General features: G+C 32.2%; 2 protein-coding genes across 2 annotated transcripts; both read left to right on the top strand.

Annotated features, from left to right (window-relative positions):
- Positions 1 to 39591: 39591 nt before the first annotated feature.
- LOC128668006 (uncharacterized) lies at positions 39592 to 40209 on the top strand. Its single transcript, XM_053740154.1, has one exon. The coding sequence runs from the start codon at positions 39592 to 39594 to the stop codon at positions 40207 to 40209; it is 618 nt and encodes a 205-aa protein (XP_053596129.1).
- Positions 40210 to 40227: 18 nt separating this feature from the next.
- LOC103576139 (uncharacterized) lies at positions 40228 to 40824 on the top strand. The gene has a single exon (XM_008556196.2). It carries the CDS (start codon positions 40228 to 40230, stop codon positions 40822 to 40824), a length of 597 nt encoding a protein of 198 aa, XP_008554418.2.
- The last annotated feature ends 31265 nt before the right edge of the window (positions 40825 to 72089 follow it).

Below are 72089 nucleotides of genomic sequence, written 5' to 3'. Positions count from 1 at the left end.
GTTGATTCAACGATTTTTTTAAAGTTGTATCCGTATATCACTATATTTTTGCTGTTGATGTAATAATTTTAGATAGTAGTGGTAAAAAATTTTACATAGTTCTATCCAAGTATTTTTATTTAGTTGGTGTAACTAATTTCAATAGTTATGATAAAATTATTAATTGTTCAGATTCCTTAAAAGAAAATAGTTGAAGTAACTAAAATTAGTTTGTTATTCATTTTTTGTTGTCGCTACAATAAAAGTTTAGTGGTTACAACAAATACTAGCTTAGAAAAAATTTCGGGGTTAAAATAATACATTATTTCGATATGATCTACATATATATTTTTGAATTTGCGTTCGACAAGTATTATTATTATTATTATTATTATTATTATTATTATTTTTTTTTTTTTTTTTTTTTTTTTTTTTTTTTGAGCACCGAAATCTTTTCAGTCCCGAAACTTAAAATTTTTCTAAGTCTGAAAAGTCTAAATTGTTCTAAGTTTCTGAGCCCAAAATATATGACAAAAAAATTTGACCAAAATTTGTGTATGTCAGTCGATTCGGAGTTTCGTGACACGAACTTCTGTTTTATAATCAAAATATATTTTTTTTAGTGTGATATGTGAATTTTTTTAAGTCCTGAAGGTTAATTTGTGAGCGAAAACAATGGTTGCCGTAACTAAATTAATTTTGTTGCTGTAACGAAGTGAGTACTTGTAGGCTTGGCTTATAAGTTATGTAAGGTCTATTGCTACTCATCGACCGTGTGGCGTAGCGGTACATCGTCGGTCTTGCGTGCGTAGGGTACTAGGTTCGAATCCTTCTTAGGGCGACTGCGAAATAATTATTTAAGAAGCATAGAAAGGTTGTTAAACTTCTAAGCTTAACCGCGTGTGTCAAATAACTTTGACAAAAATATACATAAGCCACCTCCGATCACAAAAAAAAAAAAAAAAATAAAAAATAAAAAAATTATATAAAATGAAATAAACTTAAAAGCCTCGAAAAAACAAAATAAAATGAATAACCGAACAAACCATTAAAACTAACATTGTAAACAAAAAACAATTTTTTTTCCTTAAAATCCACTAAATTTTCATGGAGACAACGACTAAGTTTTATTTGTTAGATCAAACATAATTTCATCATACTGATAAATGAAAATTAGTTGTTCTCATAACTACATATATATGGTGAGCCGTACTATCCTACTTAAGTTACTGTAGCTAAATATTATTTGTGTAAGTAATTATGAAATAATGTTAATATTCACTTTTATTTTATAGTTTTAACAACTTTAAAAATTTCTTTATGTTTAGTAAAAATTCTCAGTTGATTTAACGATTAGGGTTTAGTTCTTTGAATGACTTCTTTGAATTAAATATAACTATTTTTAGTCACTTACATTAACAATTAAATCGTTGAATTAACTACAAAATAGTTACTGCAACTAAATCTAATTGTTATATTAACTAAAATTAATTTGTTATCGTAACTAAGAGAAAATATTTGTATCCGTACATCACTATTATTTTGTAGTTGCAGTTACTGATTTTTTCTCTCAGTGCTCTCTTATAGTGACAATAATGGGGGCTTTTTACCTTAGGCACTTCTTAATGTTAATATTAAGAGATCAAATTTTAACAGAATTTTTTTTTCATCATCTCAAACAATATTTTTACTATAACTAAAGAAAAAAAAATAGTCACTTTTTTGGCCCACCCTAATATCTATGCATCAAAATTTTCATTTACTTATTTAAATTTTAACAAACAATATGTTAATAAACAAATAAGTTTAAGATGTTTTACTGTTCTGAAAATATGAAAAGTAAACAATAAATCCTGAAAATTTCATATAATTATCTTTAACAGTTTTTTTGTAATTGATTTTTTAATTAAAAGTCTGCAGAATTTTTAATGCCAAAAAAATTGTTGTTAATTAAAATCTTCAAAAAACTGTTTTAGAGTTTAATTGTTGATGGTGACTTCTCCCTGAAAAAATATATGAATCTAAATTCCATGATCAAGTGGAATATAGGGGGCTCCACTTGATGTGATTTTGCTGTTTTGTAAAAAGAATGGAACGTAACTTTAAAATATTAAGCTGCTCAATGAAGTTAAGAGTCCATTTTTTTTATTCAAAATACACACGCGCGTGTGCGTGTGTGTGTGTGTGTGTGTGTGTGTGTGTGTGTGTGTGTGTGTGTGTGTGTGTGTGTGTGTGTGTGTGTGAAGAGATAAAATAAGAACAATAATTCTATTGTTCTACCCTTCAATAATATATTACGTCACATAACTATTATACGCAAGCTTATGTTTCTGTTATGCCAATGTCATATATATATATATATATATATATATATATATATATATATATATATATATATATATATATATATGTATATATTAGTTGAATGGGAATGCAGAGAATATTGTCGTTTGACCCTTTGATTTTACACTCCCACGCTATAAATGATAAAAGCTTTATATAATGCTTCGACTTTGTATAACTTACAAACTTCCGCGTGATTAATTTAAACTTTATTATCGTATTGTATTGTCTGTAATGTCTAGAAGTCGAATATGGGTTTCACTATAGTTTAATCGAGTCACGTCTGTTTCACTATCTATCTCTCTACAGCTATATACCTATGGTATTAAGGTGCTTCGTTTAAAACGACTATTCTTTTTTCTGGTCCATCGACGGAATTATGTTTTGAACATGTAAAAAAAAAATTTTCACCTAAAATGAGCTCTTAATTTCAATTTTAAGTACTCGCTAAATGAATTCTAAACTTTCCCATTTAATTGACATGTAAATTTGGATTTTTTTTTTTTTTTTCAATTATCTATAGCTCCACGGCATTGCAAGATATTAAATCGCAATTTGGCGGAAATAACAGAGGAATCCTTCCTCTTTAAAAGTGCTTGTAGCTAATTTGCGTTTTGTAACCAGCTTTACGGGTAAAAAAATCTGAAAGCGAATTTTTCTTAAATTTCATGGTTTTTTTTTTTTAATTTACTCGCAAACCACTAACTTTAAAACAAAATTGTATAGGTCTTTTTTATAGAGAATTTTGTTCTCTACAAAAAAGATTCTTTAAGCCATTACCGTAGAGCTAGTAGTTTCCGAGATAAATCTAATTACACATCTGAAAATTTGAAAAATTGGTGTTTCATTGGAGATTTCAGTAGTTTTTTTATAAAATTATGGCCGTAGAGACATATTATGTATAAGATTAAAATATGACAATACATATTACACATTTGTATGTAATTATAAAAAGTATAAAACAACTACCTTTGTTCTGAAAGAGGTAGTAATTGAAAAAGCTTCAGATGGTCAAACAAAGACATTTGAGTTTAAGGTAAGAAAATATGGAGGTAAGTGTAATAGGAGACAGTTTCGTATTATTTACAAATTTTTGATAATATATATTTACCAGTTTATATTATATATCTTCGACCATAATTTTATAAAAACTACTGAAAACTCGGATGAAACAGCAATTACATGTTCAAAACATAATTCCGTCGATGGACAAGAAAAAAGAATAGTCGTTTTAAACGAAGCACCCTACCATGGTATAGTAGACGATAAACTACGAACTATATGGTATATGATAATATTTTATTTGAGAATTTAATGAAGTACGAAAGCCTAAATTTCGTTATAGTTTAATCAACAGTTTGACCAACTTTTAGTAACGGCTAGTGATGCGAAATGACGATCATTTTTAACTTTGGTCAAATCACGAGCAATTGACGAGCAAATGCTCATCAATTGACGTCTTTTTTTTTTTGGTCAGTCACAAAAATTCATGAGCATTTTTTTTCTCTTTTTACGAAAATTTCTCTCAAAAGAAAAGAATAACAAACCAACCTATTTCATATGCAAACTAAATAATTTAAATATTTAATACAAAATTTACCTAAAAATTCTGACGATAATAAACAAATTTGGCTTGCTCAACTACTTAGATGGAAAATGACCGTCAAAAATTTTCCGGTCATTTTTTTGTCAATTTTTTAATAATTAAAAAAAATTTTTTATTCTTATTTCACGGGAATCGCTATTTAATTAAAAGAATAACGGCTGGTCACTTTTTCAGTTGGTCCATTAACGTCAAATGACAAGCAATTGACGAGCATTTGACGAGCACATGCTTTGCTTCACATTACTAGTAATGACTAATGATCGTTAATATTTCCATTATTTGTTTTGCTCTTTTACTAGTAATTTTTTTAATTTTATTTTTCAGATTATTAAAGAATTATATCTCGTAAAAAATGGTAGTGTTAGAATATAAGAATTTGTTCATGCTGTTTCGAGAATGCTCGAGCTTGCAAGTATATTCCGGTTGAAGATTTAAAAAATTTTAATAAAATGAAAAAGTATCGTTATTAATTGATTTATTATCTTCGAAATTAAATTTTTTTTTATTAGGTAAAAAATCTTAAACCCAATCAGTACCATTAGTTACTCACTCTAACTAATTAATCCGTTTTTATAAGTTTAGAAAAAAAAAATTTCAAGTACAAAAATTATCATTGATAATTAATTACTTGTGAATCTAAATACATTAGGATATAACGTATCAAAGTATTTTGTAATTAATTATAAATTTAAATAAAGTGACTGTTCTCAAAACTGCGCTCAGCCGGCTATTTTTTACTTTAATGTTCGTTTTTAGATTAACTTTAGGTTACATTTAATTCTAATTATATATTATTTAATGAATTTTTTACATTTCTGAAAATTAAATAAAGTGATATCCTTATAATCCTTATCTTCTATATATTATAAAAGACGAGGTGTTTGTGCCTATGGTACGATTTGGAGCCGAAACCATTCATCGCAAACGAATAGTGTTTGAATGTCGTAGTAGTCTTGAGTCTCCCATGGTGCACGGGGGTGGTTACGAGTTGTTAACTATAAGGGTGTAAAAGATATGGGGGTTGAAAGAAGTTGAACTTTGATAATGTGTCTATGGTTGGTCGAGTGTTCTGGATTGTTCTAGAAATTTCAAGAATAACCTAGACACTTCGGAAATAATCTTGAAATCTCAGTTCTAAAATATAATTGAATTTTCTAAATTATTCGAAAATTAATTCTACTTAATCTAGAATGTTCTGTATCCTTCTAAAAATTTCGAGATCCATCTGAAATGCTCCAATTTGGACTAAGTTGATTTAAATCACTTGACAATAATTCTAATGAGTCTACAATTTTCAAGATTGTTCTAAAAATTTCGAGATGCACCCGGAATGCTCCAAATTGAACTTATTTGCACAAACTACTCGAAATTAATTCTAAATAATGTAGAATGTTCTGGGTTGCTCACAAAAATTTCGAGATACGTCTAGAATGCTCCAATTTGGACTGAGTTGATTTAAATCACTCGAAGTTTATTCTAATGAGTCTAGAATGATCTGGATTGTTCTAGGAATTTCAAGATGCATCCGGAATGCTCCAAATTGAACTTAGTTAAATTAAATCACTTGAAATTAATGCTAATAAGTTTAGAATGATTTGGGTTGTTCCAGATATTTCGAAAATCATTCAGAAAGCTCGGATTTTTGTTCACCCAATAGTCGGATTATTACTCGCGTAATAATTATTGCTCGCGATTTAATTGTTCTCCCGTAAATCGAAATTGTTCTTTTTCCTCGTGAATCGAATTGATCAAAAACGTGGACGTTCAGTTTGAAGTCTGTCCCGGATCTCTCGTTTCAATCCATCCATTGGATTGTAACTGAGTAAATTAATAAACATAAATAATTAAATAATTTGAATTTGAATTTCGTTTCCCCGCCGATAACCGGCCAACGACCTTGTAAGTTGCGAGTTAGTGATGCGACTAGTCACCGGGTGTCGCATGGATTACTAAGGCCAGTCCATTTGTCATTTCCTTAGGTTAAGTAAAGTGGGAATAGGTTTCCGGGGAAGTGAACCTAAAGTGAGACAATATAAGGGACTGCGGAACGTGAAATCAGGAGAGTTGTCCAGGCGGCGTTAACAACAGGAAGCAATTAGCTGTTATCAAGGTAAATATATAAGTCTACGTCCGCTTCACGTGGAACGAGGCGATCATTAATTAATTAACTGTCTATTTATTTGATCAGGCCTGTGGGGCCGATAATTACAATAATTAATAATTAAATAAAAAACTAATGCGTACTGTACATTGACAGATATTCAAGAGTACTGGGAGTAAAAAAAAATTTTTAAGCTATTGCATAGCTTTTATCGCGGGCTTTGAGCGTGGCGACTGAATCAAGAAATTCAGTAACAAAAATAAAACCCAACAACCCCCACTATGCCTACTGTGTAGCTCAGCCCAGCGTTCGCTTAATGTGTATGTATACGGTACGACTGTACGAAGCTCGCACGGATCGAGACGAGTTGCTCCGAAATCGAACGAATACGTAAGCAGCTGTTTGTGAGAAAGTATATCGCGTGCCGAAAGGTAAAAGGGCGCATACATTTTTTTTTCATCGCCAATTGATTAGCAAATATTTTCTACGCTTGAAAATTCAACGTTTTCCCAAAGCTAAAAGGGCGTATGTTTTTAATTATGCGCTATTATGTTTTTTTAGCTTTAGGAATTTGAAAATTTTGTGATCAAAAGCTAAAAGGGCGTATAAATTTTTTTTCTGAAAAATTCATTAAAAAGCTTAGCCGAAGTTTCAAAATGAAAAAAAAAAAGTGCTGCAGTCATAAAGGTATATTCTAACTAATACTTTCTTTCAATATTAAAGTTAAAAATATGTCTACACAGAAAAAAAGGATTTCTTGGGGCAAAAAATTTTTTCTTGATCTAAAAAAATTTTTACTTGACCCAAGAAATTTTTTGTATTATAAAGTAAAATCAAAAATTTTCTTGGGGTGAGAAAAAATTTTCTTGAAACAAGAAAAAATTTTTTAGACGAGAAAAAAAATTCTTGAGCCAAGAAAAATTTTTTTCTTTTATTCATAATACAAAATATTTCTTGTGCCAAGAAATTCTTTTTTTCTGTGGAGAAAAAAAAAATATTTATTTATTAAGCACCTTGGATTTCTTTTTTTTTTTTTTTCACATTATTCTGATTTATGGCGGATCCATAATCTAAAACGCTAATTGGAGAAAATGTCAGTGGATTTTTATCTTTTATAATCGTTTTGAAAATTTTTTATTTAATTAAAAATTTGATATTTTTTTTTTTTTTTTAATAATTTTATTTTTAATAAATTTTGAAAAAAAAAAAACAAAAAAAAAGTGTAGGAGACTGTTTTTTTAATCTAACTTGTCTTGTGAAACTATTTGTCAGTATTTTGTATTGAAACTTGAATTTTTTTTTATGCGCCCTTTCAGCTTTAGACACTACTTTTCTAAAGATGGTTTTTTTGAAAAAAATTTACCCGGCCCCGTAGACCTATAAAACAAAACCAAAAAATTTGAAAAAATTTTGTTTCGATCTATTTCTTATGATTCCGCCAAATCCGTAGCTCAAAAAATTATTTTCCTGAAAGATCTTTAAACTAAAGATTTCAAGCTTCAATTTGCTTTTTTTTTTTTTTGACACGATCAGTTTTCACGAAAATATAGACTTCCAAAAATCGCTAAAAATTTTATAAAATTTTCTTGTTCCTTTAATTTTTTGGATATGTGTATTGTTGTGTAGCCAACGGGTTACACAGCGCTATCTATGACCATCTTACAGAGAAAAAAAAAGGAACTAATCATATTTATAAGCGGGACTTTCGAATACCTTATATATTTAAATGTAACATAGATAAATAGATATAAAGTAGTTATATAGAATTAGTAGATATAACATAAAAATTAAAATAAGAGCACAATTATTGTAATGGTCACTTAGAATATAAGATAAATGAATATTTCGGGAAAACCCACGAGGATCCTCTGCCAGATGTTAACTGCCATATCTTTATGACTCTAATCCTCTTGTTGGGAAAACTTTCCCAAAATATTCATAAACAATTAAGGGATTATTTTGCTGAGCCTAAGCTGCAGACAATAGGGTGAGACTTCATGGCAGTGACAGTCCCGGGGAAAATGAAGCTGTTGTGATGTCAAAGTCCGCGAGGACTCGCTCTATTGAGACGGGATGAAAGCGAGAGATGGTGGGACCTGACAACAGCGTGCGCAACCACCCTTGCTATTCTCACATCCCCCTCTCTCGTAACCGAAGAGAAGAATCACGAGAGAACAAAGGAGGACGTTCTCAAATTTGGTATTCATAATTCATTCATTCAGAGCCTAACAAGCATTTTTGAACTTTGATTATTTTAGAGAGTACAATTTTTATAAAGTACAACTAGTTTGTGAAAAGTACCTGAATAAATATAATTGTTATTCTTCTCAATAAAACCATTAGTTTTATTTAATTAAAATTAAAACCTACAATAAAATATTTGTTTTAAATTCAAATTCAAATTATATTTCGCGCGCTTGCATGTAAGGTATTCACCGCGAGCTGAACACCTCCAAGTTCCTAAGGGCGAATAAAAACAACACCTTTTACTATAGTCAACCTGGCGGCTATACAACAGTAAATATATATATATATATATATATATATATATATATATATATATATTGAGACAATGTGAATTATCTTCGTCGTCTTCAGCCTTGCGGTTCCCGTTTTTCACCGTCTCGTTGTCACCAGCGGATTTTGGGCATTACCGACCGCACTGACTCAAAGCAATCATTAGGCTACAGTAATTAAAAATTTTTTATACAGATTTTTATGAATTGAAAATGCTGAAATGTTAGCGCTCCAAAATACGGACTATAGATATGGCATATGGAATCAGTTTTTTTTTGTTATTATGATTGGCAGGACTTAGCGATCATTTAGTGATCATTATCGCTGTGGAAGCCGTTAATTCTGGTCAATTTTGGAGTTCTGGGTTTTGTTGGTAGGCCTCAGTGGACAGCTTTGACCAGTGTGCTGCTGAGGGTAACCGTTGGTCACTTAGATTTGGGGAATTTAGTCTATGATCTCGACCGAAGCCAAGTCCAGGAGAGTACACACACTGGGATATCCATACTCAATAAAATTAGGGAGTCTTGGAGACTGTAGAGAAAAGGAACAACTTGATTCTGGCCCGCTGATTCTTTCGGTAGGGGGTTGGAGTTACGAGTTGGGAGAAAGAGTAGAGACTCGAGTATTCGACGCTGGTCGCTCGGAGTGAGTAGAAGTGTTCAGGCTTCAAGCTACAGTTCTTGACATTGAAGAAAGCTACAGGATGGAATTGTGGTTACAGCAGTATTATTTAAACGGTGTAAGATGTAACGAGAGGTTTTATTCACCAGTAACCAGGTATGAAATAATTATTATCATCATCAATAATTACTTGAGTTCGGGTCACAGTCTTGAGGTAGTGTGCTATGATTTTATTAAAAGAGAAGTCTAGTATACCGAGTTTAAGACTATTGTTCTAGTTCACCGAATGCTAATTGAGCATCAGCTGGCTCTAGTTACTTAATTAATAATTAATTTATTTATAAGGTCTCGATACGCATCATTTAGATGACAATTTACTTCTGTTAAGATTAATTTTACTATTATTATTAGATTCAGTATGTTGTTGTAGAGAAGAATTATTTGTACGAGGCTACAGGATTTTGCCAATTGTTAAATAGAGATTTGAAATTATTGTTGTTCAATAAAAAAAAAATTGCAAATCCACCAATAATTTACATGAATTTGAGATGATTTAACCTGGACCACTTCCTCTCTTCATAATTCTACACACTGAGCGGCACCATGGCATACCGTAACTCTGTTTTAGTTTTCCAGTCTCTGTTTTATTTTGGCTTATAAGTTCTGAGCATTTTTGGTTAAGTTTTCGTTTCAGTTTTAGTTTGCGTGGTTTTGGTGATAATTCCACAGATCAAAAATTACCCAGTTTTATTTCTTAAGATTTACTGGTTTGGTGATTCCAGTGATAAAAATTACCTGGCGCCCTATTCGTATTGAAACTGGAGATTAAGGACAGAGAACGAAGTTGTAGCGCAAAAGTTAACGCATAGCGTGTACAATTCTTGCGTTATATATGTATAATATATATATATATTAGGGTGGTGCAAAAAAAAACCGACTATTTTTTTTTTCGATCTTGCATGAAAATTTTATGGATTACGATGTTTTGAGAAGCCTCTCCAAAAATCAGCTCGATAAAAAATTTTCATGAGGTCGCTCATGAATTTTGAAAATATCAAAAATGATTGAAATTCGGATTTTTTACTTATAAATTTTTTCTTTCTCGTGCCAGCAATAGTTTTCTATTTGTAAAATCATGTCTATGCTGAAAATTTCAGCCCAAAATTTAAATATTTAAACGGTGCTCAAGAATTTTGAATATTAAACAGAAGATAAATAGGGATGTTTCCCCTCCCACAACAGGGATCTGCAATACCATCGTGAATAAGTAGGGGCTGGGGGGTAATCTTCAATACCGACAGCCGAGGCAGAGGCGCTAGTAGCGCTTTCTGTTGATCTTCTATACCGGTACTCGAGAGAGGGCGCTAGTAGCAATTTTTAGCCGATTTGGTGGGGAGTGGGCCTGAGGGAAGGGGGATGTGGGATTGTGAAGGGGGGTATGAGATTGATACTGCAGGTTTGGGGCTTAGATTATGGGGTAGAGGTATGGGATTGATATGGTTAATGAATAAGGATGTAGAGGGCGTTGGAGTGAGGGTATTTTTCAAATTTAGGTGGGAAAATGACGTATGCTATTATATTGTTTAAATGTTTCAAGATTACACTTTAAAATACGTGGAAAGATGAGAGGGGGGGGGGTTTATAACAAATGACGTGTTTTTCACTTATTAACGTATGTTTTACCTTATCTTATCTTCAGCAACTTTCACTTTTTTGTTTATAACAAATGAATCATTTATTTTCTGAAAATTTACACTTTTATCTGATATTTATCTATTTTTCTCCCATTTTTCCACCAAAATCGTAGTGGGGTTTGTATTATAAAGAGTGTTTTCGTTCCGAGTCTTTACAGTTCTTCACCAGCTCTCAACTGTTCTCAAAAGTAGTAGTGTGTGAAGTTAAGCATAAAAATATATCTCAGTGAACCCGTAATAGTCATTAAAAACCTTCTGTTAAAGTGCTTATGTGTTGTTCAAAGCAGTTTGGAGAAAAAAATTTTATTCGTAAGTATTATCTATTTATTTTTCTAATTCGGATTATGATATCATTGAAAATGTTTTAAATTTCGACAGTCGGCAAGATAGATTTCACAAAAATTAATGGAACCACAACCTTGAAAGACATCTTACCTAAAAAGCAAATGGGTGAATAAAATGTCGATGGCGAATACCCGTTCACTAAATTGAAACTGATTAACACAAAATTTGGTGACAGCATTGTGGCATCGCTGGACAATCTGTTTTCTATTTATCTGCCAAAACGTGCTACTACAGCCATTCGAGACGATTCAACACTTTTACCATCATTGAATCAAATTGTTGGAGAACAAAACTTATTTATTAGATATCTTGGTGGGAAATATAATAAATTTGAATTCTTTGTAAAAGAGCAGAACAAATGTCACAAACTAATAATATTAATAATGATAATATGTACATGTTTAGAATAAAAATTAAATTCCAATCATAATGTACTCAAAACGTCTTAATTTATTCATAAATAGTTCGTAATTTCCAAACTAAATTATTATTATTATTATTAAATTGATAATAACACTAATTATTATTATGTAGATTATAATTTAAAAGATAATAATAATGATAATATTAAAATTAAAAAAAAATACAAATATATATTTGTGAAAAAAAAAAATTTTCCTTTGTTAAAATATGATAATAATAATAATAATAATAATAATAATAATAATAATAATAATAATAATAATAATAATAATAATAATAATAATAATAATAATAATAATAATAATAATAATAATAATAATAATAATAATAATAATAATAATAATAATAATAATAATAATAATAATAATAATAATAATAATAATAATAATAATAATAATAATAATAATAATAATAATAATAATAATAATAATAATAATAATAATAATAATAATAATAATAATAATAATAATAATAATAATAATAATAATAATAATAATAATAATAATAATAATAATAATAATAATAATAATAATAATAATAATAATAATAATAATAATAATAATAATAATAATAATAATAATAATAATAATAATAATAATAATAATAATAATAATAATAATAATAATAATAATAATAATAATAATAATAATAATAATAATAATAATAATAATAATAATAATAATAATAATAATAATAATAATAATAATAATAATAATAATAATAATAATAATAATAATAATAATAATAATAATAATAATAATAATAATAATAATAATAATAATAATAATAATAATAATAATAATAATAATAATAATAATAATAATAATAATAATAATAATAATAATAATAATAATAATAATAATAATAATAATAATAATAATAATAATAATAATAATAATAATAATAATAATAATAATAATAATAATAATAATAATAATAATAATAATAATAATAATAATAATAATAATAATAATAATAATAATAATAATAATAATAATAATAATAATAATAATAATAATAATAATAATAATAATAATAATAATAATAATAATAATAATAATAATAATAATAATAATAATAATAATAATAATAATAATAATAATAATAATAATAATAATAATAATAATAATAATAATAATAATAATAATAATAATAATAATAATAATAATAATAATAATAATAATAATAATAATAATAATAATAATAATAATAATAATAATAATAATAATAATAATAATAATAATAATAATAATAATAATAATAATAATAATAATAATAATAATAATAATAATAATAATAATAATAATAATAATAATAATAATAATAATAATAATAATAATAATAATAATAATAATAATAATAATAATAATAATAATAATAATAATAATAATAATAATAATAATAATAATAATAATAATAATAATAATAATAATAATAATAATAATAATAATAATAATAATAATAATAATAATAATAATAATAATAATAATAATAATAATAATAATAATAATAATAATAATAATAATAATAATAATAATAATAATAATAATAATAATAATAATAATAATAATAATAATAATAATAATAATAATAATAATAATAATAATAATAATAATAATAATAATAATAATAATAATAATAATAATAATAATAATAATAATAATAATAATAATAATAATAATAATAATAATAATAATAATAATAATAATAATAATAATAATAATAATAATAATAATAATAATAATAATAATAATAATAATAATAATAATAATAATAATAATAATAATAATAATAATAATAATAATAATAATAATAATAATAATAATAATAATAATAATAATAATAATAATCATCGTTGTGTCATTCAAGACGCGATCTGCTATCAGCGCAACCTGTCAATGGCCTGGATTGACTACCGCAAGGCATTTGACTCAACATCTCATGAGCTTATTCTCTTTTTGCTCAAATGCCTTGGGGTCAATCGCGATACAGTGGGATGCATTCGGCGTACGATGCAGCTTTGGCGAACACGGTTCCACATTTCATGTGGCAACGACAAACACAAACGTGTAACCGAAGCTGTACAGTACAAACGAGGAGTCTTTCAGGGAGATTCTCTGAGCCCTCTGCTGTTTTGTATCTCACTGCTGCCAATATCTGTTGCGCTACGCCGCACCCGTGGATACTCAGTGGGTCCATCAAATGATCGAAAGTATTCGATCACCCACTTACTCTACATGGATGATCTGAAGGTGTATGCTTCTGATGAGGAACACCTTCAGACAGCCTTGAATATTGTAGGGGAGTATACCCGGGATGTTGGCATGGCTTTTGGGTTGGACAAGTGCGCGGTCGTTAATCTGGTGAAGGGTAAGTGTTCTGATGTGCGTGAGGATATCGAGTTAGTAGATGGGAGCGTCATTGACCATCTTGACGCCGGAGAGTCGTACAAATATCTAGGGATTGACGGGAGTCCTATACAGGACGCCTCGAAAATCAAAACGACTCTCTGCAGCGAGTATGTGCGGAGACTCCGGAAAATCTGGTCATCAGAACTTTCCGGGAAAAACAAAGTCTCTGCAACAAACATGCTTGCTGTCCCGGTACTCCTCTACTCTTTCGGTGTTCTGAAATGGGCCCGAAAAGAACTCAGAGATCTCGATATCAAGACACGCAAAGTCATGAATATAAATCGGAGCATGCACCCTAAATCCTCCATCACCAGATTATACCTTTCCCGGCACATCGGAGGGAGAGGTTTACAGAGCTTGGAGTGTCTACACGATCGTTTGGTTTTGGGTATAACATACGAGGTTGTCAATTTCACTGCAGATGGAAACGACTTCCTTATGCAAATTGTTCATAGTCATGAGAATAGGCATAAGGGAACGTTTTTATATAAGGCAGCAATCTACGCGGCAAAATCCCTCGGTCTTGGAAGAGTAAACCCTCTTATCGAACTCCCTAAGGAGGAATTTAAGAGGGTCATCAGCAATGCTGAGCAACAAAAACTGCTCAGCACACATATGGACAAGTCCATGCACAGCGTGTTCTTTAAACACGTGCGTGAACATGGCTTGTCCGAGCAGCTGACGTTTTCCTTCCTCAGGTCAGCTGGCCTGATGTCTGAGACCGAAGGATATATTTTTGCCTGCCAAGATGGTGTTATCAATACTCTTGAATACCGTGCTAAAGTGCTCCAGATGCAGCTACCCGACACTTTGTGTAGGGTGTGTAAGCAACATCCTGAGACGCTTATGCATCTGTTGTCAGCATGTCCTGTGCTGGCAAGAAATGCATATGTCCAGCGTCACAATGCTGCTCTGCGAGTACTTTACTACCACCTAAGACATACTCACGGTATCGATAAAACACCAGTGCTGCCTTATCTGCCAGGAGATATTCCGCAAGTTGTTGAGAATGACCGTTGCCGTATTTATTGGAACGTGCCATTCGCAACAACGCGGAAAATCGATCACAATAAACCTGATATTGTGCTCTTTGATAAAACCGCTCGTGACATCTATGTTATCGAGTTCTCAGCACCTGCTGAGTATAACATCACGGTTAAAGAAGAGCACAAACACGAAATATATCAGGATCTCCTGTTTGAAATTGGCAAACTCTACCCAGGCTACCGTTCCAAGCTTGTCGTACTTATTGTTGGCGTCCTAGGAGGGATGAAACAGACTTTTGTGTCTGCATTGGCTAAAATCCCAACTTGTTCTCCGCAAGTTGAGTTTTTGGCATCGCGGATGCAAAAGGCTGTTATTCTCGGATCCCTCCGTCTCCTAAGGCAACGAAACTTGGCCTGCTGCGCATGCTGATCATCTTGTTGATGAAGCATCGCAGCAGTAATGATTTGGCGCTCAGGTGAGGCCCTCGGTAGAGTCGGACTACCGGGGATAACCCCCTGAGCATTTAACTAAAAAAAAAAAGAAATAATAATAATAATAATAATAATAATAATAATAATAATAATAATAATAATAATAATAATAATAATAATAATAATAATAATAATAATAATAATAATAATAATAATAATAATAATAATAATAATAATAATAATAATAATAATAATAATAATAATAATAATAATAATAATAATAATAATAATAATAATAATAATAATAATAATAATAATAATAATAATAATAATAATAATAATAATAATAATAATAATAATAATAATAATAATAATAATAATAATAATAATAATAATAATAATAATAATAATAATAATAATAATAATAATAATAATAATAATAATAATAATAATAATAATAATAATAATAATAATAATAATAATAATAATAATAATAATAATAATAATAATAATAATAATAATAATAATAATAATAATAATAATAATAATAATAATAATAATAATAATAATAATAATAATAATAATAATAATAATAATAATAATAATAATAATAATAATAATAATAATAATAATAATAATAATAATAATAATAATAATAATAATAATAATAATAATAATAATAATAATAATAATAATAATAATAATAATAATAATAATAATAATAATAATAATAATAATAATAATAATAATAATAATAATAATAATAATAATAATAATAATAATAATAATAATAATAATAATAATAATAATAATAATAATAATAATAATAATAATAATAATAATAATAATAATAATAATAATAATAATAATAATAATAATAATAATAATAATAATAATAATAATAATAATAATAATAATAATAATAATAATAATAATAATAATAATAATAATAATAATAATAATAATAATAATAATAATAATAATAATAATAATAATAATAATAATAATAATAATAATAATAATAATAATAATAATAATAATAATAATAATAATAATAATAATAATAATAATAATAATAATAATAATAATAATAATAATAATAATAATAATAATAATAATAATAATAATAATAATAATAATAATAATAATAATAATAATAATGCTAATAAAAAAAAATAGCAATAAAAAATTTGTGTTTATTAAATCATATAACATGTAATACACGCTCACAATACTCATAATAATAATAATAATAATAATCGTAATCACAATGGTCAGTTGAATTCAGCTTCCATGTCAACATCATACGCTTCCCTATTTAACTGAGTCAGCAGCACTCGACAGTTTCGCTCCAGTTGGTGAAATTGGAGCTGCCAGTAATCTATTGCCTGGCTCCACGAACACATCAGAATCGTGGCCCTGCAGCATTCTGAAGCGTCTTACTTGAGCTTCCAGCGACTGTTGACGCTCCTGACGTCGCTGAAGCTCCACCTGTTGCTCTTGAATCTGAAGCTGCTGCTGCTCCATCTGAAGCTGCTGCTGCTGCTGCTGAAGTTGTTGGGGCCTTTCAATCTCTATCGACCGCTGCTGACGTATATGCTCCAACGCCGACAATGATTCAGCTTCAGCTAAATAAAAAACAAACAAATGAGATAAATAAATACTTTTCAATTAATAATGATAATAATTTAAATGATAATAATAATAATAATAATATCATCATAAGTTGATGTCGACTCAGATTCACTGGCTGAAATCTCTGGTGATGGTGGTTGTTTGCGGGTATGCATGAGGGGCTTACCCCCATAAGTCAATGGAGCTGCTGGCTGTTGTCGGCACTGCCGCTGCTCCTGATCCTGCTGCTGCTCGACTTCTTCCAGCAGTTCATCGATGTCAAGCTGACCATTCAGCACATCACCGATGATTGTGTCCATCGACTCATCTACATCGTACCACCCGGTTGACTCCATCAGCGTGTTGACCAGCGATGGAGGTGGTACAGCTGTTGGCGAGCCTAACATCGCTTGATTTTTGAAAAAATCTATTGCACGCTCTTCAATTAGCGTGTAATTCGATGCTGATGGTTCCTCCGCAGCATCATGGGTTAATTTGAAACACCAATGACTATCAGTCCAAGTTAACCGGGTCCGAGTGTCACCGCCAATGGTGAAGATGTGGTCCCACAACCACTCCGACTTGATGACCGTATGCTCATTTTTCATACACATCTCGACCTCACGATCCACTTCCTCAAAAATAAGGAAGTGTGAGTGGCTTCCGATCCACTCATCAGGAATGTAACATGAGTTGATCACGTTGTCCATTTTTTTTTTATTCTGTAAAATTTCAATCAAAATTAAAAACGAAAGCTAGATAATAATAATAAGAGTTTTAAAATATAATTCTGATGAAATTACTTACATTTTTTTTCCCTGAAAAATCAAATAAAAACCAAGTGTTCACAGCTCCACACTAATAAAACACACTACACTTTGAATAGTTCGAAACGAATTGTAAATAAAACTTTTTTAGTAAAAAATTTTACTTAATCCCACACACACACACACACACACATACACTACACTATTAATTAAAAACTGTAAAATGCAAAATTTTACTTAGTACACACTACACTTTTTAGTATTGAGTAGAAGATATGTTGTATATTATTAAAATGCAGCCATTTATATACGAGAAATCCCTACTTAACTACAATAAAGACAACCCATAATTATCTTGTTATGACCAATAGCTGTGACGTTTTGGTAAAAAAGTTGACGAAAACCTTATCACTATTTCCACTACCATCAAAATAAATTTTGAGCTCCACCCAAAAAAATTTTTTCTATAAAATTTATATCTTATGAAAACAATGCCTAAATAAATTTATATACATTTAAATGATTTTTTTTTATTTAAATTTTAATAAAATTATAATTGAAGCTTTTCCATATAAAGAAATACAAATTATTAAGCTTTTAAATAAACTATTTCAACAGATCTCAAAACTGATTATTTACATACTTAAGTTTGATACATGAGAAATTTGTTAATTTCATTGGTTTTTAATCTAATTTAAATATTTTTCTCATATACAACAATCATTTATGATTTAATTGAATAATATGTTGAATATAATATTTAATGGTTATTTGTAGAGAAGATAATTAGTGATAATTCGTTTATTTTTTTAACATTTTTATCAATACAATCAGTTGTAAGTTTTTTAATTCTATCATAAAACGGAGTAGCATTTTTTAGTGGATTATTAATTTTCAACTAAAAATAAATTGTCATTATACGTTTGAGTTTATGTAAGATAAGGGTCTTATTTGTATAGAGGCCATAAAATTTCTAACTTTCGTTTCCAATACAAATAACTCATTAGAGGTTTAAATTATATTTGAATGATTTCTTATTTGTACTTATTAGTATACCTTACGTAGCAAACGTTTTCGTTTAATGCAATGTTCGAAAATATTTTTTCACTAAGGTTCTTATCACAACACTATAGAGAAAATATAAACTAACATAATTATAATAGTGCATCAGATTATTATTTTAATCTCTTTGAATCAGTCGAGAGACAATAAAAAAAATATTTTTTTATCAAATAACATCTAAAAACATATTAAAAATAATTATTTTTTATAATTTCACATAATTATGATAGTGCATTAGATTATTTTAATCTCTTGGAATCAGTTAAGAGAAGCAATAAATAAAAAATCTTTTTTATCAATTAACATGTAAGAAATCGTTAAAAATAATTATTTTCGTAATTTCGAGTAATTATGTTGAAGTGATTTATTGCTACACATGTATGTACATCCAAATATTCAATTAGAAAATTTTTTGGAGATGAATCATGAAAAAGAAAATAATAATAATAACGATAAATATATACAACTCAAAAATATCATTGATAAAGAAAATAAAATGCATCCTTTTAAGAACCCTTATCTTGAAATTTATACATTAAAATTTTTTAAGAATGTGTCATATTATTAAACATTTAAAAGAGAAATTGTTTTCCTAGAATTGATATAAATAATGCTAACTCCAAGATTACCCATTGGTCATAAGTTTTATCATTGTCTATATAAGAAAGAGTTTTCAGTAAGAATCATCAGTTGATTTTTAAGTTAAACACGTTTCAATTGTGAAAAACTCCAATTATTATATATTATTATTAATACTGTAGCTGTAACAGAACATCACAATGTCTATCGCTGAATATAATGATGTTCTTAAAACAGTAGCTCAAGCTTATGAACTATTATCTCAGCTTGATGCTGTGAGTGAAGAGAAATGTGGCACGTGGATAAGAATTTGTAATGATACTTGCGAACAGTTCAATAAATTATTATTAGAACGTAAAAGCAGTGTTCATGAAAAGAAAAACTTACAAACTAACATCTCACTTCTGTGTTGGTATAGTGATAATTTTTTACAATTATCTAAGCCAGTGACTGGTGGTGCTCTCAATACCAATAATTTTGTTCAATGGCGGGACTTGGAAAATGCCTTCCAAAATAGAGTTAAGACCGGTTGTGTTGTTAACCGAGGGCATATTGAGTTGAGAGCATTTTTAAATGATGCAAAAGTTTTGATAATTGAAAAAATTAGTGATATTCGAAAACATGAGGGAAACCTCAAAGTAAGCGTCACTCTTTTATGCGGTTTTGAAAATGTTAAAAGTAACGTTACTATAAAAGACAATAAATCCTTTAAAACTAGAAGCAATGAAATTTACATATCTACTTCACTTACTGATTGGTTCAATGATAGTGTACATGAGCCGCTATTAAAAAAAGTTGAAGAATTCAATCAGAAAGATTCAGGAAGGAGTTTGAGTGAAAATATAAACTTAATTGTAAACATATCACGATACGCTCCACTGCAAGTTGGTTTTTCAACATATGTGAATCTACCCCAAGGTATCAAATTCAAAAAGGCTGTTCTAAACATCAAGAATCATGATGTCTACTGCTTTCTTTGGTGCATCAAAGCTGCATTGTTTCCAGCAAAAAATAACCACTTTGAAAGAGTGTCATCATATCAACATGTGGATGCAGTTGTTAACTATCAAAGTATTAGATTTCCGATATCTCTCAAAGATATCCCTAAATTTGAAAAACATAATAATTTAAAGATCAACGTTTACGGTATAGAATCAGAAACTGTAAAAAATAAAGAAGATAATTTAGATAGTAATATTATAGTTCCTTCATATTTAAGTGTAAACAGTTCTACTAAAGAAACTATTCATTTATTAATGGTCGAGACAGAAATTACTTTGCATGATGATAACAAAAATCCTGAAAGTTATCAACCTATACATCATTTTGCTTTAATTAAAAATCTCTCTAGATTAGTTAAAAGTCAGCTTACAAAATGTCAATCAAAATTATGGTTTTGCGATCGATGTTTAAATCATTTTAGATTTGAACATTCACTTGAGAAACACAAGCCAGATTGCTTGAAATATAACAAAGTAAGAATGAGATTACCGGAGCGAGATGAAGATAAAGTGTTAAGTTTTAAAAATTTAAAGCATAAGGATCCTGTACCTTATGTAGTATATGCTGACCTGGAATGTACGTTTGAGATTGAGACTAATGATACGCAAAGGCATATCCCTCACAGTGTTGCTTATTACCTGCATTGTAGTTATGACAATTCGTTATCGAGGATTGAAATCAATCGTTCAGTTGATTGTATTAGATGGTTTTTAAGAAAATTAGAAATTCTAGGTAGAAAAGTTAACACTAATTAAAAAAAAGAATGTTAAAATGTTACCACTTACTGCAGATGAACAATATTATCATAATAATTCAAAAGCTTGTCACATCTGTGGACAATTATTTAAGTCAGCTGGTGAAATAAGGTGCCGCGACCATTGTCATTTTACGGGGAAATATAGAGGTCCTACCCATGATACATGTAATTTAAATTATAAACGGAGTCATACTATTCCTGTTATTTTTCATAATCTATCTGGTTATGATTCATATTTCATAATTAGGTCATTATCTACAGTTTTCGATGGTCAAATCAGTATTTTACCAATTAATAAAGAAAAATATATTGCATTCACCAAGTCAATAAAAAATACATTTGTGAAGTTGAGATTTATAGACTCTTTTCGTTTTATGGCATCAAGTATTGAAAAATTAGCTTCATATCTTGACGATGGGGATAAGAAAATTACACAAAAATATTATTCTGACTCACAGCAATTTCAATTAGCTATACGTAAAGGTGTATTTCCCTATGAATACATTGATTCAATTGATAAGCTTGACGATACTAAATTACCCGACAAAAAATTATTTTATTCCAAACTTAATGATTGTGATATTTCAGATGAAGATTACAATCATGCCAAACAAGTTTGGAATAAATTTAATATAAATACCCTCGGCGAATATTCCGATTTATATTAAAAAACTGACGTCTTATTACTGGCTGATACATTTGAGAATTTCCGTAGCAGTTGTTACAAAACATATGAGTTAGATCCATTGCATTATTACACTGCACCGGGACTTGCTTTTGATGCTATGCTTAAGCTCACAGATGTAAAACTAGATTTATTAGATGATCCCGAGATGATATTATTCTTTGAAAAAGGCATAAGAGGCGGTGTTTCTCAATGTACAAATCGATATGCAAAAGCTAATAATCGATTTATGGGTGAAGATTTTGATCAAAGCAAAGATGAATCTTATCTCATGTATTATGATGTAAATAATTTATACGGAGCAGTTATGAGTATGCCTTTGCCCCAAGATTCTTTTGAGTGGATACATGAGGATATTGATATACAAAATGTTGATAAATTTTTTAATGATAATAAGTCAATTGGATATATTTTAGAAGTAGATTTAAAATATCCTATAGAATTACATGATGAGCATAAAGATTTACCTTTGTGCCCCGAACATTTTATACCGCCAGGCAGTAAATACTCAGAATTAGCTACAACACTTTATTCTAAGGAGAAATATGTTATTCATTATAAAAATTTAAAACAGTGTCTTAATTTAGGAATGAAGCTTGTAAAAGTTCATCGAGTCTTGAAATGTAACCAATCAGCTTGGTTAAAGCCATAAATCGATAAAAATACTGATTGTCGCAAAATAGCAAAAAATGAATTTGAAAAGAACTTTTACAAGCTTATGAATAATGCAGTGTTCGGTAAAACTATGGAAAATGTTCGAAAATATAAAGATGAGAGAATGGTAAGCAAGTGGGAGGGTAGATATGGAGCAAAATCTCTAATAGCAAAACCGAATTTCCATAGTTTTACAATTTTCGATAAAAACTTAGTCATAATAGAATTAAAGAGAGTAAATCTATACTTTAATAAACCAATTTACATTGGTTTTAGCATCTTATACTTATCAAAAACTAATATTTATGATTTTCACTATAACTATATTAAGAAAAATTTTAATAGCCATGAATCAAAATTATTATACACTGATACTGATAGTTTAATTTATCAATTTAATATACCCAATATATATGACACCATCAAACGTGATATCGGAAAATTCGATACCTCTGACTACCCACCAAATAATGCTTACAACATTCCATTAAAAAATAAAAAAGTGATTGGACTTATGAAAGATGAGTGTAATGGTCAAATTATTACCGATTTCGTTGGGTTACGAGCAAAACTTTATGCATTTAAAATCTATCAGAATAAAATGGCTAAAAAAGCTAAGGGAGTCGAAGGGTCCACTTTACGAAAGATCACGTTTGATGATTTTAAGGCTTGTCTGGTGGATCATGTAAACATAACAAAACATCAATATTTGATTAGAAATAGTAATCATGAAGTGAAAACAATTAAACAAAGTAAATTAGCATAATGTTGGTGTGATAATAAAAGGAAATTAAGTGACACCTCAACTGATACTTTACCTTGGGGTTATAAAGTATCAAATAAAAAGATAAAACTAAATAATAATAATGTAGATAAATGTAATTAATTCTAAGTTTTGTAAAAATAAATTTGAATAAATAAATATGGTTAATAAAAAGTCAAAATTGTTTATTATTATTTTTTTATTCATTAATTCTATAAAAATACATGATAATTTTATAAATACGACTTATTAATCCAGCTATTATATGAATTATCAAATCCTAACCATTTAATATACATTTTACTTCCATGCTTTTTAATTATTTTCTCAACTAGATATACATCTAGATACTTGACTTTTCTGAGTTCTTCTGCATAAAATCCTCCTTCTATCGGTTGATCCTGATAATCAGTCAGTTTGTAAGTTGTTGGATTCGTTTTTTGTATTGTTTTAATTGTGAAAATTTCAGTCGTCCAGTTTGGTGTGTAGCCCTTTTCAAAAACATGTTTATACTTGCTTACTCGAACTTTATCTCCAACTTTGAATTTATTTTGTTTTCGCGCCTGTTCACTTTGAAGAGGTTTGTAAATTGTCTGGAGTATATGTTTTTCATTACCAACAGTTACATTGGCAGGTTTCATTTTTATTGTTCGATGTTTCGTGTGGTTATAATTATCGATTAAGTCTTCAAGTATATCGATCCATTTGTAATTTCCACGTGCTGTAAGCTCACGCCACATTTTATTTTTAAGTGTTCGATTGAAACGTTCACATATTGTAAAATGAGCGAATAAACTAATGGATCTGGTTTAGGCGAGGTTACTTAAACAATTAAAAATTACACAGATTTTATTACCAAATAAATTATAGATTTATTTACACTAATTTACACCTTAAAATTATGAGAATTATATACAAAAGCGAATGCGACTAGATAATTTATACGCGATAGCGAATGCAACTCAATGATTTTAGTCACGTATAAAATTGACACGCGGTCAGTAGCGGTTAATTCAATGATAATTAATTAACAATTAATTATTGTCACAAGAACAATTTATTCATTCTCAATAAATAGCAGCCTTGATGTACTGTCTAAATATTGAGGATAATTTAGCGTAGCGATTTGATTTAATATTACACAAGAATGATAAGCGAAGCGGTTCAAGCACGAGGTTGCACTTAGCAAAGACACGTTGTAGAATCTCTGAGCGAAGCGGTTAGACAGATAGTTGTAGAATGAATAATTGGTAGCGTCGTTGAGTCGTCGAGACGCTTGGTGTCGACGTGGCAGCCTTGCTGCCTATAACGAATTTTCCCATTGGCTTAAAAGCGCGCCAACAGGAAGCGAATTTTGTGATTGGTCAGCTTGTAGCGGGTTCTCAGGACGTCTTGACACGATCCTGAGTTAGAAATAGTATGTGCCGGGCCCAAATAGCGAGTGACCCGGCACTATTCTGACCTTCAGTTAGTAGCGAGCTCGGCTTCTCCCGAACCGAGCGGAAATGCACGAAGCTTGATTTAAATTAATCAAGCTCGTGACTGAACATTCTCCCCAGCGCTGGCGACTGTGTCGACTGGATTGTCTTCTGGAGAGTGCACTGGTAGTACACACAGCTTAGCGATTGGTCGTACAAGTTCCGTGGTAGCGGTCTTCAGCGTGACTACTCGAGTCAGGCCATCTCTGCCTGGATGTAATGCGAGTACTCGAGCAAGCGGCCATTTTGATGGTGGGAATCTTTCATCAGTCAACAAGACTAATGAACCCACTTTGATGTTGTTTTGCGGATTATGCCACTTCGAAATAGATTGATGACGTTGCAGGTACTCTGATGACCATCTACTCCAAAATCTCTGGAACATTTGTTGTAATTGTTGCCAGCGTGACAACGTAGCTGAATTATTTTCCAGTAGCGAGGGCCCAGGTACGGCGATTAGTGGTTCACCGATGAGAAAATGTCCAGGAGTTAGAGCGGTTAAATCTGCAGGATCTTCAGATAGCGGAGCGATCGGTCTTGAATTTAACACAGCCTCAATTTGTGTTAAGACTGTAGCGAGTTGGTCGTAAGTCAATAGCGATTCACCAATAGTTCGTATGAGATGGAACTTGATTGACTTTACGGCTGCTTCCCACTTGCCACCAAAGTGGGGAGCACTTGGTGGGTTGAACTTCCAGTCTGTGCCATCTGTAGCGAGTAAATACTGAAGTTCTTTTAGCTGTCTCGATCCTGCTGCGAATTCTTTCTTTAGCGTGGCGTCTGCTCCTACAAAATTTGTACCACAGTCCGAGTATAGGATACTGCAGGCGCCTCTTCGACTAGTGAATCTTCTAAATGCTGCGACGAAAGCGTCAGTAGAGTAATCGGTGACAATTTCAATATGTATAGCGGACGTAGCGAGACATACAAACACAGCGATCCATCCTTTATAGGTTTTGGCACCTCGACCTTGGAAAGTCTTCAGTGTTACTGGCCCAGCGTAGTCTATTCCAGTGTGTAAGAATGCTTTAGATGGTCTTACACGAGCGGATGGCAATTGTCCCATTAATTGTTGTGCGCGAACACCTCTATGTCTCGTGCACACGACGCAGCGAAGAATGTGTGATCTGACTGGAACTCGACCACCTTCTATCCAGACAGATCTCCGTAGATCAGCGAGAGTCAATTGAGTTCCCCCATGGTATGTTCTTCGATGCGAATGATCTATCAATAGCGTACTTAAGCGTGATGACCTTGGTAAAATAGCTGGATTTTTCTGTTCATCATCCAGCAGCGAATTCTTCAAGCGACCGCCAACTCTGAGTACTCCGTTGTAGTCGACGTAGGGAATCAATTTAGCGAGATGATGACTTCGGTGTAGAGAATCACCATCCTTCAATAGTTTCAGCTCTTGCGAATAGTACTGACTTTGAGTATACTTGATCAGCAAAGTCTTAGCGAGTTCCAGGTCAACTGTAGAGAGTGGTGTGTCCAGTGTGGACTGTGGCACTTTTTTAAATTTAGCGATGGCACGAAGACAGATTCCAAGCGTGCGAAGTAAAGGTGACAACTTAGAGAATTTTTCTAGTAGCGTGTATAGCGGGTGTGAATCTGCCTTGAAGATGGTAAAAACCAGACCTGGACGTTCTTCAAGATGTGATACCGTCTGCGTAGGGATATCAAAAGATGGCCAGTTATCTTTTGATTGACTGAGCCACTTTGGTCCCGTCCACCATAGCGAATGCTGTTCTAGTTTGGCTGCTGTTAAACCTCTTGAAGCGCAGTCAGCTGGGTTAAGTTTTCCAGGAACAAAATCCCAGTTGACACTTGGTAGCGATTCTTGAATCTTGGTAACTCTGTTGCGAATGTAGACTTTCCATCTAGCTGGGTTGTTTCGTATCCACGTTAAGGATACAGCGGAGTCTGTCCACATGAAAACTGGAACGTTTTCAAGTTTCAAAACCTTCTTGACGTAGAGTATCAGTTGAGCGAGTAAGACAGCGGCATTGAGCTCCATTCTTGGTATAGTTATAGGCTTCAGTGGTGCAACTTGTGTTTTGGCACACACTAGCGAGATATTGGAGCTTCCAGTAGCGTCAGTAACTTTTAGATAAACTACAGCAGCCATAGCGAGTTGTGAAGCGTCAGAGAATCCATGTAATTCAATTGATACACCATTTTTAACATGATTCCAGCGAGGTATCTGAATCTTCGAGATCTGATGTAGTTCATCTCGAAACAAATTCCATTCTTGAAGAAGCGACGGTGATAGCGTAGCATCCCAGTCAAAGTTCTGCAGCCAGAGCTTCTGCATGAACATCTTGGCTCTCACGATAATCGGTGCCAAGAAACCCAGTGGGTCAAACAAGCGAGCAATTTCAGATAAAATTGTGCGTTTAGTTGTTGGTGATGCTTCTGGAAGCGAATATCCGAACTGGAATTTATCCTGTGTTGAATTCCAGGTTAGCCCGAGCACTTTTACTGTAGTATCCCCAAGCTCTCTTGGTGTATCTTCTTGGGTTTCACTTGGAGCGACTTGAGAAAGTAATTCAGTTGAATTACTTGCCCACTTGGCAAGCGGAAAACATCCTGTGGCGCACATATTTTTTGTGTCGAGAGCAACTTGGATTGCCTCAGCGAGTTCATCTGCACCTCCATAGATGTCGTCAACGTAGCGTGTATTAGTTAGCGGTTCGACAGCCTTCGGAAATTTTTTCCCTTCGTCTTCAGCGAGTTGTAAGAGTGCTCTTCCAGCGAGATATGGAGCCGATGTTGTTCCATAAGTAACAGTAGCGAGTGCAAATACTATTGGGATGTCATCTTCGTCAAACCAGAGTATGCACTGTAGATGATGATCTTCCTTGTCAACTGCAATCTGACGAAACATTTTTGTAACGTCAGTAGCGAATAAATAGCGATGGCACCGAATGCGAATAAGTACATCACTGATGTCAACTTGGATCTTTGGGCCCACATGAAGTATCTCGTTGACAGATACGCCAGATGTAGTTTTCCAGGACCCATTGAATACCACTCTGAGCTTGGTGGTAGTGCTCTGCTCTTTCAGAACCCCATGATGAGGCAACAGGTAGCTGTTCGGTGGTAATTCCTTTAATTTCAGACGTTTCATGTGCCCCAAGTCTTCATACTCCTTCAGGAAGTCGAAGTACAACTTCTTGTAGACTGGATCAGCTTCCAGTCGTTTGCGAAGACGTAGTAAAGCGTATTGTGCAGCTCTGAGCGAATCACCCAGTTGACTTGGCGAAGATTTAAGCGGCAAGCGAACGACATATCGACCATCAGACTGTCTGTAGTGTGTATTGACAAAGTGTTGTTCACACTCTTCTTCTTCTTCAGTATAGCGTGTAGCGAATTCTGTCTGTGGCTCTTCTTGGTACCAAAACTTGGTTAACAAGTCTTGTAGTTGATCATCAACAGCGACATGATGACCATGAGCGGTCAATTTTGATGTAGCGGTGTCCACAGATCCATATATGATCCAACCAAGTGATGTTGACTGAGCGATTGGGTCATTTTCACTTCCTTTTCGTATTTTAGCGTTGATTATATGTGCAGCTGGTGCTGCACCCAGAATGATGTCAATAGGTCTTGATGTCAAGAAGTCTGGATCAGCGAGTTGTAGCCCAGTTATATGCGGCCATTTCTTCTTCTTAGTTAGCGTAAATGACGGTAAGTTTACCGTCAATAGAGCAAGCACATGAGCTTGGATGGTAATAGAAGCGTTGTTGTGTAGCGAATGCAGCGTCATCTTGCATGACCCAAGCGAATGCCCAGCTGACACATTACCAATTCCACGTAATGGTACAGCTGCTTTACTGAGTTGAATATCCAGCTTCTTGATTAGCGAATGCGTCACAAAGGATAACTCCGATCCTTGATCAATAAGTACACGGGCTGTACATGTACTTCCTGTTAGCGAATTCAACTTAACAATAGCGGTAGCGAGTAAAACATTGAGCGAATGAGCTGGGTCAGCTACAGGAGCGTCCTGTGCTGGTTTAGCGGCAGCACCATCGTCAAGATGAGTCGACGTGTGATGTGGCTGATCACAATGGCGGCACTTCTGCTTAGTCCTGCAGTCAGCGTAGCGATGGCGTCCCAAACAGTTAAAGCATAAGCGGTAATGCTGAACAATCGTCCTTCGGTTCAGTGGCGACGCCTTCTGGTAGCTGGGGCAAAATAGAACGAAGTGCTTCTCCCTGCAGATTGGGCACATGCCCGGTTCACTCGTACGCTCCTTGGGAGTGAAAGCGACGTAGCTAGCGGAACCGGTGGATGTAGATGGCGTTGATCTAGCAGGAGTAGCGGATTTACTGCTCCCAAACTTAACTTGTTTGGTTGTAGCGGCTGACTTAGCGTAAGACTTTGGTGATAGTGGTCTCTCACTGGTACTCTTAACTTGCGTTGAGGTTATTTTAGCGCCAATCTCTGAGTTTTCCCACGCACGAACCTTGGCCTTGAGCATATCGTGCAGCTGTTGGTAAGTGGGAAACTCATTGGATAACCCAAGCGAAGCCATCCATTCCACCCTCAGATCTGAAGGCAAGCAGCGAACAGTCAAACGAATTAAAAAGGGGTCCAACTCACCAATTGGAATTCCCAATGCAGCGATAGCGTCCAGCGATTTTTTGTTAGCGAGTAACAGTGCGTCCAAATCAGCAGCAGAGTGTGAAGTTAGCGGTTGGCGATCCAGCAAATCATCGATATGCATATCGAGCAATCGACGTGGATTTGTGTAGCGAGTATTCAGCAACTCCCAAGCGGGTTGGAAAGCGTCATCTGTGATCTGGAGATTAGCGAGTAATGCAGCGGCCTCACCTTTTACCTGCGTCTTCAGGTAATGCATCTTCTGAGACCCAGTTAGCGAATCTTCATTAATGACGAGAGACGTGAACAAGTCCTTGAACGAGTCCCACTCGTCATACGACCCTTGGAAAGTTGGCAGCTTGATTTGTGGCAGGTTAGATTTATGCACTCCACCAAAGTAAGCGGTCTGATCGTGATTAGCGGGCTGAACTTCATGAGCAGGTTCTGGAGCGGGTCTAGCAGCGCTGAGTCTCACTCTAAGAGAGGTATAAGCAACGTTAGCGGTTTCATAAGCGTTACCTGTATGATATTCGTTGGTAATGATCTCAGGTACGTCTTCGTATAGCCTCTCGTGAGTCGAATTGAAGCGGTTCCACAACTCCGTCAGGATAGCGAGTTCAGCGTCAATGGCGGCAGCACCTTGGGTAGCGAGTACAGCGTCAGTCAAGCGGTTGGACATATTGCGCATCGTGTCGATGCGTTGCATTTGAAGAGCAATTTGAGCTTCGGCGGCCATCTTGTTAATACGTGGCACACAAAATGGACGCGATGACGTGAAACCGACGCTAAGTTTTCGATCTTTTCTGTTTTAAAAGTCTTTTTACACCGGTGTGTAAAATAGATCACCCTGGGCAGCACTCTAGCAGTGCTCAGCAATGCCCACGGCACTTAGCGATTTTCACGACACAGAACTGACACTACACTTTTTTTCTCACAATTTTTTTGAATTTTTTTTTTTTTTAAATAATTTTTAATTGTTTAAATTTCGCCAAATCCGGCTCGAAGGACCAAAATGTAAAATGAGCGAATAAACTAATGGATCTGGTTTAGGCGAGGTTACTTAAACAATTAAAAATTACACAGATTTTATTACCAAATAAATTATAGATTTATTTACACTAATTTACACCTTAAAATTATGAGAATTATATACAAAAGCGAATGCGACTAGATAATTTATACGCGATAGCGAATGCAACTCAATGATTTTAGTCACGTATAAAATTGACACGCGGTCAGTAGCGGTTAATTCAATGATAATTAATTAACAATTAATTATTGTCACAAGAACAATTTATTCATTCTCAATAAATAGCAGCCTTGATGTACTGTCTAAATATTGAGGATAATTTAGCGTAGCGATTTGATTTAATATTACACAAGAATGATAAGCGAAGCGGTTCAAGCACGAGGTTGCACTTAGCAAAGACACGTTGTAGAAACTCTGAGCGAAGCGGTTAGACAGATAGTTGTAGAATGAATAATTGGTAGCGTCGTTGAGTCGTCGAGACGCTTGGTGTCGACGTGGCAGCCTTGCTGCCTATAACGAATTTTCCCATTGGCTTAAAAGCGCGCCAACAGGAAGCGAATTTTGTGATTGGTCAGCTTGTAGCGGGTTCTCAGGACGTCTTGACACGATCCTGAGTTAGAAATAGTATGTGCCGGGCCCAAATAGCGAGTGACCCGGCACTATTCTGACCTTCAGTTAGTAGCGAGCTCGGCTTCTCCCGAACCGAGCGGAAATGCACGAAGCTTGATTTAAATTAATCAAGCTCGTGACTGAACACATATGGAGGCCTTCAAATTACTAAACGTTGAGTACATATGAATCCCATAATGTTTCATGAGATCTTTGAACTCTTTATTATAAAATTCTTTGCCTTGATCAACATGAAGATGTTTAGGTTTCCGCCTTTGCTGTAACACAGACTTCATAGCGTTTCTGACGTCACTGCCACTTTTACTTTTGATTGCAACTGCCCAAGCATACTTTGAAAAAATATCTATAATTGTAAGTAGATATTTATATCCACTATTAGCCGTAGAGTATGGTATCATCTCAACCAAGTCAGCTTGCCAAGTCTCATCAAGTCCACGAATGTCAACATGCCGACGAAGATAATTTTTTCGAGCCTGATTGTGGAGCTCTTGGGCTATTACTTTCTTTTTATTTTCCATTTTTTTCAAGTTTAGATACTCTACGGTCAATATCAGCTAATATTTGACCATCACGTACTACAGATCTCACAAGCGTTGTTACACGATTTGATAGCATTTGACTATATAGACTCAGTTCACTAAGACTCTCTTCTAATGCGCTCACTTTGGTTCTCAATTCGATACTGAGGTCTGGATCTTTACTCGTCATTTTATTCTCTAGCTTAACTATTTCAACCGTTACTTTCTCTTCAAGATCAGTTATACGATATTTATTGTAGTCACTAATTGCTTTTACATTGTCTAATTCTTGTTTGATTGTAATTTTCATAGTATTATATGTGACTGCATCACTTTCATTCTTAGGTTCGGCAACATTACATAACCTTTTTCCATCTAAGTCAAACTGTCCATCATCTGTCAACTTGAAACCTTTTTCCGGTGGTCCAACACTACTGCTACAGCCTTTGAATTGTGTCTGATTCATTTGGGAAGATACACGTCCAAATATATCGATACTCATTTTGATGATCCTTCTTTCCCGAATGATATTTTATAAATGATGAATTATTGTTAATGTATGTCTTAATAAATAATTTTAGCTTCTCGTAGCTCTTCAATGATTGAAATTATTTCATTAGAATGACTAGTGTTGCCAGCTGCTTGAGATGCTATTAACAGGTGAAGGCGATCTATGAGTTCATTAGGATCATCCCGATAAACATAATCCACATATTTTCGTTTCTTTGAAACAGTCATAAAGTCAGGTAGCCCTTTACCTCTTTTTAGTTGTGATTGAACAAAGTCAGCAATATATTTAGTATATTTAGCATTCCTCTCAACATAAAGACTTCTTTCAGATTCATAATTTTTCCTGTGAGTATTCGTTGAAACAATGAGTTTATGGTACACATCTAAATCACTTGTAGTAACTGAATTTTCATTTGGATCACTTTTAAATAACAATTCTATAAGCCCCGGAGATAGAACATGATTTTGATTATTTACTGATATTATATTATCTGTGAATTGAACAGGTGAATTACCAAAAAATAATTGATTTTTAACTTCCCGCTAAGAAAATCGACGATTTTCAAAAATTTCGGGAAGTTATTGTTTTCACCCCGATTTTCGAAAATCGAGTTTTCATCAGATGTCGACGTTTTGAGGTCCTAGGAAGATATTCTGACTATTTTCAGAATGATGTCCGAGTGTGTGTATGTGTGTGTGTGTGTGTGTGTGTGTGTGTGTGTGTGTGTGTGTGTGTGTGTGTGTGTGTGTGTGTGTGTATGTATGTAAACTCTTTGTAACTTTTGAACTAATAAATCGATTTGGATGGTTGAGGTGGCAATCGAAAGAGCTTGTTGGCCTTCAACTTTCCTGAAAATTTCATATTATTTGATCGAATAGACTCGAAAATATTGGCGAATTACGAAAAAAAAAAAAAAATTTTTTTTTTTAGTCTTTTATTGATTTCTCAAAAACGACTTATACGATCGACTTTAAAATCTAATCAGCTCTAGTACTCAATAAAACGCGTCGATTGCCACCTCAAACATCAAAATCGGATAATTCGTTCGAGAGTTATCGCGGGAGAAAGAAATGGTGAAAAACGGTTTTTTCTAAATATTTTCGAAACGACTGACGCGATCGATTTCGAATTTTAATTAGCTCTAGAACTCAATAAAACGCACCGATTGCCACGTCAACTATCAAAATCGATTAATTAGTTCAAAAGATATCGGCGTTGAAAAGTTAAAAAAATAACATTTTATGTTATTTTTTCCGGATAAATCAGAATATAACGTACTAAAATGTGCCTGATATCATACCAACTCATCTTTTTTATGGTTTCTTTCGATCATATAATGTCGTCGAACTTGGTTTTTAGTTTAAATCATATTATCAACAAAAAAAATCGATAAAACGTAGTTTTTAATATTTTTATCGGATATTTCATATTTTATTGTTTCTTACATGAGTCAAAATTTATTTAAATCTTGATTTTGATCCCCGACATTGATTTCTGCCTCAATACACTTATTTTACTGAACAAAATCAGGAAACTAAATTTTAAAAACCGCTTCATTGATGATTTTCGATTCTCAAATTTTCAAACTTCAGCATAACAGGTAACTTGTTAGAGCTTGAAAAGATCATAAAAAAACAATTGCATGTGATAGCATTTTCGAGCTCGAAGAGCTCGAAAATATATCTACACTAATGTTTTCGAGCTCTTTGAGGTCGAAAACAGCGGGAAGTTTTGGGGCTGGCCCGCAGGGTCAACCGACAGACCGATTTTTTTTTTTACGAATACCAAACCTTCTATCCAAGCCTTTAGGATTTTTTTTATTCAACATATCAATATATTTAGATATAGAGTTATGATATTTCAGTGGTGTGCTTGTAGAGGTTGGAGGATGAGATAAAATGGTTTCATCCAAGTTGCTGCTACTAGTACTGTTCACACTTAAGTCATCGTATTCTGACCGCGATGTGTGTCACTATTATCATAAATAGTTTGATAGTCACTATGTTCACGTTTCTTCAGAGAAAAATTTTGCATTGATTCTTCTTCTTTTTTAATTTCATGTTTTAAAGCTTTAGAATTCTCAACTAATGTTCTCAACGGTGTCACAATAGGTTTAAACATTTCATTTGTAGTCTTTTTAGAAGTGTCTTTATCAACTTTTAATATTTTATGCTTTTGTCTTATCGCATCACTTATTTTAGTTATTTGGAGCAGCATATCTTTCTGCTGAGACATATTTTTACACGCCATGTTTGCACACTTGAATGTCCTTTAAGACTGTGTCACGATATTTAAATATCGTGGTAGTCTCACATCAGGTCTGTGGGCAACAGATGGCAGCACACGCTGCTCACACGTCTCTACACTCATTAATTTTATGATTATTTTGTTTATATATAAGATTTTATTTTTATTATTGTATTGCTTGTACTGAATTAAATTTTTAGGTGAAAACTGCGCTGAAATCAGCAAAAATTACTGATTAGGTTGAGTTTATAAGTATAATTTATAAGGCTGGTAGGTAATTATTCATTTTATTGATATGCTTGTAATTATTGTGGTTGGTCGGCGCATGCGCGGCGACGCTACAGTTGTCAGCAACAAATTTATTCTATTATAGATGAAATTTATAATTATTTTGCATACATTAGTAATTGGTTTGGCAATTTAAATTACTGTTAACTAGTAATATAAAAAGTAATTGGGCATTTGACGTCGGGAATTGGCAATGTTACACAATTGACATCGGGTACGTTGTCGTTGGTAGTATTTGGAAGTAACAGGCGACGGAGATAGTTCTCCAGTGGGTTAAAATGAGATGAAAATATACAATATGGCCGGCCGTGGTGCCGGCATGAAATTCACGTGCTGCCATGGTCAGACGTGGATAATCTTTTGTACGAGCAAGGTGTGCTGCTGCGTTCTAAAATTTTGCTTAAGTGGTCTCGCATTGATATATAACCATTGTTAATTAAATTGAGTTTGGATTAATTTAATATCGAAGAGCGATATTTTAATATATTGAAACCCATTGGATAGCGAAAAACTGACGATGGAGCCTGTTCGCCGATTGTACTACAACGACGACTGTAAGTACCTTTGGTAAATTCATTGGCGTTTAACTTTGCATTCCCGCGTTGGTGGCCATTTGCAAGCGTGGGAATATCCCGTAGTTGATAAAGTATTATTGTTGGTATTATTAGGTTGTGATTACAAGCATACGAATAAAATTAGTAATAATCGAGCCCAGGGGATGATAAAAATTTAATCACGATTATTTATTATTATTTAAATAGCGAATATTTATTGTGAAGAAATATTTTTGTCATTATTATTATTTTATGCCACGTGATTACCATCATATGCGACTGGGCCTCGATATTCTGATATATGTATATATGTATGCATTCATCAGCGCTGAGTATTAATGTTTCTGAGTTATAAATTTTTAATATTTTGATTATTATCTATGAATGATTATTGGTAAAATTTATGAAATATTACTAATCTGAATTAAGAAATGTTAGTAATTTGCGAATCGATTATTAATAATATGAGTTAGAAATTATTAGTATCTGAGTATTATTCATAAAATTATCATTGGTTTGATTTGAATTATTAATTATTAGTTAGCGTAGTGATTATTCCTCAATGGAAGTATTAATTATTATTTATTTGAATATTGGTTAATAAGTAGTATTAATTTGCGTAGTAATTATTATTAATTTGAGGTAGTAATTATTGTTAATTGGAATCATCATTATATTATTTATTTTTTTGAGTTGAGTTATCAAATTATTTTATTATCTGCTTTAATAATTATTTATTAATTTTGTTTACATTCCTGTGCGAGTGAATTATTAACTATTCACAGATATAACTTTTTTTTTGTTGTTGTTTGTTCAACACATTGATTGCTTCCGCAGTATTGTTATTAGCCTAAGCATAATTTATATGTGCATACTATTTCTATCATTTTCTTTTGTAAGTGAGCTATTGTTATTTTGAACATTATTTATGTGAGTATGCGTTATATATTGACTGATTATTTTAACTAATTGATGGATAATTAAAGCAAATGGTCATCAACCCGGTATTTATTCAATTTTCTTATTTTAATTACTGCTATCTTTCTTGCTATCCTAATTCCTAAAATCTGAAATCGCTATCCTGTTATTTATTTTATTTTTCATTTTCATTTTCTCCGTTGTGTTATTTCCGAGTTAATTTTGTTCGTGGGCACACGAACTGGCGCCCAACTAGGTTTTCTAACCCAGCCTGAGCAGAGCAGCCAGTCCAGGGATATTCGGGATATCTCCAGGTGGGACATTTGGTTCTGGGTTTATTTTATTTTCAGTTTTCGACCAACGGAGAGCCATAACGGCTATTGAGCGCCAACCACAATCCGCCGTGGGACGCGCGAAATAGAAGAGAACGTTATAACTGTGTCAATTTATATAGAGATGATTAATTTATACTTATAAAACAGTCAAAACCTTTTCTATAACGTCCATTATTTAATTCACTATCCTTGTCAATAACAACAAATTCGTGTTTATTATCACTTTTCTTATCATTCCAGCATGCTGAACATAAATCTTTGAATTCACTGTACGGCATATCTGTATTCACATGATCAACATATATGTGCTTTAAATTCATTTCATCTTGACAGAAAAGTACAAGAAAATTGGCATTGTCGCGTATCAGGTGTTTTGGTATACGCTTATAGGTTTGACAGAGATAAAAGCTATCAACATCTTTGTGTCGCCCCATACAAAAATATGCTCTAACATGATCTTGCTTCTCACAAGCGACGTCATCGAATATCATAAGAGAATTCGGTTGTGCATCATCTGGATTTACAACTGATTCATGATCATTAAATGGGAAATATCCGACTCCTTCTATAGGCTGTAATGCTGATTCTAAGAATTTATATTTAGGCTGATTTAGTGATTTAGAGTATACATAAATGTTCTCAAATCTCAAGCCATTAGGATGAGTAATCAATGCAAGAAGCGCATTTGTTTTCCCACAATTTTGTGGTCCACAAAGGACTGCTCGAACAGTATTCGGTAGCAGCGCGCCATGACGTTTTTGGATTTTTTTCTCATCACCTTGAATTATGTGATCAAAATTGATCACAGGTAATTTAGCTGTCTGTTTTTCAAACTTCATTTTGAATTATTTTTTTAAGAACACCAAATACTATGTTAATCCGCTGATGACTCAATTCTAACTCAACATTATATTTATAAGTATCGAATATTTATATGATCGAGATTAGTCATAGATCGACAATGGCTAAGAGCAGACCTATCAGTAAAGTCACAACTAAGCGTGGTAAAGGTTTTGTCAACAGTGTTATAAATAAACTACCAATAGAATTACATGTACCGGGATATCAGTACTGTGGACCTGGTACAAAATTAGCAAAAAGAATAGCTCGAGGTGATCCGGGAGTAAATCCTCTAGACCGAGCATGTAAAGCGCATGACATTGCTTATTCTAAAAATCCTGACAATATGGCAGCACGTCATGCGGCTGATAAAGATCTTGCTGAAAAAGCTTTACAACGTCTTCATGCAAAAGATGCCAGCCTTGGTGAAAAAGCCGTGGCTTGGGGAGTTAATAAAACCATGAGAGTGAAGAGAAGTTTGGGTATGGGCATGAAAAAGATGGATGCGGTTAAAAAGAAGTCGAAAATAAAGAGGGAGAAGTCTAGAAGAAATGGTAAAAAGAAAAAGAAGACATTAAAGAAAACAAAAAAAATTGTTCCTATCAGGCAAATTATAAAATCAGCTAAAAAAACTATGAATGAGGGTGTACTCATTTCACCGTTTAAGTCGGCATTACGGGGTGCTCGTGAAGCTGTAAAAATGCTTGGTGGGAAAAAAAATATACGATCATCACGTATATTACCAATTCCATCACTAAAAGTTGGTGGATTGTTACCATTTTTAATACCAATTCTTGCTGGCTTAAGCGCTACTGGTGCATTAGCTGGGGGCGCTGCTGGTATCGCTAAAGCTGTAAATGCTGCTAAGACTGCTAAACGTGAATTGGAGGAGACTAAACGGCATAATTCAACAATGAAAGCTATATCCCTGAGTAAAGGGTTATACTTGTCACCGTACAAGACTGGAATGGGATTATATTTGAGCCCCGCACCAAAAAACATGTAACGCTACCTCATCGAGCTCTCACCAATTTCGATTTAATCGAGTATGCAAAAGATTTAAAAATTCCATATTTCCGAGGCGTTTTTATGAGAAATAATTTACCAAAGTCTGGTCCGTGGAAAAAAGAGTCAGCAATCATAAATCTCGATGATAAAAATGGTCGTGGAACTCATTGGGTTGCATACAAGAAGAATGGCAATGATGCCATCTATTTTGACAGCTTTGGTAACCTCCAACCACCAAATGATCTCATGAAATATCTCGATGTTGGTAGCGTCAAATATAATCATCAGAAGTATCAAGATTATGATACCGTTATATGTGGACATTTGTGTTTAAAATTCCTCAATAATGAACTATAAATGTTGTGGTTTGATTGATATGTGTTAGTCATGGCTGATTCGTTGACGCTAACACTATCTGGAGCTACCTCCACATTGGAAGCTCAATATTTTTCACCAATTGAATTATCACCAGAAAAAATTTATGTATTGGGACTTGTGGAATTGTTAACATTCAATTCTATACCTAATATTGATAACGGTTGTAATGTTCTATTTATCCAGCGTAAATAGAAAGGCGGCAGATAAAGTTATAACAATACCAACCGGAAGTTATGAACTACGTGACATTGAAAAGTATTTAATAAAGCAATTACCTGAGGATGTAGAATTGAGTATCAAAGCAAATAACAATGAATTACATAGTGAAATTAAATGTAATCGAATTGTAAATTTTGAACCGAAAGATTCAATCGCATCATTATTGGGATTTGGAAATCGTCGACTTGAATCGAACCTTATACACAAATCTGATTTACCAATAAAGATCCTCAAAATCAATGCACTGCGAGTTGAGTGCAATAGTACTAATGGTGCATATTTGAATAACCATAAAGTTCACACAGTTCATGAGTTTTTCCCAAGTGTTGCACCCGGATATAAGATCATTGAAGTCCCATCTCACATCATTTACTTACCAGTCGCAGTACAGTCAATACACAATCTTCAGCTGCGCATTGTTGATCAAGATGGGAATTTAGTGAATTTTCATGGTGAAACAATTACAATAAGATTGCATATAAAATCAGTGAAATAATGGGAATTGTTTTTGATAAAAAGATTGGTAGCAGCTATAAAAGTGGATCATCATGTCTGAAGCCCATCAGTCATCGTGCTCCTGTCAGAGTGCTAACACCTCAGAACGTGGAATTCCTCAAAAGTCTAGGATTAAAATTACGTGGAAGATTGGAAAAATAAGAAAAGTTAATTTGTGCTGCATTGTATTACCATGGCGGAAATCTTAGACATTCAGAAACCAATTATCTTTGATGAATCAATTTTTCACTATGAGATTCATTCACATCAACCTTATGCATCATCAACATTTAACAATAGTGATGAAATTAGAATCAGTATTCAACATCAAGACTTATGCATCCTACCAAGCAAAAGTTCTCTGCACATTTGTGGAAGATTTGTAAAAGAAGATGGTACCGGCGCACGTGCAACTATGAACTTAGTCAATATGGCTATTTGTTATATGTTTGAAGAAATACGCTATGAATCAAATGCTGTTGAAATTGATAGATGTAAAAATGTGGGTCTTACAAGTATCATGAAAAATTATATATCTTTGAGTCCTGGGCAACACAATTTAATGAAGAATGCTGGATGGTTGATCAGTAATGACAGTAAATTAACTAATGACAATGGATATTTCAACATTTCTATACCACTAAGTTACATACTTGGATTTGCTGAAGATTACAATCGTATTATCATGAATGCTAAACATGAATTGATTCTTATAAGATCAAATTCTGATGTTAATACATATATACATACACCTGCTGCCGCTGGTGATAACGCTGAAATAGTGAAAGTTCTTCTCAATAAGGTAGAATAAAATGTCCCATACATCACAATGTCGGACAAGCAAAAAATTCAAGCACTCAACTTTATTGCTTATGATCCAGCTATATCAATAAGCTTTCGCACATGGCAATTGTATGAATACCCACTACTCCCTCGAACAACGAAACATGTTTGGCCAATGAAGACTTCGACACAATTGGAAAAGCCACGATATGTGATCCTAGGATTTCAGACTGCTAGAAAAAATGTTGTAACGAAAAACGCCAGTCAATTCGATCATTGTAATATCAGAGATGTAAAGCTATTTCTCAATTCTCAAAGTTATCCATATGAAAATTTAAATCTAAACATTAGTCGTAATCAGTATGCTTTAATATATGATATGTATACTAATTTTCAAACGTCATACTATAATAAAGAATCGAAACCATTATTGACAAAAACTGAATATTTACAACAAGCGCCAGTCTATATTATCGACTGTTCGAAACAAAACGAATCTATTAAATCTGGGCCAGTCGATATTCGTCTTGAGTTTGAATCTGATGAACAGTTTCCGGATCAAACATCTGCATATTGTCTTATTTTACATGATCGTATAATTGAATATAATCCATTAAGTAGTACTGTAAGAAAATTAACTTAAAACATATATTGTATTGAGGAGAAGGAGGAGGAAGATTAAAGAAATAAAACTCATCCTTAATATCATACCTTTTAATCTACATTATTTTTAATTAGTATAAGTAGTTTTAAAATCTACATACATGTAGAGTTTACATATTAATTGATTTTCAATAATTATCTTTCATGTTTTTGCATGTAGTACAATATTTTTTTAATGGATAAAGCCATATTCCTGGAATATCATGGCTCGAAGCTGATAGTGGGTTATGTTTGATGCAAAATGAATAGTCCATTCATTTTTCATTATATTTTAAATGCCCTGGAAGTGTATCCCATACAAATTTAATTTGTGATTTTGCAAAACGTAAAATGAACAAATCATCAAGACATGCTATGTCGGTGACATCCATTTTCCTCAAATCATTTAGTTGGTAAAATAGTTGAACAGACTTTTCATAGGATTTCCCAACACCCCAATACTTCAAAAACCAGTGCTTGAGTTGTTGTGTTGTACCAAATGCACATGCGAAATGACCTCTTTTTGTGTGTTTGATACGATGCAAACATCGCGGTTTGTTGAGTTCTTCTAAGCAATCGAATGAAAAATGTCGCATCAATTGTAGATCAATGATTGGAACAGCAAAATCGATTATCCTTTCAAGTCTCTCCCTCGCCTGTGCTCCTTGGACATAAAAGTAGCGCACTTTTTTTATTAATTCGGTCATTATTAGATTAAATGAGTCATATGGTGTATCGCCTGTATCCCACATAATTCCGTGTCGATCACCGTTTTCGTCTTCACTTTCACAAATAACAGTAGCATTTATATATTCCATGGGTGGTTGAAATAGCCAATACTGACTATGATACAATCCGTTGGTATATTTGGTATTGTTTATATCAATAATACACAGCTCCTCTACAACACATGTGCAATCCGGCATTTCAAACCCAACAAAGTCGATTATCAGCTCCATTGTTTATTTATTTATTGATCATGCGATTTTCCAACTTTTCCAATTTTCTTATGAGATTTACTAATTCTATTAAGCAATCAATTTTATGAATTGCATCTGGGCATGTAGTTTGAGCTCGAATCCAATCCAAAATGTATGGATGTCGAACAAATAATTCAAAAATCAGATCACTGAACTTAGCCATAAGCACAGATAGAAAACGATTCAGTTAAACACATTTAACCACTAACTTCACACACACACTAAGCCGTATACTGTACAAACCTGTTGGATGAATAGAGGTTTTATAATACAAACCCCACTACGATTTTGGTGGAAAAATGGGAAAAAATAGATAAAGATCAGATAGAAGTGTAAATTTTCAGAAAACAAATGATTCATTTGTTATAAACAAAAGAGTAAAAGTTGCTAAAGATAAGATAAGGTAAAACATACGTTAATAAGTGAAAAACACGTCATTTGTTATAAAAATACCCCCCGCCCCTCATCTTTCCACATATTTTAAAGTTTAATCTTAAAACATTTAAACAATATGATAATAGCATACGTCATTTTCCCACCTAAATTTGAAAAATACCCCCACTCCAACGCCATCTACATCCTTATTCATTAACCATATCAATCCCATACCCCCACCCCATAATCTAAGCCCCGAACCTACAGTATCAATCTCATACCCCCATCTCAATCCCACATCCCCCTTCCCTCAGGCCCACTCTCCACCAAATCGGCTAAAAAATGCTACTAGCGCCCTCTCTCGGGTACCAGTATAGAAGATCAGCAGAGAGCGCTATTAGCGCCCCCTATCTTAACTGTCGGTATGGAAGATTACCCCAGACCCTCACTTATTCACGATGACACTCCAAGCAGTGCCCTCTATATCCACAATCTCAATTCCACACCCCCACCCCATAATTCAAGCCCCAAACCTGCAGTATCAATCTCATAACCCCTTCCCTCAGGCCCACTCCCCACCAAATCGACTAAAAAATGCTACTAGCGCCCTCTCTCGGGTGCCGGTATAGAAGATCAACAGAAAGCGCTACTAGCGCCCCTACCTCGACTGTCGGTATGGAAGATCACCCCATCCCCCACTTATTCACGATGGTATTGCAGATCCCTGTTGTGGGAGGGGAAACATCCCTGTTTATCTACTTTAATTGATAATTTGTAACTAATACTTTGAATTGGTTTTTGTATTTTTTTATAACTCAATTATTGTCATTTCAGGACAGTCTTGAACAATGAAATTTGGCAGGTTTTGAATAAGCAAAAAAACCTACAAATTAAATTAAAAAATAAAAACGGATGTAAATAACTTATTATTTCTATTTCTTGGGTTATATTTTTATTCATTGTCATGCAAATTGATGGTGAAAAAATTGAGAAGCTTTATTTTTAATATTCAAAGGTCGCTCGAAAACGTCTAAAAGACAGTACTCGGAAACATTAAAAATTCTTGAGCAAGGTTTAAATATTCAAATTTTGGGCTTAAATTTTCAGCGTGGTCATGATTTTACAAATATAAACTATTGGTGCCACGAGAAAGAAAAAATTTTGAAATCAAAAATTCAAGTTTTAATCATTTTTGATATTTCCAAAATCAATATATATATATATATATATATAGTAGGGTGGTCGTTGACAATTAAATTTTCTCAGGGGCCCTATCAACAATGTTCCTTTTTAGTAAAAAAATACGTGGAGAATTGGGTTATTTAGTTTTAAGTAAAAAAAGCACGTGCCGAAGGACGATCTAAGTTCATTTTTCGATACGATCGCGGTTTTTTTCAAATATCTCATGAAATATGCAGATTAACGGAAAAAACCATAGGAACAATTTTGTAGGAAATTAAATTTTCGACAAAAAAGGTCATTGTCATTTTTTTTTAATAAATTTGTATTTATGAAGATATTTAAAAAAAATTTTTTTAGGTCTTATCAATTGGGCATTTTGAGGATAACAAATGTTAAAAATAACGTTTTTTTCATAAATATAGACAACTTCGTAACTCGTAGTATATCAATTCCTGATGAAAAAAGTTTTTGTCTAATTATATATGATTATATATGATCAGATATAATTATATATAATCATAAATGGAATTATATATAATTATACATAATTTCATATAAGCCTATACATAATAAGGTCTGATCATACCTGGCTGTTATAACCCCATATATAATCATTTATAAGTCCACATATGGTCAGATCTGATTGTATATGAGTCTATATATAATTAGATATGATCATACTTGACTGCTATAAGTCCACATATAACCATATATGAGTGTATATATGATCAGATCTCATCATGTATGACTCTATATATAATTAGACTCGATCATACTTGGCCGTTATAACTCCCATTCATAACTATATATAAGTCTATATATGATCAGATCTGATCCTATATGATTCTATTATTGATCAGATCTGATAATATATAGGTCTACATATAATGAAGTATAATTAGACTTGATGAATTTTCGGATCCCCTTATGTATGAACGGTTATATATTGTAACGAGGTTCGTTGGAAATTCAAACTACGCGCTCGAGGAGTTAGAGACTGGTGTCACTTGTGCGAGTTTATCTCCGGATGGTTAAGGAGAAGATTAATTCTGGGTTCCTACGGTCGGTTGGAGAGTTGTTCCAGCCGCAGGCGCAGAAAACAGAGGCAAGAATATATGAGTCCCATCTACGGGCTACTCGCTCTCTTTCGTTTTCTCACACTCAACGGTCACAGTTCGACCAGTCTGAATTCCAGTGCAATTTTTTGGCCGTAAGGTTTGGTCTTACGAGAGCTAAGTGGAGGATAATTCTATTAACTTGGACAACGGAAACTGCTGGAGGATTATTATTAATCAACTACACCTGGATCTAGTCTAATTGAGGCTACGGGAAATTATCAGGAAAAATCCTCAGGCTGGATCTTTCTGGGTATGGAGGACTATACCAAGAACTCACGAGACGTAGGTGTTCAACATTTATTTAAAAATTGAAAGATATTTGTACTGTTCAGCATATAATTTTATCATCCGTTTTGTTCACGAGTGGTACTCAACAAAATCTGTGTGTTTGCGAGTTCTACACTAAGAGTGAGACTCACTAAATAATTAAATTTGTTATTATGGTTTTATAAATAGACTAAAAATCAAATTAGATCAATTTTAATTGTTTAAGCTAAGAAAACGTAGTTGTGCCACGTCAGCGTCCGCCATTTTGGGCGATGTCTGCACTTCAGAGTTGTTGAAGTTTAATTAATATTCTAGTAAAGTAATTTATAAAAATTTTTAGTATTATATAGAGTCACAATAAAATTTTTATTATTAACGTTCTGAGACTATAAAGTCGTCTGGTTGCTTGTCGGGTAAACAAATAAAAATTTTTTAAAATTTTTCTTACAACTAAACTAATTACAAACAGTTGCTTTCTCAATACCTTACTCTCAAACACTAAGACTCTCCTTGTGACCAGGAAGCGGGTTAATCCAGCCTGAGACCTGACCTAGTAAAATAATACTTGGTACCAGGAGGCCAAGTAACCAAGATCTATGTTTTAAATCTCTTGGTGGCGCCTGTAAATAAATCTTTGCAGCTGTCAATTGTAACTTGTGGCTTGGACGTGTAGGTCACACATACACGGAAAAGTCCTGGATATAATATATTTTTATATATAAACATGTCTGTTCATGCATGATTATGAGTCATGATAAGACCTGTCCGGGAAAAAATGATTTTGCCTAATTATCTATAATTATGTATGATTATGTATAAAAGTATATATAATTATACATAATTATATATGAATTTATGTATGATTATACATAATCACATCTACCTCTATATATAATTATGCATGACGTTGTATATAATTTGATCTGATTATGTCTGACCAATACATTATGTCTGGAACTATGTATGAAGCTATATATATGTCTGTATGTGATTAGATTTGATCAGATCTGACTTATTAAAACCCATATATAATCAGATATAGGTCTATCTATAATTAGATCTGATCAGACATGGCTAATATAAATTCATGTATAGTCGTGCATAAGTTTATCTATGATTATATCTGATCAGACATGACTGATATAAAGTTATATGTAGTTATATATATACATATATATATATATATATATATATATCGACATATATATTACATAATATGAAAATTTTTTAATATCAATGGTATTAAATTTTTATTTTGTCAACTATCAAACAAACTTAAATCCCCAATACTAAAAAAATGTTCAAAGGTTTCGGCAGCAATTTAAAAGTATTAATCGATATCGATTTATATACGAATATTTATAAGTTTATAGATAAATAGATTTGATTACATGTATCTAATGATCCTATTATAATTTATGTACAATACCAAATTCATTATTAGGTGTATTATTTACGTAGGATATGTATCAATTTCATTATTTGAATTGAGTAATACCATAACTTTTTCTTTATTGTAAGTTCATAACAGACTAGAGGATCAAACTACAATCCAGCAATCACCAAAGTTAAGCAGCATCGGTGTAGGACATTAATTGGACGGATGACCTCATAGTAAAGTAGTGGTCAACGGATAGTAATTTTTTTTTTTTCAATTAATTTTAACCGACATTAAACTACTTAATTAATAATTCACAGATATTCTAATTGAGATTCTAAAAATGACTATATTCGTTCATGCATGATTATATATAATTAGATCTGGCCAATTTTTGAATCCAATCATATATAGATGATTATGCATGATTATATATGATTAAACAAACCTTCTTTCATCGGGTTATTAATGCTTGTTACAGTTTCTATACACTTAAAAAAATATTATGTTTAAAATTTCTAATCCTTAAAACACTCAATTCATCAGTGTAGGAGTTTGGAAGGTTCAGTAGTATAAATAATATTGAAAAGCACAATATAAAATGTTGACCACGTTTTATTTGGTACACACACTTTAGTTGCAATAGTAACAATAACATATATATAGTTTTACTCGTCGGCACACATGGTAGACTGCGTGCATGTTTGCACAGTATGCCATCGCTATGTGGGTGTGTGTATAAGTGCGTGTGAGCATTCTTACATCTCACACTCTTCCTGAATGCGAAAGCGTACGCATTCACGGCTCCGTTTCTCTCATCTCTAGTGCCCAGGTTAAATCGACGTGTCTTTCCCTGTTCCTCATCGCCTTGGTCAGTATATCGGCGATCATTTTCTCGGCCGGAACATGTATCAGCTGTATCGTGTTACTTCTGACAGCCTCTCGCACGAAGTTAAATCTGATTCGAACATATTTGGTCATATCGTGAAGCTTCATCGTCGTCGATAACTTGATTGCGACCTGACTGTCGCCGTAGATCAGTCCCTCTGATAGTTGTGGGATGCCCGACTCGTAGAGGACTCCCCTCAGGTACATGGACTCCTTTGTGGCCTCCGTAATGGCTTGATATTCGGCTTCTGCCGTTCACAGAGCCACTGTCCTCTGCTTCCTGGATTTACAGCTGATGGCTGCTCCACCCAGGAGAAATACGTACCCTGTGTATGATCTCGAGTCGACTAAGTCGTTTCCCCAGTCAGCGTCCGAGTAGCCAGTGATTATCCCAGCTGGTCTGTTGTACACAAGTCCCAATTTGGACGTCCCTTTTAGGTATCTGAGTACTCGTTTCGCCGCTTCCCGGTGTTCCTCGTTCGGGTGTTCATTGAACTGCCCTAGCACGCTTACAATGTGCGCGATCTCGGGCCTCGTTGCTATGGACAAGTACATCAACGATCCGATTAGCTCCCGGTACTATGGATTCATCCTCTTCGGGGTTAATTTCTGGCTTTAACTTCGTCATCGGGCTCGCCGGTGTGTTTCGCGCATTGCAGTTGCCTATACTGAATTTCCTTAACAGGTCGTCGACGTATTTTCCTTGGCATAAACTGATCTGGTCGTTCTCCTGTTTGATCTCTATTCCCAGGCAGTATTTGGCCTCCCCCAGATCCTTGATCTCGAACTCTTTGTTTCGTCCTTTCTTCAAGGTCGCGATCCATAGTCCTTCGGCTGAAGAGGAGAGCCCGTATATATTTTGTTGGCACCGGATAAACTCAATGGTTTCTTAGGTATTTTGAGCCACGGATCATGAAAATCGAGTCCATTTTGTTCAAAAGTGGTGCAAACAATTGTTAATAACAATTTAATTGTTTAAATTGAAATCACTCCCGAACCATTGGTTTGCTGGGGCATGGTAGAAAAAACAACATGTTCAGAGTGAAAAAATATACAAAAAAGGTATCATAGTATTTTTTTGTATCTCAAATATTTCGCGAGATATGACGAAAAAACGAGCCACGCGCTCGGACCTCTCTCTCTCACACGAGCGGCTGCCTATGCGCGAGCTCTGTCTCCGCCAAATCACGTCAGATACTTGAGAGGGCGGAATTTTCTTAAGTTTTTTACACGAAAAATCAAAGAAAAAATTTTAAAAAATCGATAGAATGTCGATGGTACCAATCGACAGCATTTTTTCTGAAACGAATTTCTGTCGTATCATCCATAGACGTTTTATTTGTTAACTAATGTTATAAACAAACGAATTTTTTCAAAGTCCATTTTGGAATCGAAAAATCGATAAAATGAGGATACTATCAATCAACGATACGATGAAAATTCGTTTTAAATAAAAAAATGTCGATTGATTGTTTCCCCATTTGATTGATTATTTCAATCCATTCTGGATTTCGAAAAAATCCATTTGTCTATAACATTTGCTAACAAAAAAAAACACGTCTCTGGATGACCCAATAGAAATTCGTTTCTGAAAAAATGCTGTTAATTGGTACCATCGACATTCTATCGATTTACTCTATCCAATCTGGACTTTAAAAATAATTCATTTGTTTATAACATTAGTTAACAAAAAAAAACTTCTCCAGACGATGCGACAGAAATTTGTTCCAGAAAAAATGCTGTCGATTGGTACTAACGAAATTTTATCTATTTTTTAAATTTTTTCTTTGATTTTTCGTGTCAAAAACTTAAAAAAATTCCGGCCTATTAAGTATCTGACGCGATTTGGCGGAGAGAGCTCGCGCATAGACAGCCGCTCATGCGAGAGAGAGAGAGAGAGATCCGAATGCGTGGCTCGTTTTTCTGTTATATCTTGCGAAATATTTGAGTTACAAAAAAATACTGTGATACCTTTTTTGTGTTTTTTTTTTATTCTGAACGTTTTGTTTTGATTCCGAACGTTTTGTTCTACACTGCCCCAACAAACCAGTGGTTCGGGAGTTATTTCAATTTAAACAATTAAATTGTTATTAACAATTGTTTGCACTACTTTTGAACAAAATGGACCCGATTTTCATGCTCTTTGGCTCAAAATATATAAGCAACCGTTGAGTTTATCCGGTGCCAACAAAATGTATACGGGCTCTCCTCTTCAGCTGAAGGACTACCAGCTTTCGTCGTTCGACGTAGCCAATATGTTGTCTACATATACGGTGACTAACAATACTCCCCCTTGGTCTCGGCGCTGAGACCGGCACGGATCTGAGACGGTAGGTTTCGAACCCAATTGTTGTAGTGCACCCTTCAGTCTTTCGTACCATTTTTTTCCGGACTGTTTCGATCCCTATATAGCTTTTCGCAATCGGCATACAAGGTCACCCCTTTTGATGTTCTCCAACATCTTTGTCGCCCTCGAAAGTATTGGCGAATCTCGTCTCTCGTCGCGCACGATGAGCTCCAATGCCTCCTTAAGCATGGGTGGTGCTTCCATGCACAGTTCCTAGTCGATGACGCCGTATAGGTACGCCGTTGTTACACCCATTTGATGTATTTTGGCTCCTATTTCTGTAGACACGCCGCTAGCAGTCTTATGGTGTCCAACCTTGCTACTGGTGCGAACGTTTCATCGAAATCGAATCCGGATCTCTGTGTGAAACCCCTGGCCACTACACGCGCCTTTTTGCCTGTGGTTTCCCCTTCTGCGCTCGTCTTGTTCTTGATGATTACTTTGGACCCTATGACTCTCCCTGGTTAGGGCTGCTCTACGATTTCTTATGTTTCATGTAAGAGGTGTGCGTACATCTCTTCGGCGATTGCACGCTTCCATTCTCGTGCGTGGGCGCCGCTCGTGGCTTCTTCTAAGTCCACGTCTGCCATGTGGGCCACTTCTTCGATAAAATTTACTTCCATTTTGTCATCTTCATCGTCTAGATCCTCAATGTCGTTGATTGGCGGTCCAGCTCCACCGATGCTCCCACAGCTGCGCGCTCTTTTGTTGATCTGCTGTATCGACGTCTCTAGAGGTTTTTTTTTCTCGGTAAGTGTTGTCCTCTACGTCAAATGCATCCTCGTCAATCTCTCCGTCGTTTCGATGGTGATGGTTGTACTTGTGCATGGGCTTGCTCAGCCCATATTTCTTTCCCTGTTTCAGGGTTCCCCTCCTCGGGATGTCGATAATCTACGTCCATTTTGACGATGTTGCGTAGTTTCTCCAGGCTATCTTCCACAATTGACATGACTAGTGATCACTATCTTTCCGTTGCCATTCCTTAGAATCTTATCCGTCTTTGCGGAGTCTGCGTATCCGACGAGTTTTCCTTCGATGGCTCTGTCGTCGAACTTGCTTCGACCTGGCCCCTTATCCAGGATGAATGCCTTTGCTCCGAATACTCTCAAATGCTTTAAGTTCGGCTTCCTGCCGTGCCATATTTCGTGTGGTGTCACTCCTTCGTGACTACTGCTCGGGCATCGGTTTCTCAGGTAGCACGCCGTATTTATGGTCTCTGCCCAGTATATGCTTGGGAGCCCTGATTGTATCAATAGGCATCTAGCCATGTCGACGACTGTTCGGTTTATGCGTTCAGTAGCGTTTGCAGGAATCAGTTTTTAGTGACTGCTAAAGCTTATATAAATTTAAAATTAGTATTCATCGACAATTTCCGTGAAAAGTATCTGAAAGCTTACCTTTAATTTATGACATTAAATTTTAAGTTTTGACCATTTTTTCCAATAATTTGATAGCCTTGAAAATTCTAATGGAATCAAAAAATGTTAAAAGTATGGATTTCATTTCACATAACTTATGAATTTTCCATGATAATACAATTTTGTCACTTATATTTTAGTTTGAACAAAACAACCTGTAGATTTCACAGTTATTTTATGTTTTAGAAGTATTTCTTTTATTATTTATAATGTTTCAATCGTAACTGTACGTGCTATAATTATAACTGGTCTTGCCATCGTAATAGCGATTAAAATTATTATCTAATATTCATTAAATTTTCTACACTTCGTTTATGTGAAGGTTAGTTTGGTACATTACCTATATAATGTCTTGTCAAATCAACTATCTGAAGTTCTCTATCGAAAATAGTCGTTATCTTTTTTATCCTCACTCTTAGAAAATGAGCCTAATCTCATATCATGACTATACGCTAACATGTATCACAAGATATGTCTGTATGAAACTTTTTATATAGATTAATTGGAAAATCTACCTTCCATTTCGGCTGCCAAATGATCTTTTTAGTAGATTTCATAGAAATCTAACTATTGTATTTGTTCTCATGACGGAATTTTTGAAAAATTTTACTACATTTAAACTCAGCTCGATGAGCTATGGCAAGTCAGAAAATACATTTGGTTCAAAAGTTTATATATATATATATATATATATATATATATATATATATATATATATATATATATATATATATATACCAAAGTAGATTTTTCTACTTGGCCATGATAAAATTCATTTATTTGTGATCCAAAAATAATAAAAAAAAATAAAAAAGTTTATTCTAACGTCGTTTAACCCTGCCTAAGTAATGATACATTCTCATTTTAGTACAATGAGAAAAATTTGATTACTTGCTTGAAAAAAAGTGCACAGCAATGACTAATACCTAATTTCGTGGGAAATTTCCCGCTCTTCAAAAAAGGTCTCTTATGTTTTTTTCGTGAATCCAACTGTTTAAGAGATATTGAAGGTCAAAGTTTGATTTGTTTAACAAAATTGGCGTTTTTGCTTGAAATTTGATAACTCTTCAACACCCAAACATGAAATTTAGCGCTAGAAATTTTCTTGTAGGAGATTTATCGCTCTTCAAAAAAGGTTTCTTACACTTTTTTTGTAAATCTAACCATTTCTGTGATATCGAAGCTCAAAGTTGATAGATCTGAAAAATAATGTTTTTCGATGAAAATTCTATAACTCTTCAGCAAACGCATGTTTACTCAAGCTTTTAACAGTTTAGTATCAGAAATTTACGGCTCTACAATAAAGGTTTCTTTGATTTTTTTGATAAACTCAATCGTTTAAGAGATTTTTAGGTTTTAAATTGAAAGATAAGTTTCACAAACCAGCTCAAAATTTTGCTCTGAGGATATAAAAAATTTCTTTTACTTCGAGTTTAAATATCTCCTAAACGGTCGAGTTTATCAAAATAATCAAAAAAACCTTTTTTGTAGAGCGGTAAATTTCCGACAAAACTGTATATTTGTTATTACTATGCACTTATTTTTAAGCAAGTAATAAAATTTTTCTCATTGTACCAAAATGAGAATGTATCATTACTTGGGAAGGGTTAAACGGCGTTAGAATAAACTTTTGTATTTTTTTTTTATTTTTGGATCACAAATAAATGATTTTTATCATAACTAAGTGAAAAAATCTAATTTGGTAAATAACGGACACCCTAATATATATACGATATAACGCACCGTTCTCCAAAAATAGCGTCCATAATTCTACACCGATCTTAATGAAACTTAATACATTTATATATTTGTCATTACTATGCACTTATTTTTAAGCAAGTAATAAAATTTTTCTCATTGTACAAAAATGAGAATGTATCATTACTTGGGCAGGGTTAAACGGCGTTAGAATAAACTTTTGTATTTTTTTTTTTTATTTTTGGATTACAAATAAATGATTTTTATCATCGCCAAGTGAAAAAATATAATTTGGTAAATAACGGACACCCTAATATATATACGATATAACGCACCGTTCTCCAAAGAGCGTCCACAATTCTACACCGATCTTAATGAAACTTAATACATTTATTCTATGGACGGTTCAAAATAAGTCAAATAAAATCTATAATACGACTAGTCGTCTGGAAATGAAACTTCCCAATGCTCGGACGTCATTCTTCAATTTGAACTAAGTAGTAGTCTGAAGTCGAGTGGGGAGCGAGTAATTATAAACTGGGACCAGAACGTAAATCGACATTAGTGACCGGAATGACCAGATCGGACGGACCTAGTCGAGTCTAGAGGAAAAGTTCAACAGCTGAGTAGATGCTACCATAAAACGCCATAACAGACGCCGGCTTTTAGATGCTTAATTTTATATGAGGTAATTAATTAATTGAGAGCTTGTGTTTTACTGTGGAACCAAGCGATAAATTATTCAAATCTTTTATCAGATACCAGGCGGTTAGCCGGTTTCTCTTATGAATATTACTGATTGCGTTTGATTAAGCAGGTTGAAGGAGAGAACGGGTAGAGGAGAGTTTAGAGATAGATAGAGAGGAGAGACAAGTGACAAATACTGGAACGAGACGAAAAATTTACAATTACCAGACCAGACCAGGACGAGACCAAGACGGACACAACGACGAAAAGGAACCAGAGAGTTAATTTGTTGTAAAGGTATTTATTTAAAATTTTTCCAGGCAGGAAGCCGGAAAATTTTAATTAATACATAGTCATACGTCTGGTAACGTCGCGTCAGTTCGTTCGTAATAATTTAACCCGGAAGTAAAATATATAAAATAATTAATTAATAAACTCCAGGCAGGTAGCCGGAACTATTGCGTTAGTAAAATATTTCCAGGCAGGTAGCCGGAAAAATTCTGGGAATTTCCAAGTAGGTCGTGTAACCCACGCACCGGAAACTATCGAATCTAGTCATAATTGCTAGTCGAAAAAATTAATTAATTATAAGTGAATTTAATAATAAAATAAACAAAATAATCGTAAATAAATTTAATAGTAAATTGTCTCGGTAAAAGTTGAAAAAAGTCCGCGGTCAAAGTCATTGATAAAAATCAAATAAGTAAAAGTTAAGTGATTGGATATAGTAATAATTAGTTAAATAGAAGAATTAATTAAAGAAATCAAGTAAATTAAATAAGAATAATTATTGTGATAGTAAAAGTACCTGGAAAGAGCACATGAAAAGTATATAAATTGAATCGGGTGAACTTTGAGTTCGAATAATTTGGTAATGTGTTAATGAATTACTGACTAATAGTTCGAAGGTTTGGAGTAAAAATAATTGGTGATAAAAGTGATAAAAGGAATAATAAGAAATTAATGATAATTAAAATTAATTAATAATTATTTATTTCTCAGATTAATTAATTTATTTAAAATTGCGGGAAAAATTATTTTAAATTCAGTGTGTGGAGAAAATAAAGCCCAGGGGACTGAGTGAGTGTGTGAGTGAAATAAATTAAGATTTTAATGGAAAATTTAGTTATTAAGTATCGCGAAGGTTAAGCGACTTTTAAAATAATTGTGTGTGTGAGTGTGTGGAAAATGCCAAAGGTAGTTGGCTAATTTTATTAAAAAAATTATTGCGGGTAATAAATAAATTAGTAGTTAATGAAAATATCGCGGGCCAATAAATAAAAAGTTAATTAAGGTTTATAAGTTATAAGGTTTATAAGTAAATAAGGTTTTATAAAGTTATAAGGTATAAGGTTCAAAGTTTATAAAGATATAAAGTTTATAAAAGTCATAAAGGTTCAAGGTTAATTAAATAAATAAAAGGTTTAATTTGTTAATTGGAATAATTAAATTGTTTATAAATTATCCTTCCTCATCCTTCTCTTACAATTAAATAAATTACAGCGACCCTGACGATCTAAGATCCGGCTCTAGGAGGCCGTTATCATTTCCAGTGGCGCCCTTTAAAAAGGAATGTAAGGGCGACAAGAGTAACAGCATAACCCTGTTATACATCAGTTTAGAATTTATAGCATCCCAAAATTTTCAGAATGTCAAAAATTCATATTTTTACTTATTCTTTCTTCGATATTTTTTGAATGTTATAACTTATCGACTTTCTATAAAATTCATCTAAAAGCTCTTCAAATAAGCTTTAATTTTCAATCCTATATTTGTGTCTAGACCAATGAAATTTTTTATCTTACCACTCATTAAATGAAATTTTGCTATTGCATTGGTTCTTCTACTTTCAACAGATTCATCACAATCCTAACTATTGTATTCATTAGCAAATTTATGAAACTGATTGAATTTATATTATTGCAGTATAACATTCATAAAATCTAAATATTTCAATTCAAGTGTGTAAATTTAATTTTGTTTTATTGATAGTTTTTATGACTGATTTCAAGTATGACACTTAGATCTATCATAATTGAAATTTTAACTCAAATTATTTTATTTAATTTCGTATTGACTATGAATCCTACAGTAAAAAAAAAAAACAGAATACTTTTTCGTAGACAATTTAACTCTCTTTCATTTTTATTTTCGTTATTTAACTTACTATTCCGATGATTTTTTAATTTTCTAATTTTAATTCTTAAATTTTTTGCGTTTAACTTCAAATTTTTTGCCAATCTTTCTTTGCTCTATTACCTTGAGAATTTCTGAGGATATCAAAAAAAAATTTATTTTGTTATTAATGTTTATTTAAAAGGTTGAAATGATCAAATTATGAGAAATCTACCTCCATTTCGACCACCGAATGGCCTTTTTTTTATTTGAAGACAATAAATTTTCTCGGAATAAGTACTATTTTTTAAGCGCAAAAATTTTTGCATGCTCCAACCAAGAACAAAAATGCTTTAACTAAGAGAAAAATAACTTGGGATTAAAGATATATATGTATATATGTAGGAGAGAGAAGTCACCGGTGCTATTAGCAGCAGCAGCAAGTAGTTCGATGCTCGCCACGAAATCACGTCTGCTGGTTGTAGTGTCCCTGGTAAGAAACTTATTTCGTAACTGTTATATTTCAATGTTGGAAGCAATTTCGGCACGAGTACTCCTCTGTTATTTGACAGAGTGATGTTTATTCAAAGCCGTAAGATGGACGGTGGTGACTTAGGTGTCATCTAGGTCATCAAGTACCAAGTAGGGTACTTTATGCACCGTTAAGGTAAGGAATAAGTACATTTTTTGATGGTACTATAATATATCCTATTTCATATCGTGGTATCAGAATTTATTTTCAATGCTTTCATGAATGGTTTTTTTTAGAAATTAAACTTGGATTTACAAAGAAAAAATATTTTAATGAAAAGTACAGAGTCTCTACTATATAAACAACAATTTACAATTTATTAAATACATTGTATAAAAATTTAATTATATATAATTATATAGAGCCATTTTCCATTTACAATTATATATTATTATTAGGGTTATTAAAAAAATAACAAATTTTTTTTTCTTCTTGGAAACAAGTTCAAAATTTTATTTAGATACAAATAGACGCCCGAGAAAAGCAGAGCTCTTAATATTAACATTAAAAGGTTCCGCATTGCACTTTTCTATTTTCTATAATCATAACATGGAAAAAATTTTTTTTGCGACTTCTGATTTTATAACTAGCTAACGATGCATTATAGAAGAACTCAACAGGCATATTTTTGTAGGAAATTGAATGCTCTATAAAAAAAGTTTCTTTTCATTGTTTAATAATTCCATTTGTTCAAAACTTATTTGAGGTTGAAGTCGAATTTATATAAAATTTTGAGATCTTTTTACTTTTCCAGTGAAACTATCACACTTATCATAAAATATCTTGGGACGTTTTTTGTAGACATTTTTATTTCTTACAAAATATTAAATACAAAGTTTTTTCGAATTTTGCATTGTTTTCTATTTATTTTCATATCAATGTCAATCTCATAAAAAAACAGTCTTCTGATCGATTCTAAAAGCTTGACATTAAAATAGAAACAACTAGAAAACAGTGAGGAATTTGAAATAACTTTATTCATAATAATTTGTAGGAAATAAAATTGTCTACAAAAAAGATTCCATGATATTTTGTGATAAGTTTGATAGTTTCGCCGGAAAAGTAAAAAGATCTCAAAATTTAACATAAACTTCAATTTCACATAAGTTTTGAATAAATGGAATTATTAAGAAATGATAGGACACTTTTTTTGTAGAACATTCAATTCCCTACAAAAATATGTCTGTTGATTTTATCTATGAAGCATCGTTAGCTAGTTATAAAAATCAAAGACGCAAAAAAATTTTTTTCTATGTTGAATAACATAGAATTAATGGAAAATATAAAAGTGCAATGCAGAAGCTTTAAATGTTAATATTAAGAGCTCTAATTTCCACAGGCGTCTTTTGATATCTAAATGAAAATTTTGAACCTGTCTTCGAAAAGAAAAAAAAATTGTTATTTTTTGAATCACCCTAATAATTATATATAACTTTTTTTACCCTGGCATGGCGGAAGCTTGTCCGCCATAATAGCCCGTTTATAAGAACTTTAAGAACGTCATTTTCAAATGTATTTTTCTAAAGAACTAGACGGTGGATCATATTAAAATTGTGAAAATACATAAATGGAGTACTTTCTTATATGTCGCGTTACTAAAACCATAACGGCGTATCTCAAAATATACGCCCTTTTGGTTCTGCAGAACCAAAAGGGCGTATAAAAAAACTTTTTTGCTTCAATCAATGTAAAAATGTTGACAACATTAGAATCTATTGAAAAAACGAAAGAAATTTTTTTTTTGTTTTACGCCTTTTTGGTTTTAAGAAAAAATTTTTTTAAAATCATAAGGGCGTATCCTGTTTTTTCGATTTATTATCAATTATAGGTAAGAGTAAGAAAAAAAATTGCAAGCGTAATAAAAATTATCACTCCACAATTTAATTTATATGAACAAATATTTATTTAAGTGAAAAAACAAATAAAAAATAGAGAAAAAATAAATTCATCAGGGTATTAGTCCTATACCATCTCCATCGTCAGAATCATCTGTAGCTAAGAGTATGAAAAAAATTTTTTTAATTTTTTTTAGAACATAACTTGACAATAATAAAAAAATTTATAAACTATTACCATCGCTGAAAATTAATCTTTAATAATATTGATAATATTTTTGTGGGACGGTGCCTGATGCACAAAAATGATTTAGGTCATTAAACTTGCTTTGATATATTGGTATTCTAGAACCATAACAATTCTCAAGAACAACGGTAATTGATTTTTGAAAATAAAAAGAAAAAAAAAAAACAGGAAACAGAAAATGAAACTTTGATTGAAAAATGAAAAAATGCACCTTTGAAAAATTGAACAATCTAAATGTGCATTTTTTTAATTTGATTAAATTAAATTTCACAGCACTCATAGAATTTAGAATTTTTTCGTTCCCGAATTATACATATTTTTTACATTAATTGTTGGATTAAAAAAATTGTGACAAACTTAAGATTCAATCAAAATTAAATAAAGAAATTTAGTTTTTTATTCAAATAAATATTTGTTCAGATAAATTAAGTTGTGGAGTGATAATTCTTATTACCCTTGCAATTTTTTTTCTTACTCTGACCTATAATTAATAATAAACCGAAAAAATAGGATACGCCCTTATGACTTTAAAAAAATTTTTGCTTAAAACCAAAAGGGCATAAAACAAAAAAATTTTTTTTTCCTTTTTTCCATAGATTTTAATGTTTTCAATATTTTTACATTGATTGGAGCAAAAAAAAAAAATTTTATACGCCCTTTTGGTTCTGCAGAACCAAAAGGGCGTATATTTTGAGATACGCCCTTTTGGTTTTAGTAACGCGATGTATACTAAGTTTCAAATGTTAAAATTGAAAAATTCTTGCCATTAGATTCGCTCGAACCTCCTCAAACTTTAACTTCAAAAATCTTATGAACGGAAAGATTTATCGAAAAATGATGAGACCTGTTTTGTATACTGCTTTATTTTCTATAAAAATATGTATTAGCGTATTTGATCTATTGATCTGTTAACGAGTTAAAGGAAAACTCAAATTTTGAAAAAAATTTTTCCTGTGTTATTAAAAGGGGAAATCGAATTTTTCGATAACTCGGTCTTTAATTAAGATAGAATTCTTGTTTTTCACGAAATTTTGCGTTTGTGGTAAACTTTGATTTTAACCCCAACCACTTATAAAAAGAAATATGGTGCTCTGAAATTACGCACCCTCATCTATATATGTATATATCCATAAACATATATAAATTAAAAAAACTGAGCAGCATAACATTCAAAATTTCAACAACTGTCTCATGTTATTGTACTAAATCACGTAGCTTGTTGATAATAGTGCGTACATATCTACTAGGTAAATTTCTCGAGTGGAGCATGTGATACTGACATGCCAACATGTCAACAGCAACTATGCATCATCGAATGTCTAGTGCACGTTATAATAGCATCATCATCACTATTATCATTATCATCATCGTCACAGAGATTCTACGGGTACTTATATATGTAGAATAATGATGGGAATAATGTCGTGGGTGGTTGGTTATAGAAATAGAATGTATATCCAAAACACATTCGTTCATTACAATAATTGTAGACAGGAGTATCAACTTCCTGTTCATTTACTGCTAACTCTGAATCTACTGTCTATCTGCTCATAGCGTTTCCTAAATTATGCAGCTCCGGCTTCCTCAATCGTAGTCGACTCTCTTTCTATCGACAGTTGTTGTAAATAATATAATTTATAGCTAAGTTATAACTTCCATAGATGAGTTCATTAACAATCAATCTTGGCTTTATTTAAATTTCTCGAATACGTAAATATGTATCGAAAATAATAATAATAAAAATAATAATAATAATAATCCCTCGCGGTATCGATTCACCCTGGAAACACCCCGGAAACACGATGGAATCACGGTGGATCCACGGCGGTTACACGGTGGGTTTTCTGTCATTTCATCACCGTGGTTCCACGGTGATTACACGGTGTATCCACCGTGATTCCACTATGATTAAACGGTGTACCCGCCGTGATTCCACGGTGGTTACACGGTGTACCCACCGTGATTCCACGTACACCGCGTAATCACCGTGGATACACTGTGGAATCTCGGTGAATACACCGTGGAATCAGGGTGGGTACACGGTGTTACCATCGTGGAAACACCATGTAACCACCGTGTATACACGGTGATAAAATGGCACAAACCCACCCTGTAACCACCCTGGATCCACCGTGATTCCACCGTGTTTCTACTCCCAGGGTGTTTCCAGGCTGATTTAAAACCCTCAGGGATAATAATAATAATAATAATAATAATAATAATAATAATAATAATAATAATAATAATAATAATAATAATAATAATAATAATAATAATAATAATAATAATAATAATAATAATAATAATAATAATAATAATAATAATAATAATAATAATAATAATAATAATAATAATAATAATAATAATAATAATAATAATAATAATAATAATAATAATAATAATAATAATAATAATAATAATAATAATAATAATAATAATAATAATAATAATAATAATAATAATAATAATAATAATAATAATAATAATAATAATAATAATAATAATAATAATAATAATAATAATAATAATAATAATAATAATAATAATAATAATAATAATAATAATAATAATAATAATAATAATAATAATAATAATAATAATAATAATAATAATAATAATAATAATAATAATAATAATAATAATAATAATAATAATAATAATAATAATAATAATAATAATAATAATAATAATAATAATAATAATAATAATAATAATAATAATAATAATAATAATAATAATAATAATAATAATAATAATAATAATAATAATAATAATAATAATAATAATAATAATAATAATAATAATAATAATAATAATAATAATAATAATAATAATAATAATAATAATAATAATAATAATAATAATAATAATAATAATAATAATAATAATAATAATAATAATAATAATAATAATAATAATAATAATAATAATAATAATAATAATAATAATAATAATAATAATAATAATAATAATAATAATAATAATAATAATAATAATAATAATAATAATAATAATAATAATAATAATAATAATAATAATAATAATAATAATAATAATAATAATAATAATAATAATAATAATAATAATAATAATAATAATAATAATAATAATAATAATAATAATAATAATAATAATAATAATAATAATAATAATAATAATAATAATAATAATAATAATAATAATAATAATAATAATAATAATAATAATAATAATAATAATAATAATAATAATAATAATAATAATAATAATAATAATAATAATAATAATAATAATAATAATAATAATAATAATAATAATAATAATAATAATAATAATAATAATAATAATAATAATAATAATAATAATAATAATAATAATAATAATAATAATAATAATAATAATAATAATAATAATAATAATAATAATAATAATAATAATAATAATAATAATAATAATAATAATAATAATAATAATAATAATAATAATAATAATAATAATAATAATAATAATAATAATAATAATAATAATAATAATAATAATAATAATAATAATAATAATAATAATAATAATAATAATAATAATAATAATAATAATAATAATAATAATAATAATAATAATAATAATAATAATAATAATAATAATAATAATAATAATAATAATAATAATAATAATAATAATAATAATAATAATAATAATAATAATAATAATAATAATAATAATAATAATAATAATAATAATAATAATAATAATAATAATAATAATAATAATAATAATAATAATAATAATAATAATAATAATAATAATAATAATAATAATAATAATAATAATAATAATAATAATAATAATAATAATAATAATAATAATAATAATAATAATAATAATAATAATAATAATAATAATAATAATAATAATAATAATAATAATAATAATAATAATAATAATAATAATAATAATAATAATAATAATAATAATAATAATAATAATAATAATAATAATAATAATAATAATAATAATAATAATAATAATAATAATAATAATAATAATAATAATAATAATAATAATAATAATAATAATAATAATAATAATAATGTAATGTTTCTTTATTTAGCAAGTTTGCTATTTGTTTACAAATTCATAGTTCAAATAACAACAAGAATAATAACAATAACAATAAATAAATAAATGACCAAAAAATTTAGGACAGTCAGATTGCGATGTCTCGTTGTTTTATATATTTACTCAATTCTCTCTTAAAACTAGCCAAAGTACTCTGGTTTTTCACTTCAGCTGTTAGTTTATTGTACCAATTATAGCCTACGTATGTAATTGATTTTTCCGCAGTATGCGTTTTAGTGTTCTTAATATCAATTTGCGTACTATTCCGAGTGTAATATCGAGTTCTCTCATTGTTTAATTTTATACGATCACATAAGTATGAAGGTGACAAGTTATTTATCATTTTATAAATGAGTATACAGGTATTAAACATCATACGTTGCTTAATAGACATCCATCCAAGTGCATGCAACATATCTATAATTGGTGTATTTCGGTTTACCTCTAAGATTACACGCATCGCACGGTTTTGTAATTTTTGTAAGACATCCAATCTATTCTGACTATAATTTACCATAATTGTACCACAGTATTCGAAATGAGGCGCTACTATGGTTTTATAAATAATACTTTTTGTATAATTACTCACAGTATGGTTCAGTCTAAATAATACATTTATTTTTTTAGCCACTTTTTTTGCTACATAAATTGCATTACTATCAAATATTAAATTATTGTCCATTATCACACCTAAATATTTCGATTCATTTACTTCTTTTATAATGTTTCCATTCATAACTATTTCACATTTGCCTTTCATACTTTTTGTTCTACGATCATGCAGCAACATAAATACCGTTTCGTCAATATTAATTTTCATCTGATTTCCATCTAACCAGTGTGATAAACGTTCTAGAGCTTTATTTAGTATAATTTCAATAAAACTTATATTGTTGCTGCTAAAATACAGTTTCATGTCATCGGCAAACAGCTTACATTTAACTCCTAAATCTTTAAATATATCCGTTACATCATTTATATAGATTAAAAACAATAGAGGTCCTAATATTGATCCCTGAGGGACACCAAATTTAACTTCTTCGTCGTCTGAAGTAATATTACCTATTTTAACTTTTTGTTTTCTATCTGATAAATAAGATTTAAACCAATTTAGCACCGAATTCTCTAAACCGTAATTTCTCAACTTTTTTATTAGTTTATGCCTATTTATAGTCTCAAAAGCTTTTCTTGGATGAACAAACACAGTTCCAATTAATAAACCTTTATCCATGTCATTTCGCCAGTCTATAAATGAATTTTGTAAGGCTGACTCACACGAATGTTTTTTTTCTGAATCCTGACTGATTGATATTCAATATATTATTATTTTCAATAAAATTTTCCAATTGCTCCTTAACTACTTGTTCCAAAATTTGCTCATAAACCGGAAGTGTGTTTATTGGTTTTAGATCTTCTGCGTTTATGCTATTTTTTTTTTTTTTTGAATTGGTGTTATAATGGATGTTTTCCAATCATTTGGTACAAGCCCCATTTTTAATGAATTATTCATCATGGTTAGGATCACGTCGCTTTGAGATTCCCAAACTAATTTTAAAGTTTTAGCGTTTATATTATTATTAGAACCTTTATTACAATCTAAGTTACTAATGATTTTATTTAACGTCGAGTACGTTACGGTTTTAAATTCACACCATTTTGCGTTAATGATACTAAAATTAATACAATTATTCATTGAACTAGGTTCAATGTCATTAATAATTTTATCAACGTTATCGATAAAGTACTTATTTAATTTATTTGCCATAGATTGTTTATCATATATTATTTGTCCAGAAAAATTTACTTCTTTCAAAATAGTAGAGTCACTTTTTTTATTGCCTGTGAGCTGTTTAAGCGATTTCCATAATTTAATTGTATCATTTTTATTATTATCAATAGTTTTTTCGAAATATTTTCTTTTGTTGTTTTTCAATTGTTTTACTACCTCATTCCTCAATTTTTGATATTCGTTTAAATCCACTGGTGGCTTAGATAGTTTTGCGAAAATAAAAGCTCTATCACGCTCTTTCATTTTATCAATTACTATCCTATCGATCCAGGGTTTATTTAACCATTTATAATTTATTATTTTTTTACTTATAGGTGCTGTTATATCTAGTGTTGCATTAATCTTTTCTATTATTTGATTCACCGATTGGTTAAAATCTTGTTCATTTACCAAATCATTTTTAAAACTTATTTTATTAAAATTTAACGTCAATTGTTTTTTAAATTCATCGTCATCGAGCATTTTATAGTTTCTTCGATAAATTACGTCCATTATCACATTTTTATCATTAAATGTAGGTAATTCCAATTTAATTATATTGTGGTCTGATATTTTAGGTGTTTCTAACACATCTGTGTTTAATTTTAAATTTGTAAATACTAAGTCAATTATTGTATTAGATGTCAAAGTCGTCCTAGTCGGTTTATTTATTTTTTGTTGGAGACCTAATATTCCAAGTTCTCGTATTATTTTTTTGCTGTAATTCCGTTCTTTACTAACATCAATATTAAAATCACCCAATATAATTAAATTGTTATTTCCTATATACCTATCAGCTAATTTGATAATTTTATCACAAAAGTTGCTTATATTACTCCTTGGTGAGCGGTAAACATTACAAATAATTAATTTGTTTTTTACATTGAGTTGAACAATATTTATCCAGGTACCATCGATTATATATTCTGTAATAATTTTATATTTTAAATATTTTTGTATGTAGGTTATTACACCCCCAGTTCTACAATTTTCTGTATTTGTTCTTATGATATTATAATTTTCAAAACTTATTTCGTGATCTGAGATCTCATCGGTAATATGTGTTTCAGAAAGGCATATAACATCAGGTCTGACTGTACATAACCAGGATCCCAATTCATCCTTACATCGTATTGACCCACATACATTTAATGCTAAAATACTTAAGTTACACTTATTATTTACCTATGCTCTCTCAGACAGTCTTTGCTATTGTTTTTCATATAATATATTTGATTCAGCTTTTTCTAATACCTGTTTGTAATAGTTACACCTATTGTCCGTTGCTTAATGATCAATACTCCATTCAATTTTCGACTTCTTCTTCATTTCCATACAATTTACACATTTCTTGAGATTATTATGACAGTTTTTTTCATCATGGTTATCAGCACATATTCGACATACTTTTTTTTTGGTACATTTATTTTTAAAGTGATTGTAACCCCAGCAGTTGAAACACCTAATAATATTAATGTAATTGAATACCTTGTAATTTCTCCAGCCGATTTTTATCCTGTTGTTGTTTAGGATTTGTCGATGTATACTAGGATTAACCTCCAATAGAACTGTACCATAATCATTTTTTGTCAAATATCGTTTAATTATTCTGATACTGTTATTATTTCCGTTGTTCTCACTACAACCATTATTTTTACTACTATTACATTTGTCTTGTTCCGAAGATTGTTCTTTATTTAAATTGTTCTGTTTACATAAATTATTAATAAGAACTTTATCGTCCATTTCTATAAGTTCTTTATGTAGACCTACTATTTTCAATTTTGGTAGTTTTTTAGTATGAGTAATAACTTCAAACGTATCACCTAACTTACTTTCAATTTCTTTAGTCAGAGTAACTTTATCAATTTCTCTATCTAGATCAATAATAACTTTACCAGTGGGTCTACTGACAATTTTACTAACACCAATGCCAAGATTTACGACATCAATGTTTTTCTTTATTTGGTTCAGTGTGTCAATACCATTTTGATCAGACAGCGGCTTTATAACAATACGTTCAATATTTTTATTTACATTTGTTTTGGCGACTGCACTATATGTGTTATTGTGAATGGTATTCGGATGCAAGTTTTGATTTTTATTTGTTGACATTGTTATGATCAAATTTTTTAATTCAACTAACTCTTCTTTAAATGTATCAGTCACTTTCACTATTTCTTTTACAATAACTGCTTTAACCAAACTTTTCAACTCAGCTACTTCATTTTTAATACACCTTTTAATATAGTCACCCATATTCTCATTATTAATATTATTTGCACTCCATACTTTACTACTAATAGATAAAATTTGATTATCAATTTGGTCAATAGAAGGATTTAATAATACTTGAGTTTGTGAAACATTCTGATCATTTCTAGTTTTGAGTTGGTCTGACTCCATTTCCGTACTGTCAATGCAATTAACATTATCTTTATTTTGATTTAGCACGTCATCTAATTCATCGTCATTATATTCTGCACTCATTGTGCGTCGTCGTCGGAATTCTTTTTTACCTGTAGGCTGAAGACGGTAAATTTCATATGGACCAGTACAAGGTACAAGATTATTTTTTTTATCAAATATTCGATGACAGCTAGAATTAGTGCATTTCGGGTGAAAGTCTTTTAGACATACTGTACAACTTTCAACAGTGCGGCCAATATTTTTTTTACAACGAAAACATGTATACAGTTTGTCATTCATTATAGTTATGAATGGAAACGAACGAATTAGCGTGTACCAACTACCAAACCAAAACCAGTTATATGACTGTATGAATATCAACTTGCCTAAATGTAATTTGACCGGTCAAATATCAGGAGAATAATTTCCAAAATGAGAAAATTCTCATGATATAGCTAACCTCACTTTTATGTATTCACTGAGTTAAAAGCAGTAAAAATAATGATTAAAAAGAAAGTTTGAGCATAAATTTAATTTAATATAACAATTTACAATACGATTTATTGTTAGGAACTGATTGAGTAGAAAACTTTCTGCATCATGCCACTCCAATCACATACAATTCTTGAAGTGCAAATGATCATTCGACAGTTGCATAAAATTCAAAATTTATCGATTTTTCTCATGAATTTAAGATCATAAATCGTTAATTAAATTTTATTATAGATAAACAGTTCTCCTTAATTTAACCATCACTAATAATCACTATTAAGAGAACTAATTAACTATAAATTCACAATAAAACTAGAGAGCACATTTCAACACGTGTTGATCCAATAATAATAATAATAATAATAATAATAATAATAATAATAATAATAATAATAATAATAATAATAATAATAATAATAATAATAATAATAATAATAATAATAATAATAATAATAATAATAATAATAATAATGTTCAGTCACGAGCTTGATTAATTTAAATCAAGCTTCGTGCATTTCCACTCGGTTCGGGAGAAGCCGAGCTCGCTACTAACTGAAGGTCAGAATAGTGCCGGGTCACTCGCTATTTGGGCCCGGCACATACTATTTCTAACTCAGGATCGTGTCAAGACGTCCTGAGAACCCGCTACAAGCTGACCAATCACAAAATTCGCTTCCTGTTGGCGCGCTTTTAAGCCAATGGGAAAATTCGTTATAGGCAGCAAGGCTGCCACGTCGACACCAAGCGTCTCGACGACTCAACGACGCTACCAATTTTCATTCTACAACTATCTGTCTAACCGCTTCGCTCAGAGTTGCTACGTGCAACCTCGTGCTTGAACCGCTTCGCTTATTAACTTGTGTGAAACTAAATCAAATCGCTACGCTAAATTATCCTCAATACTTAGACAGTACATCAAGGCTGCTATTTATTGAGAATAAATAAATTGTTCTTGTGACGATAATTAATTGTTAATTAATTATCATTGAAGTAACCGCTACTGACCACGTGTCAATTTTTATACGTGAATAAAATAACTGAGTTGCATTCGCTATCGCGTATAAATTTATCTAGTTGCATTCGCTATTGTATATATTTCTCATAATTTTAAGGTGTAAATCAGTGTAAATAAATCTATAATTTAATTTATAATAAGATCTGTGTAATTTTTAATTGTTTAACAAAACTCGCCTAAACCAGATCCATTAGTTTTATTCGCTCATTTTACATTTTGGTCCTTCGAGCCGGATCTGGCGAAAATTAAACAATTAAAAATTATTTAAAAAAAAAAAAATTGTGAGAAAAAGTGCAGTGCCAGTTTGCATCGTGAAAATCGCTAAGTGCCGTGGGCATTGCTGAGCACTGCTAGAGTGCTGCCCGGGGTGATCTATTTTACACATCGGTGTAAAAAGGACACTTAATCAAAAAAAAGATCGAAAACTTAGCGTCGGGTTCACGTCATCGCGTCCATTTTGTGTGCCACGTCAAACCAAGATGGCCGCCGAAGCTCAAGTCGCTCTTCAAATGAACCGCATCGACACGATGCGCAATATGTCTGCTCGCTTAACTGACGCTGTACTCGCTACCCAAGGTGCCACCGCTACGCTGACTGCAGGACTAAGCAGAAGTGCCGCCATTGTGATCAGCCACATCACACGTCGACTCATCTTGACGATGGTGCTGCCGCTAAACCAGCACAGGACGCTCCTGTAGCTGACCCAGGTAACAAATAGTTCCAATTTTGGTAACTTTTGTTTTGAATTCGCTAACTTAGTCTGCTTTCAGCTCATTCGCTCAATGTTTTACTCGCTACCGCTATTGTTAAGTTGAATTCGCTAACAGGAAGTACATGTACAGCCCGTGTACTTATTGATCAAGGATCGGAGTTATCCTTTGTGACGCATTCGCTAATCAAGAAGCTGGATATTCAACTCAGTAAAGCAGCTGTACCATTACGTGGAATTGGTAATGTGTCAGCTGGGCATTCGCTTGGATCATGCAAGATGACGCTGCATTCGCTACACAACAACGCTTCTATTACCATCCAAGCTCATGTGCTTGCTCTATTGACGGTAAACTTACCGTCATTTACGCTAACTAAGAAGAAGAAATGGCCGCATATAACTGGGCTACAACTCGCTGATCCAGACTTCTTGACATCAAGACCTATTGACATCATTCTGGGTGCAGCACCAGCTGCACATATAATCAACGCTAAAATACGAAAAGTAAGTGAAAATGACCCAATCGCTCAGTCAACATCACTTGGTTGGATCATATATGGATCTGTGGACACCGCTACATCAAAATTGACCGCTCATGGTCATCATGTCGCTGTTGATGATCAACTACAAGACTTGTTAACCAAGTTTTGGTACCAAGAAGAGCCACAGACAGAATTCGCTACACGCTATACTGAAGAAGAAGAAGAGTGTGAACAACACTTTGTCAATACACACTACAGACAGTCTGATGGTCGATATGTCGTTCGCTTGCCGCTTAAATCTTCGCCAAGTCAACTGGGTGATTCGCTCAGAGCTGCACAATACGCTTTACTACGTCTTCGCAAACGACTGGAAGCTGATCCAGTCTACAAGAAGTTGTACTTCGACTTCCTGAAGGAGTATGAAGACTTGGGGCACATGAAACGTCTGAAATTAAAGGAATTACCACCGAACAGCTACCTGTTGCCTCATCATGGGGTTCTGAAAGAGCAGAGCACTACCACCAAGCTCAGAGTGGTATTCAATGGGTCCTGGAAAACTACATCTGGCGTATCTGTCAACGAGATACTTCATGTGGGCCCAAAGATCCAAGTTGACATCAGTGATGTACTTATTCGCATTCGGTGCCATCGCTATTTATTCGCTACTGACGTTACAAAAATGTTTCGTCAGATTGCAGTTGACAAGGAAGATCATCATCTACAGTGCATACTCTGGTTTGACGAAGATGACATCCCAATAGTATTTGCACTCGCTACTGTTACTTATGGAACAACATCGGCTCCATATCTCGCTGGAAGAGCACTCTTACAACTCGCTGAAGACGAAGGGAAAAAATTTCCGAAGGCTGTCGAACCGCTAACTAATACACGCTACGTTGACGACATCTATGGAGGTGCAGATGAACTCGCTGAGGCAATCCAAGTTGCTCTCGACACAAAAAATATGTGCGCCACAGGATGTTTTCCGCTTGCCAAGTGGGCAAGTAATTCAACTGAATTACTTTCTCAAGTCGCTCCAAGTGAAACCCAAGAAGATACACCAAGAGAGCTTGGGGATACTACAGTAAAAGTGCTCGGGCTAACCTGGAATTCAACACAGGATAAATTCCAGTTCGGATATTCGCTTCCAGAAGCATCACCAACAACTAAACGCACAATTTTATCTGAAATTGCTCGCTTGTTTGACCCACTGGGTTTCTTGGCACCGATTATCGTGAGAGCCAAGATGTTCATGCAGAAGCTCTGGCTGCAGAACTTTGACTGGGATGCTACGCTATCACCGTCGCTTCTTCAAGAATGGAATTTGTTTCGAGATGAACTACATCAGATCTCGAAGATTCAGATACCTCGCTGGAATCATGTTAAAAATGGTGTATCAATTGAATTACATGGATTCTCTGACGCTTCACAACTCGCTATGGCTGCTGTAGTTTATCTAAAAGTTACTGACGCTACTGGAAGCTCCAATATCTCGCTAGTGTGTGCCAAAACACAAGTTGCACCACTGAAGCCTATAACTATACCAAGAATGGAGCTCAATGCCGCTGTCTTACTCGCTCAACTGATACTCTACGTCAAGAAGGTTTTGAAACTTGAAAACGTTCCAGTTTTCATGTGGACAGACTCCGCTGTATCCTTAACGTGGATACGAAACAACCCAGCTAGATGGAAAGTCTACATTCGCAACAGAGTTACCAAGATTCAAGAATCGCTACCAAGTGTCAACTGGGATTTTGTTCCTGGAAAACTTAACCCAGCTGACTGCGCTTCAAGAGGTTTAACAGCAGCCAAACTAGAACAGCATTCGCTATGGTGGACGGGACCAAAGTGGCTCAGTCAATCAAAAGATAACTGGCCATCTTTTGATATCCCTACGCAGACGGTATCACATCTTGAAGAACGTCCAGGTCTGGTTTTTACCATCTTCAAGGCAGATTCACACCCGCTATACACGCTACTAGAAAAATTCTCTAAGTTGTCACCTTTACTTCGCACGCTTGGAATCTGTCTTCGTGCCATCGCTAAATTTAAAAAAGTGCCACAGTCCACACTGGACACACCACTCTCTACAGTTGACCTGGAACTCGCTAAGACTTTGCTGATCAAGTATACTCAAAGTCAGTACTATTCGCAAGAGCTGAAACTATTGAAGGATGGTGATTCTCTACACCGAAGTCATCATCTCGCTAAATTGATTCCCTACGTCGACTACAACGGAGTACTCAGAGTTGGCGGTCGCTTGAAGAATTCGCTGCTGGATGATGAACAGAAAAATCCAGCTATTTTACCAAGGTCATCACGCTTAAGTACGCTATTGATAGATCATTCGCATCGAAGAACATACCATGGGGGAACTCAATTGACTCTCGCTGATCTACGGAGATCTGTCTGGATAGAAGGTGGTCGAGTTCCAGTCAGATCACACATTCTTCGCTGCGTCGTGTGCACGAGACATAGAGGTGTTCGCGCACAACAATTAATGGGACAATTGCCATCAGCTCGTGTAAGACCATCTAAAGCATTCTTACACACTGGAATAGACTACGCTGGGCCAGTAACACTGAAGACTTTCCAAGGTCGAGGTGCCAAAACCTATAAAGGATGGATCGCTGTGTTTGTATGTCTCGCTACGTCCGCTATACATATTGAAATTGTCACCGATTACTCTACTGACGCTTTCGTCGCAGCATTTAGAAGATTCACTAGTCGAAGAGGCGCCTGCAGTATCCTATACTCGGACTGTGGTACAAATTTTGTAGGAGCAGACGCCACGCTAAAGAAAGAATTCGCAGCAGGATCGAGACAGCTAAAAGAACTTCAGTATTTACTCGCTACAGATGGCACAGACTGGAAGTTCAACCCACCAAGTGCTCCCCACTTTGGTGGCAAGTGGGAAGCAGCCGTAAAGTCAATCAAGTTCCATCTCATACGAACTATTGGTGAATCGCTATTGACTTACGACCAACTCGCTACAGTCTTAACACAAATTGAGGCTGTGTTAAATTCAAGACCGATCGCTCCGCTATCTGAAGATCCTGCAGATTTAACCGCTCTAACTCCTGGACATTTTCTCATCGGTGAACCACTAATCGCCGTACCTGGGCCCTCGCTACTGGAAAATAATTCAGCTACGTTGTCACGCTGGCAACAATTACAACAAATGTTCCAGAGATTTTGGAGTAGATGGTCATCAGAGTACCTGCAACGT

This window comes from Microplitis demolitor, chromosome 6 (assembly GCF_026212275.2).
Source record: "Microplitis demolitor isolate Queensland-Clemson2020A chromosome 6, iyMicDemo2.1a, whole genome shotgun sequence".
Classification (NCBI taxonomy): Eukaryota; Metazoa; Arthropoda; class Insecta; order Hymenoptera; family Braconidae; genus Microplitis; species Microplitis demolitor.
Note: the sequence above shows the minus strand (reverse complement) of the source record. Positions and strands in the feature narration are given on the sequence as shown.

Coding starts and splice junctions, on each gene's coding strand:
- LOC128668006 (XM_053740154.1), top strand. CDS start 39,592: ATGGCGGAAATCTTAGACATTCAGAAACCAATTATCTTTGATGAATCA.
- LOC103576139 (XM_008556196.2), top strand. CDS start 40,228: ATGTCGGACAAGCAAAAAATTCAAGCACTCAACTTTATTGCTTATGAT.